This window comes from Thermobia domestica, chromosome 1 (assembly GCF_964235325.1).
Source record: "Thermobia domestica chromosome 1, izTheDome1.hap1.1, whole genome shotgun sequence".
Classification (NCBI taxonomy): domain Eukaryota; kingdom Metazoa; phylum Arthropoda; class Insecta; order Zygentoma; family Lepismatidae; genus Thermobia; species Thermobia domestica.
The window spans coordinates 276,649,827-276,721,915 of NC_137454.1; positions in this window are offsets into that span (position 1 = coordinate 276,649,827).

A 72,089-nucleotide genomic window follows, 5' to 3' on the forward strand; every position below is an offset into this window, starting at 1 on the left:
CGTTTGCGATTCGCAAATTTTGCGAACATTATTACGAAATTGGACTCATATACTGTTATTTAGTGTGGCAAATAGACTATTATTTGTTGGAAGTTCTTATGTTGACATAACCAGAGCAACAGCACATGACGTCACTTAATGACGTCACTAACCTGGAGCAGTTCATGCGCAGTGTATCCATAAGCAAGGCAGCTCTGTTGACAACATTACGGCTGAGATAATATGCCAAGGTGGATTATAATTTAAGACATACCTGGAAATTGTTCGTGTGATGGTGGACAATAAAAAGGTCATTATATTGTTACAGCCGTTGTGTGAGTTGCGTTTTATATTTAGCAAACGAACAAGATTATACACAAACAATGCACTGAATAATGCGTAAATAATTGCAACTTGTCCTATCAAAGGCGGAAAGAACGCCGGAATTTTTTTAAAATCTCATTTCGTGCTACGCACTAATACATGTATCAAGATTGAAATTTCAGGTTTCCTCAGTTATATTGTATTTTGTAAGTGTAATTTCAGAAAACAAGACGGGACGTACACAAAAAACTGGAAAGAAACAGTGGAATACCTGATGAACATCTTGCTGCCAAAAGACGACCAGCGGGAAGACAATGAAACACAGACACAACTACGAAATTTAATGACGGTGACTCCAATAACAGATAAAAATGAAGAAGTTAAGAATGAAGAAATAATAAATCACATTAAAAGATTAAAAAATAAAAAAGCACCAGGACTGCATAAATAAAAAGACTGCATAAAACCAGAAATTTATAAGAAAAACGCGGATAAGTGGGAAAACGCGGAGAAACGCGGAAAAGCTTTTTAATCTATGTTTTAAAAAAGGACAAATACCCAGAAGATGGAAACAGGCTAACTTAGTAATTTTTAAGAAATCTGACGACAAAAAAGATGACGATCCGAAATCCTACAGACCTATATGTTTACTAAATATTATAAGCAAACTGTTTGAAAGAACAATAACGGAAAGGATTGATCGGACGAGAGTTTTAGAAAATGACTTATTACAATATGGTTTTAGGAAACGAAAAAACAGAGAAACAGCTATTTAAAGAATGATAGACCTGAAAGAAGAGGGAAAAGTAGAAAAATATCAAGTAGTTATTTACGCTGACATAAGTGGAGCATTTGATAATTTATGGTGGCCAGCTTTCTTCAACGAATTAAAGAAAATGAACATCAGTAAAACACTGTATAATATAATGCTAGATTATTGTAGCGGAAGACAAATACAAATACAAACACCGGGAGAAATCATAAAAACAATAAGCACAAAAGGCTGCTCACAAGGCTCGATACTCGGGCCCTTAATGTGGGATGTTACACTATAGCCATGTTTAAATCACTTAAATAGTATGCAAGAAACAATCGGTGTTGTGGGTTATGTTGATGATCTGGCAGTTGTATTTTCAGCATCATCAAGAAATGAAATAGAAACAAAAGGGAAAATAGTATTAACAGAATTAGATAATTGGTGCAAAGAAAATAAGTTAAATTTATCAGCAAGTAAAACTAAATACACGGTCTTTGGTCAAATTTTAAAGAGAGATCCAACAATAAAAATTAATGATACAAAAATTGAACACGTAAATGAATTAAAATATCTTGGAGTATGGATCGATAAAAAATTAAACTTTCATAAACATATAACAGAAATAACAGAAAAAGCAAAAAAGGTAGCCAACAAATTACTAACAGTTGCAACAAAGTACTTTAGATTAGACAAGAAGATTTTCAAGTTATATAACAAGACAATTTTAATGGCAATCTTACAGTACTGCGTGGGCATATGAGGACACCGAATTTTTATGAATACTAAACTAAAAGAAACATTGACAAGAGTACAGAGACTTATTTTAATAAGAATAAATAATATAATGAAGACAATCCCAGCCGAAGTACTGTAATTACTTACATATGAAGAACCGATACATCTCCAAATGTTAAGAAAATGTATCAAGACTTGGATCCAAAATAAAGAAATGGCGAAGATATTAGAAATCACAGGAGAAATACCAAGCTGCGATGAAGATATTGAAAGAATCATCCGAACAAAATGGGAAGAAGAATGGAAAAATTCCAGGAAAGGTGCCAGGACTAGAAATATTATACCAGATTTAAAAACAAGAGAAAGGATGGGAAATATAAGTAAAGATGTGATAGAATATATATCAGGACATGGACCATTTAAAACACATTTTAAAAGACTAAACTTGAGAAACGATGATAAATGTTTTTGTGGCGATCTTCACACTCCGGAGCATATTTTCTGGTCTTGCGACAGATATATAACAAACAATACAATAAAGAAAATAAGAAATGGACTGAAACAAGATAACGTAAAAACGATCATAGAAGAAGAACAAAAACTAGAAACATTTTGTACTCTGGCTAGGCATGTTTTGGAAAACCTTTGGAAAGAAAGACGAGAAGAAAGAAGAAGATAAATCCTGTGTGATACACTAAAAATAAAAATAAAATTAAATAAATTTGATATCAAATAAAAAAAATTAGCTCTGAGGAAGCCAAGAGCTTCTGTTTAGTGTTTTAGTGTTATCTTTAACTTTATCTGTTTAGTGTTTTAGTGTTAGAGTAGTGTTGTAGTGCAAAATGTGTAGTGTTTGTGTTCTGTCAAGAGGCAAAATTCAAGTCTAGATAAAAAGTAAATAAACAGTAAAGATAAGTTAATGTGAGAAATTTTGGGGGAAATCTGGAGTACCGATTTCCTAACAAACAAGACGAAAAACTTTTAGGAAGTCTGGAGTACCGATTTCCTAATAAACGAGAAGGAAATTTTTGTGTTTTTACTATCATAACTATCATTTTTAATATCACTTTTATATATTATATTAATATTTTTTTATTTTTAGTCTCTTTTCAGCTCTGTCTCTTTTCAGGTTTTATGTCTGTGATCGTCTGTGTATGTACTTTTGTAAAAAGTAATAATAATAATTGTAATAAATATAAATAGTAATTTCAAAAAAGAAGAAAATAAGGCATGGTTTATATAATTAGGTACCATGCTATAAAACAGAGCCTCACCTCAAATCTGTCGAGGACGAAAGCCGAATAGCAGAGAGAGAAAAAGTGAAATAAAAAAGTATGTGAAAGAGAAAAAAGGCAGAGGCAAGTTGCGACTGCCCTATAATAAGACCGTAAGAAATCGGCCAAGGCAGGGGAAAGTGGAGGCTTAAAAAAAAAAAAAAATTGTAAGTGCACTGACATTCATGATATAGGCTATCAATTTCTTTTAGCACCAAATGAACTCGTAGGTTTAATAAGTGTTTTGAAGTGGCAGAAACGGGATTAAGAATATGTGGGCATTTTCTCAATTACAAGTTACAAGTAAAAGGAGTTTATTCAGAACGAAAGACAAGTGTTTAAGGAATTAAGGCGCAGAACCTGCAAGTCATCTATGAACAAGCAATTAGATGTTGCTTTCATTTCTATGAAACTCTCCATAAGGGGCATTATTGCAGGGCTGCAAACTAATGCACAAGGAACTTGACATATGACTATTTCGCTGCCTGAACCAACCGTAATCTAACCCGAACTACTGTTACTCTTCTACTACTACTAGTATATTATTATTACTACTACTACTCAACTACTACCACTACTGCATTACTATACTACTACTGCTACTAGCCTATTACTATACTATTAGGCCCGAAACCAGGTACAAACGTTTAGGGGGGCCAAGTCTTTAAAAATTATCTTATAAATATCTAAATTGTGTTCTTTGTATTAATAATAAAATTTTGTATTGGTCTAGAGGGGCAACAAAAAGTTTAGCGGGGCCTGCTTTCCCTAGTCCCTTTGGTTTCGGCCTGGCTACTACTAAACTACTACCCTACTACTACTGCCTTACTACTACTATACTATCATTACTACTATTACTACTACTAAGTGTGCACCCATAAATGTATTTTTTTTAATGTATTTTTTTGAGCAATTACGAGTATCTCTTGTAGCGCTCCTGAATTTGAGACCTACCTGTTCCTGGTGGATTACTGGCAAACGTCAACACATGTAGAGTCTAGAAGGCGTGATGCCACTATTTTCATCAAGATATGTGAGTTTCAAAGTAATATGAATTTGTCCACGTATTCTTGATCTCAACTGCGGAAACTACATTATCCCAATTTAAAGATGCACATTAACACTGATGTAATAAAGTAATTATGCACCCCGTACCTCAGCTACACAGGTTTAAGTTTACGCACCCACTGGCTCAACTTTTGAAGTATTTCGTTTTATTAGCTTGTCGCCGTCGACCATACCCTAGACGCCGCATGGACAACGTCGCACATAATACCAACTATTCGCAAAATCAAAGTAGTCGAATCACTTATCAACAATTTTCGCATTTCTTCTGCCTTAAAATGGGAGATCATTAAGTGACATGAATTCCCACCTATATCTGTGTTGTGTTGTGGGATTACATGCACAACATTTAATGGATTTATCAAGAAATACTGAACCCACAGGTTCACCACCCACATAATTGCATTCTTATGAACTGCACACTGAGAAAAATCCGTTATCCGGACAGCGGTATATTGTACAAATATACGAAATCCTCTTGCTTATTACAGAAATCAGTATGAAGCATACGTTATCCATATGCTACATACGCACTGTCCTTAGATGTTACATCATGCCATTGCAGGATGTCTGACACGCAACAGTTTTCCGTATATCACATGCATATACCTGTTACATTCTTCAGCTATATGTTATATACGTCCATTTGTATGTGAGATCCTGACCGCTTATATTGTTTCATACGGAAACTAGGTACATATGGAACACTTATACGGAAAATATTATAAAATATGCGTTTTCAGTTATACGTCTGTTGTACGTTAAGTCCAAACACTACAGGAATTACGCATGCAACCTACTTTTTAAGTACGCTACCTACAATTTTTTTCTCAGTGTGTGTTTTGAAAACTAGCCATATGTCGGATTACGGGGAGAAAGCATTTTTTGTTGAAAATCATTGCTGTTTTCTTAAATATTTGTGAGGTTAATCTACCTTAAGCTAAACATACCACTAACTAAAGAGTTTCAGACAGTATTGATGAGCTTGAATAGTCGCTAATGCTCCCGCCTTTGATCCTGGGCCCGATTTCCGGTAGGGACAGTCGGTCGAAAAGGTGTAACAGCTTTTTCAGGCCGCTGTGTTCAACGTAAAACGAATGAGAAGGTGTTAGAAATATTTTATAAAAAAGAAGAATTTTAGATATTGTTAAAGAGGAGGAAGAGGAACTGGTTAGGATATTGGCTGAGGAGCAACTGTATTATGAGGGACGTGCTAGAGGGTATTGTAGATGGAAAGAAAGCGAATGGAAGAGAGATGGAATGGGAGCGAAGGAGACTGTAGTTGAAAGAAGGTATTAAAACAGAAAATTGCTACGTCAAGACGGAAACTAGCTGAGGACTACCGAACGTCGAATTTTCTCTGTTACAGCAAGTAACCTGCCAATAATGGCAGAATAGCTATGATGATGATGATGATGTGCTTAGCAATACTGACCAAAAAAGAGAGAAAATTAAAAATAATAATAATAATTATAATCAAACCTCTTAATGAAAACTGAAAATCACTCAACTGTCTATGTCTGGTATAAACTCAATTTATATGAATACTTTCGACCTGTATTAGAAATACAAAATAACGGCATCATACTCCAAGTTATTTGAAGTCTCACTTGTGAATATGGATTACTAGCATCAATTACCCACTTCGTTGGGTTAAACTAATATATATATATATATATATATATATATATATATATATATATATATATATATATATATATAATTCGTTAGTCAGTTACTTTTTACTATTAGTAAATCGCTCTCTGATATCAATCATTTTCGATTATTTTTATATTTCTCTCCCCTCCTTCTCCCCAAGCTACGGGGCTGAATTTGGATTTAAACAGCATCGGAAGTGTCACTGCTTATCTCATCGACCCCCTAAACTATAGATTCCACTCTAATATCGGCCATTTTCGATCATTTGAGATATCTCTCCCCTCCCCCTCCCCTAAGCTACACTATCAAAGTGATATAGCAGAAACCAATCTGAGGTCCGAACCTCATCTATGTTGAAAATTTGATCGAGATCGGTTGGGTGGTTCAAGAGTTATTAAGTTTCATTTATTTTTGTTCACTTCCCCTCCCCTCCCGTCCTCCTCCTCTAAGTTCTACTGTGAAAGTAATATGACAAAAAACACCCTAAGTCCGAACCTCACTTATGTTGAAAATTTGATTGAGATCGATCTGCTTGCTCAAGAGTGATGAACTTACAAAGACAGTCACATGTTTTTATTTTTTACATGTATCCCCCTCCTGCCCCTCCCCTACGTTGCACCATCAAAGTAAAATAATAAAAATCTCTCCAGGCTCAAACTTCATCTATGTTGAAAATTTGATCGAGATCGGTCAGGTGGTTCAAGAGATTAGTAGTCACAAAAATAGTCACTTTCAGTTTTATAATATAGATTTATTATTGTAGTATAATATTATATCGCTCAATCCTCGATGTGCCGTATGCATAAGGAGGCTAAAAGTTATATTAATAAACAATTATTCAACGTACAAGCATCCGTCCAAACTTGCCAACGTACAAGCATCCAATCAAATTGCGGGCACATGCACTAAGTTTTTGTCAGTGTCATGAAAATGTTATTTCGATATTAATTTCATGAGCACACATTAAAAATTTCCAACGGATGCTTGAGTCTCGGAGCCAAGGCCATACTCATGAGTCGACACCTATGGTGTACGGTATTACCGATGTTCAATGCTACATTTCTCTTTAGTTTTGGAAGAGGAACACCACTAATATGCTTTGAAATGAAATGAAGTATCTAGTTTAACGTTCCACAATTATGCGTCAAGGGTAAGAGAGATGGTAATGATGAGAAACGACTGAAATGGTGGAATGAAGAAAGTAGGAGGAAACAGAAAAATACCGAGAAAATCCACGCACACAGTGTTTGTCCACTAAAAAAGCTCACATTACGCAAGATGACACCCGTGTGCATTGGAAACGAGTAATATCTACAGAAAACGCGAACAATCAATTCAGAAGTCGACATACTGTAGCTATAAGCTACAGGGTCAGATCGGCTCACACGGATTGCATAAACTACTGGGGCACATTCACTTCAGCAGCATTTTTACTGAAGCCAAGAAATCCATCTCCTTCTTTTTTACATTCTATATAAAAAAAATCAAGTAGTCGGTACTTGTGCAAGAGTCTTGGTCTTGGTCTTGGTCTTGCAGGTATGGTCTTGGTCTTGGTCTTGGTCTTGCACCGCTTGGTCTTGGTCTTGGTCTTGCATCGGGGTACCTGGTTTTGGTCTTGGTCTTGCATGGAAGACTCTTGCAAAAACTGCAAGACCAAGACTCTTGCGCTCATCACTACTTAAGGCCATAGATGCCGGTAATGGCCATGACTTGTATCTATAAATAAATAAATCAGTATTGACGAGCGAGCGCTAGCAAGCGAAGTCAGGTTAGAGCGCCGCAATTCACGTTGTATTCGTCCATTATAATTAATAGCAATTAGTAATTGCAAAATTTTCCATTCCGCATACGGCACTTCCAGTCTACTCAGTTCACAATCAATATCAATTATCTTTTCGTAACTTGAACTCATCCTACCTATAAACATTCTGTTTTTTTACTAAGTTTTGGTCCCCGTAATCCTAGAGAACCCGAGAAATATATTACATACTTCTTTCGTAAATTTTGCAAATTCAAACTCATAAAATGGGACAGCATCATCGTTTTCTACATACAGTAAACGTTATACAATTTTAAAAAATTAGTAGTCCTTTCACACCCAGTCCTTTATTTTAATCATAAAATTACAGTTTTTGTGCTTATGTATTCTATACCTGCATCCACTTATCCGGCGCCGTAACTTAGATTTTTTTCTTGGGAGGGAAGCATTAATAAGCGTATTTGGTGCTCCTAGAAAAAGTTGTATTTCTAATTCCTGGGCTTCCTATTTCCATCTTTCTCTTACTGTTTATGGGTCCCCCCGGAGTCTGTGAGCTCTGCGGGGTCGTTAGTTACACCTCTGGGCCCGTTCCATACATGAGAAATGACTTAAGGGGACAATATTGACAAATATCAAAGCCATACGAATAAACATTTTTTCTAGGGCCCCTAATAGTAGACTTATTTTTACTGAAATGTGAACACGACTCATTTTTGTTTTATTTACCTTTTGTGTGTTGTTTTGTTTATACAATATTATGTTAACCCGCCGAGTGACACGGTCATGTGGGTTGCATATAAATACGGTTAGATTTAGCTATGATGAGCTAACAAAGGATTTCTACGTTATGGACACTTGAATGGTCAATTATCTCAAGACACTGGTAATTGAAAATTAAAGTGATATGATAAAAACCATCTAGGGTCCAAATCTTAATAACCCCCCAAAAATGAAAGAAATTGGTTCAGCCGTATTAGCGTGATGAGCTAACAAAGGATTTGTACGTTCTCTTTTATATATATAGATAGTGGACCTGTGCGATGCTTCGTTTATAACTTAATGTTCATATCGTATATGGAGTAAAAAAATGTCTTAAAATGGGCCCCTTTGAACGGCGGGGAGCTTCCCTGGGGAAGCAGTTGCCCCCTCCCTTCTCAAGTTATGGTCCTGTCACTTATCACATACCAAGCCGGTAGCCAACCCAAAAATGTAGGGGGAGCCCGATAGAAGTTTGAGGGTCCCAATCGAAACGTATTATAGTTCACTTGCAAGCCTACCGTGAAAATTTTAGGGAGCCAGTAAAAACTTAGAGGGGCCCACCCTCTGGATACGGACGTGTCACACACTAATATGATGTAGGCCTATCATTAATTTTTATGTCAATTATATGTTGTGGATTCCAAATTATTATTGGCAACAAATCTTTCGCTGAGTACATCATCAAATTTCGCGTGTGGAGATAGGCTACTATGTTTTCATACAAGTATACAAATATCTCTTTAAGTATATTATTTTATAATGGGAATGGGAATGGGGTTCGATACTCGTTTGTTCCAGTTCGAGAAGACCGATTAACAATAATAATAGGATTCGAACCTTGGATCTCCCAAAAATCTCCTTTACAACATCATTCAAATGCACAAATTAGTAAAGTGACGTAAGAGACTGGCAATAAACAAGTATCTTCACTCCTCCACGGTCCTAAGATTCGGGCGTTATACGTATCAGAGGCATGAGCCGTATACCCACCATCGCTGAAGCGTCAGCTCCAAAATACACTGGTCAATACCTGTAAAAAAGTGCAAGGTAGGACAGCCATGCGTGATTAACACCAGATGAGTAGTGGGAGGTGAAAGTAAATGTTTGAACTTCTCTATTGATAGATACCTTACCTTCTGATAAACACTTTATGTCGCATATATTCTAACTTGTACACATTTCGATAGCTAAAGAAAAGCATCACATACAAAACACATCCTCTTATCACTATTTTAACTTTTAGGAATAATAACAAGAATTGTAGGTAACTTTGTATTAAAATTCACTTCACTCTGATTACATCAACCACATATAACAAAAAACAGCACTAATATTTTCAAATTATGATTAGTATTTCATTCAAAACAAATTGGCCCTTATGCACGACTGCGGAACGATCTGTAAACGAAATAATACGTGAAGTTTCGATCGGACGACATTTTAACGCGCACGACGATTACGACAACTACACGGAATAAAATTCACTCCTGCACTGTTACATAAGAATGAGTTTTGCGTCGTCTTCTATAAGTTTCCTCATTTGAAAACTTAAATATAATTGGTGAATATGTCTACGTTGCTAACTAACAGTTGATGCTCTCCTTGACATTGCGGCTTGTGAATTATAGTTGTATGATTATATGGTTTTCATTATTCACTAGTATGTGAAAAGATACTGATTTGTTTACTTAAATTCGTGTGTAGTGTTCCTCAAATCATTTTATATTATTTTGGAAGTTAGACACTGAAACTTTACATATGTCGATACTTTTAGTGAAGACAGAAACTTGGTACATTTACTTCACATGGCGTCTAGTAAGACACACACCCGCTTCTTTTCCTGCGTCACATAGTTGCCAGTTCACAGCGCAAAAATACACTGACTAAACTAAAATATAGTTCGTAGAAAACATTAAGTTTTTACTTCATAATATTGTTAATTATATATAATGAATGGTCCATAGGTTAATAGAAATCACATTAAAAACACTGATTGTTCCAATAAGTTGTAGAATTGACGATTATTAAGAATTTTTACATTGTCACGTAAAAATCTGTCATCGTCATGAGGGCTTGTGCGTGGGCGTTTACAACGAGAGTAGCTAAATTTTTCCTCCAAATATGGGCTGACGGGAGGAAGCAAGACTGTCTAGAAAAGTGAGGTACCTTTTGGGTGAGAAATTCCTAAGCATTGTTCTCCTCCAACTGTTAGCTGATTGCATTATATTTCTAAGAATTGACGCTGGGGAAATACGAGGGTTGGTTTAAAAATCCAAGCCAATCCATACTGTTATAGATGGCGTCGAACGGAATGTCCACTGAAGGTATCACAGAAGTGGGCAAGAACCCTGGAATCCAAATCTTCCTAAGCACATTGCAACACAACAGCAATCACAGCACTCCATTAGTCCATAGAGGGTTAATGTCATTTTAATACAGAGTGAATGCAACAATAGTTGCTAACAATTATCATGTAAGTATTCATTTTTCTAATCTCACATTTGCATTCTGTAATTTTTTTGTTTATTCTCCCGTTTGTGACTCAGTGGTTCATCACGTAGGCGTGTTTAGTTGGAAAACAAGGCTGCGGTAGCCCACCACATCAGTAGGAGTCAGTCATTCTAGGTTGATCACTGTGATCTTACCAGAATGCTAATTAAACAAAACGAGAGGATTAATAAAATTTGTCAATGCAAACTCTAAGTTATGTACGTTACACCATGATGATTCAGAGAGATATTTTAAATATGAATCTAATTCTAAAATTTCATCAAGGATTTTACCAATTCTATTGGAGTTAATTTTGGAATCACATTGGTTTGAAAGATTTACCCTTACAGCATTGATAGAATCATAGATTACTTCTTCAATACAACTATTCAACTCTGAGCTTTTACTCTGTTCTTTCAGGATTTCATCACTTTTGATTCCACAGTGTTTAGTAGCTAAATTAAGCCAAATGCTCTTTGTTTCTTTAGTAGGTTTCCAAACTTTTAATCTGTCAACTGAATGTAATCCTAAACATTTACCAGTGAGTGGATCCGTTAACTCAAAAACCTTTTCTGAGACCTTTTTAGAACACAACAGGGGACCTTTGTACAGATAAAGAAATTTTGAGATTCTTTTGTCTATGGCTGAACTCAAATTCGTTTGCTTCAAGAAAACTAAATCATTCTCCTTTACCTTATATTTACTTTCTTGTTTCATGTTATGCTTAAAATTTCTTTTACGAAGTATTTCAGTTCTTTTCAGATCTGCCATAACTAATTTATTATCCCACAAAACATATTCATCTGTATCCTTTTCAGTAACCACAATACCAAAATGCTTAAATACTGATTCAGAAGGCTTTACATTCAAATGCAAGCTGGCAGGGCTTACACCTAAACTACTTGAAATTGAATAATTTAACAAAATTACAATTTGAGGGATGAATTTTTCCCAAGCAGTGTGATCTTCACTACAAAACAATTTAAATAGACGATTAGTCTCAGGATGCATTCGTTCAACTGGATTGGAAGAAGCGTGATATGGTGTTACGTAATGTATTTTAATTCCATATTCTGACATTTTTTCTTTGAATTTTCGAGAAATGAAACAGCTACCATTATCAACCAGAATAGCACTAGGAATGCCTAAATGTAAAAAATATAATGATTCTAAACAACGTAATGCACATTTGGTGGTAGCATTTCGCATAGGATACAAAGTGTAATATCTAGTGAAAACATCTAAAATTGACAATGCATATTTATAACCTGAGGAAGAAGAAACGTATGGTCCTAAAATATCAATTGAAATAAGCACACGAGGACCGTTAACAGTAATACTTTCCATTGGTCTAGCCGGTGGTGAAGTTTCTACTTTCGTTTCTTTACATACAATACAATCATTGATAAAATTACTGATATCTTTTCTCATGGATTTCCAGTAACAAATTTCGTTTACAAAACCAAATGTTTTTTCAATTCCAAAATGACCTCGTTGACAATGCATGTGTTCAACAACAGTACGAACTAATGAAGGTGGAATACAAATTCTCCAAGAATTTGGGAAATGGAAATTTCTGTTCAAAAGTACACCCTTTTCAAGTTTATAAAATTTTTCAAGATTTCTGTTTTTCACCTTAGAGTATGGGTCATTAGGATTTTGAAGAAATTTCATTATTGAATCATATTCTGTATGTTCACGTTGTTTTTCGACTAGTTCCTGTATGGTCATATTTCCGAAAAATGACGGTAGCACTTCGAGGTTATTCACCGTATGAGTTTCAGTTTTAGGAGCTAAAACTATACGTGACAAGGCGTCACTGGCTTTATTGTCAATTCCACGAATATGAATGATTTCCAAATCAAAACTTTGTAATTCGAGACTCCAACGAGCTAAACGAGAATTCCAATTTCTAATCTTATGTAAGTACACTAAAGAGTTATGGTCAGTATACACTTTAACATGTTTACCATACAGTAAATGTCCCCATTTACGAATAGAAATCACTATTGCTAACGCCTCTTGTTCAGTTGTAGTATACGCACGCTGCGCTTTGTTTAAAGTTTTACTACAGAATCCAATAATGTTACGTTTACCATCAATTTCTTGAAAAAGTATGCCAGCCACGGCCACCCGTGAACTGTCGGTGATCAATGAAAAATCGGAATCAAGTTTTGGGTGAGTGAGTAGTACATCTTGAACCAAACTGTCTTTAAGGGACTGAAAACTATGTTCACATTCTGGAGTCCAAATCCATTTTTTCCCTTTCTAGATAAGTTCAAATAAAGGAACAGATAGTTCAGCAAACTTGTGTACAAATTTAGAATACCATTCGGAAAGGCCTAAAACTCGTTGCAATTGTTTTATATTGGTTGGACGAGGTAGTTGGCGAATAACTTCTACGTAAGAAGGATCTTTACAAATATCTTCAGGTGTTACAACAAAACCCAAAAAATTAAAACTAGTCTTACAAAATGAAGATTTTGAAAGATTAACAGTCATGTTAGCTTCACTCAGCTTAGTAAATAACTGATCTAATAAGTTTAATTGTTCTTCAAAAGAAAAGGTTGGAATACTTAAATCGTCAATGTACGAAACAAGTTTATTATACAATGCATAACCTAGCACCTTCTGTAATGCATCTATGAGAGCGACAGAACCATTGATGTATCCAAATGGTATAACAGTAAATCTGTACATATGACCGTTCCAAGAGAAGGCAATGAAATCACGAGATTCCTCAGACACAGGAATTTGTGAATACGATGACACAAGGTCAATTGAACTTACAAACTTAGCACCCTGAAATTTCAACAATAATTCATCAATTCGGTTTACTTTCAATTGTTTTAATTTAACATGCTTATTGAGCTCAGTCAGATCAACTACGACTCTAGGTTTAGTTGTTTTTCTTGGGTACACAGAAAATTGGGTGGCTATGTATCGACACTGCTGGTTCAATGACACCTACTTTTAACCATTCATTAATTTGCTTGTCAATGCTTTCTTTAAAATGGTAGGGTAAAGTATATTGTCTTTTTACTATGGGGTTAGTAGTGTCAACGTCTATGGAATATTCATATAAATTACATCTACCTGGATAATCTGTGAATACATCACGATGTTTTACCAACAAATCAAATAATTGCTGTTTTTCCTCATTACTTAAATGATCACATTCATGTACCTTTTCCCTAATTTCGTTTATTGTTGCTACAGCACACACATTTTCAAAAATAACATTATCATTTGATACCTTATCCCCACAACTTTCCTGTTTACTTTGGTTATTACCATGATCATTTTGAATCTCATTATCAATTTCTGACATTTGTAAACCATAGTACTCGAGTAAAAAATTTTCTTCTACTGCTTGATTTATGTTAAGATCTTTTATTCGAAAATCTTTCGACTCTTTTCTCAACTGTGAATACGCCTGATCTCGTTCATATAAAACACGGATCCACTCTTGTTCTAATTTACCCTTTTGTGAAACCAAACTATTAATTACAGGACATGCTGAAGATGTATAGTCATGATTGGGTTCGAACTCTGAACTTTCATCTGACAAGTTATTATTTTCTACAGAAATACCAAACTCAGTATCAACAGGTTTATTTATTCGATCAGCATAAGTCAAAATCTTCTTAGGTTGACAACAACTGTTTTCTTTACTATGAGATTTTTCAATGAGCATAGGAACAACAACAATTTCTTTTCCGTCAGAAAAACTAATTACGTTTTTCGAAAAATCTATCATCGCATGGGCGATTGTGAGGAAATTGCGACCTAACAAGCATTCTGTGTTTAATTCATCTACTACCAGAACTCTTATGTCGAACATCAAATGTTCTATTTCCACACAAATATTTACTTCACCCTTAACCTGCTTTTTCTGTTTACCAGAATAATCTACCAAGAGAATATGTGGTGCAGGTTTTAACTGCGGATGTGAAATTACGGAAGAAATACGTTTCCATGCCTCAAAACTGATAAGGGATGCTGATGCCCCTGTATCGCACAATGCTTTCAACTGAGTGCACAATACTTTACAAAAAATTTCTGCAGTGCGACAGTTATTACCCTTACTTACATTTTCATCAATTTCTATTTCATCTTCAGAAATATCTAAGTCCCAATTAACAACATTATTGATATTTTTACTCAACGTTACATATTCCACAGGAAAAATTGGGGTGAGTGCATCTTCATTACTAAAATCATGACTATTACTAAAGTTTTCACAAGCTCTACCAGAAGCACTCTCTCGGCAGAGCGTTTCTAGTTTAACGGTGTTTGTCTACTCTGATTACCTGATGATGTAGGAGGAGGGAAGGTACGAGGTTGACTAAAATTTGAAATAAAAGGTGGTTGGTTACCAGGATGAAAAGTTGGAATGGTTGAGGTGTGTGCCCACCATTATCAGCGCGCCTAGTATCAGTGTAATGTATAGCTTCTTGGCTATCATACTGATTATCGTTTTCAGGGTTACGCTGAGAATGAACGTTCCTAGGTTTGTTCTTATTCTTAAAATGTTGATTTTTACCTTTGCTATGAGATTGCTTTTTACCTTTGTTTTTAATGTGAGACTGTGGTTCTTTAAAATTATGTTCGTCACCTTCATTTTCCTGGACGTTAACCTGATTTACACGAATCTGTTTCTTAAGAAATCCACTATTTATTCTAAAGTTGTCACTGTTTTTTGACAATGTTTCAAGATTTTGAACAACATTTAACATAGATTGCAAATCCAAGGATGGTAACAAAACCAATTGTTTCTGAAAATAATTAGGCAATAACAATTTAATTGTATTCAAAATAAAAGCTTCACTAACGTTTTCATTCAATTCTCGAATTTTATGGTAGCGATCTGCTACAAATTGGTAAACTTACCGTCAGCTTTGGGGTCGTACCTTTTGGATTGCAATACTGACATTTTACCAGCTACAACTTGCGGAGATTCGAACTGTTGCTTGAAAGCACAAACAAAATCACTATATGATTTAAAGTCAGGTTTACGAGTAAGGAACCAAGATTTAGAAGATCCTTGCATTAAGAAATCTAAAATATCTAAATACTGCTCTTCAGGAATTTGCATTAATTTAACATTTTTCTCAAACAGTTCCAAGAAGTTTGAGGCTGTAATTTCACTTTCGTGTCCTAAGAACTTTTCAAACGATTCAATATCACTGCGCTTAATTGGCCTAGCATTCGTAATTTGAACTGGTTTTCTGTGATGAATGCGACTACGGTTTTTGCTTTTAGATTTTGGTTTACTATTAGATTCATAACTGGTGTTAGTGCCGCTACTGCTACTACGACTAGTAGGACTTCGAGTTGATGAGGTGTTAGCTACACTACTGTATAGTGAATTAGTTACACTACGAGTATTAGCAATGCTACTAGGTCTAGATTCCACATGCAAGTTCAAAATTTGTTTTTGCGTTAAGGTTAGTTGAGCTTGTAACATTTTCAGTTCTTGTCTGAGGTTACCAATTTCATTTTTAACCTCCAAAACAGTACTCTGGATTTGAACATACTGTTTTGATTCTTTTTCCCTATCATTTGTTAATTCTACTACAATGTTGTTACAACGATCTACTGTATTTTTGAGAAAAAGTAACGATTGATTAATCCGATCAACTTCCATGCCGCAACTATTTACACTACTTTCATTTACAGTTACCTTTTGCATGCACTGGACTACCTGTGATTGGTGAGCTTGAATTTTACTTTCAATGTCTACCAATGAATTTCGATTGCTACGTATTTTCTCCTCAAGGTCTACGATTTTACACTCATACGTGTTAGAAATCTGTTGAAAATCATGCTTCATTTGAGTTAGTGAACTACAACTTTAGGCTTCAACCTGCTGGATAACTAATGACAACTCATTCCGTGTCTCGATCAGCTGAATTTTTATTTCATTGAAACGATCATTTCTTCTGCCTTAAAATCCCTAACTTCATGTTTCAAATTTTCAATTTCAACTTTAATTTCTACTTTAAAGGCATTGCACTCAGCTTCTACTCTCTGTATACCATTCGTAAGTTCCTGAGTTGAAAATTCATGTTTTTCCCGTAACTCTATAATTTCTGCTTTTACACTATTACCTTGTTTGACTAACTCATTATGATTATCTTTTATCACTTGGTTAGTATTAGCTAAATCTGCGGACAGCTTTTTTACTGCTTCAAGCAGTGTTTCCATTTCGCTATAAGTTGACATTGTAAAATATTATACTACAAAACACAACACAAAAATCACTGCGATGGCATTGAATACAAAACAGTGAAGTTCAAATATTCGCTTTCTCCCCACTAAAACATCTGTCTTTGTTCGGTGCGTCAGATATAAGGGGAGTGCCGGTCCTGGGTTCGAGTCCCTGTTCGGGCGCCAGATATAAGGGGAGTGCCGGTCCTGGGTTCGAGTTCCGGATGTCCGTGTTCGAAGCGCCAGATATAATGAGAATGGGGTTCGATACTCGTTTGTTCCAGTTCGAGAAGACCGATTAACAATAATAATAGGATTCGAACCTTGGATCTCCCAAAAATCTCCTTTACAACATCATTCAAATGCACAAATTAGTAAAGTGACGTAAGAGACTGGCAATAAACAGGTATCTTCACTCCTCCACGGTCCAAAGATTCGGGCGTTATACGTATCAGAGGCATGAGCCGTATACCCACCATCGCTGAAGCGTCAGCTCCAAAATACACTGGTCAATACCTGTAAAAAAGTGCAAGGTAGGACAGCCATGCGTGATTAACACCAGATGAGTAGTGGGAGGTGAAAGTAAATGTTTGAACTTCTCTATTGATAGATACCTTACCTTCTGATAAACACTTTATGTCGCATATATTCTAACTTGTACACATTTCGATAGCTAAAGAAAAGCATCACATACGAAACACATCCTCTTATCACTATTTTAACTTTTAGGAATAATAACAAGAATTGTAGGTAACTTTGTATTAAAATTCACTTCACTCTGATTACATCAACCACATATAATATAAAACAGCACTAATATTTTCAAATTATGATTAGTATTTTATTCAAAACAAATTGGCCCTTATGCACGACTGCGGAACGATCTGTAAACGAAATAATACGTGAAGTTTCGATCGGACGACATTTTAACGCGCACGACGATTACGACAACTACACGGAATAAAATTCACTCCTGCACTGTTACATAAGAATGAGTTTTGCGTCGTCTTCTATAAGTTTCCTCATTTGAAAACTTAAATATAATTGGTGAATATGTCTACGTTGCTAACTAACAGTTGATGCTCTCCTTGACATTGCGGCTTGTGAATTATAGTTGTATGATTATATGGTTTTCATTATTCACTAGTATGTGAAAAGGTACTGATTTGTTTACTTAAATTCGTGTGTATTGTTCCTCAAATCATTTTATATTATTTTGGAAGTTAGACACTGAAACTTTACATATGTCGATACTTTTAGTGAAGACAGAAACTTGGTACATTTACTTCACATGGCGTCTAGTAAGACACACACCCGCTTCTTTTCCTGCGTCACATAGTTGCCAGTTCACAGCGCAAAAATACACTGACTAAACTAAAATATAGTTCGTAGAAAACATTAAGTTTTTACTTCATAATATTGTTAATTATATATAATGAATGGTCCATAGGTTAATAGAAATCACATTAAAAACACTGATTGTTCCAATAAGTTGTAGAATTGACGATTATTAAGAATTTTTACATTGTCACGTAAAAATCTGTCATCGTCATGAGGGCTTGTGCGTGGGCGTTTACAACGAGAGTAGCTAAATTTTTCCTCCAAATATGGGCTGACGGGAGGAAGCAAGACTGTCTAGAAAAGTGAGGTACCTTTTGGGTGAGAAATTCCTAAGCATTGTTCTCCTCCAACTGTTAGCTGATTGCATTATATTTCTAAGAATTGACGCTGGGGAAATACGAGGGTTGGTTTAAAAATCCAAGCCAATCCATACTGTTATAGATGGCATCGAACGGAATGTCCACTGAAGGTATCACAGAAGTGGGCAAGAACCCTGGAATCCAAATCTTCCTAAGCACATTGCAACACAACAGCAATCACAGCACTCCATTAGTCCATAGAGGGTTAATGTCATTTTAATACAGAGTGAATGCAACAATAGTTGCTAACAATTATCATGTAAGTATTCATTTTTCTAATCTCACATTTGCATTTGAATATTGATTCTGTAATTTTTTTGTTTATTCTCCCGTTTGTGACTCAGTGGTTCACAACGTAAGCGTGTTTAGTTGGAAAACAAGGCTGCGGTAGCCCACCACATCAGTAGGAGTCAGTCATTCTAGGTTGATCACTGTGATCTTACCAGAATGCTAATTAAACAAAACGAGAGGATTAATAAAATTTGTCAATGCAAACTCTAAGTTATGTACGTTACACCATGATGATTCAGAGAGATATTTTTTTTTATGAATCTAATTCTAAAATTTCATCAAGGATTTTACCAATTCTATTGGAGTTAATTTTGGAATCACATTGGTTTGAAAGATTTACCCTTACAGCATTGATAGAATCATAGATTACTTCTTCAATACAACTATTCAACTCTGAGCTTTTACTCTGTTCTTTCAGGATTTCATCACTTTTGGTTCCACAGTGTTTAGTAGCTAAATTAAGCCAAATGCTCTTTGTTTCTTTAGTAGGTTTCCAAACTTTTAATCTGTCAACTGAATGTAATCCTAAACATTTACCAGTGAGTGGATCCATTAACTCAAAAACCTTTTCTGAGACATTTTTAGAACACAACAGGGGACCTTTGTACAGATAAAGAAATTTTGAGATTCTTTTGTCTATGGCTGAACTCATAGACATTTCATTGAAACGATAATTTACTTCTGCCTTAAAATCCCTAACTTCATGTTTCAAATTTTCAATTTCAACTTTAATTTCTACTTTAAAGGCATTGCACTCAGCTTCTACTCTCTGTATACCATTCGTAAGTTCCTGAGTTGAAAATTCATGTTTTTCCCGTAACTCTATAATTTCTGCTTTTACACTATTACCTTGTTTGACTAACTCATAATGATTATCTTTTATCACTTGGTTAGTATTAGCTAAATCTGCGGACAGCTTTTTTACTGCTTCAAGCAGTGTTTCCATTTCGCTATAAGTTGACATTGTAAACTATTATACTACAAAACACAACACAAAAATAACTGCGATGGCATTGAATACAAAACAGTGAAGTTCAAATATTCGCTTTCTCCCCACTAAAACATCTGTCTTTGTTCGGTGCGTCAGATATAAGGGGAGTGCCGGTCCTGGGTTCGAGTCCCTGGTCGGGCGCCAGATATAAGGGGAGTGCCGGTCCTGGGTTCGAGTTCCGGATGTCCGTGTTCGAAGCGCCAGATATAATGGGAATGGAGTTCGATACTCGTTTGTTCCAGTTCGAGAAGACCGATTAACAATAATAATCGGATTCGAACCTTGGATCTCCCAAAAATCTCCTTTACAACATCATTCAAATGCACAAATTAGTAAAGTGACGTAAGAGACTGGCAATAAACAAGTATCTTCACTCCTCCACGGTCCTAAGATTCGGGCGTTATACGTATCAGAGGCATGAGCCGTATACCCACCATCGCTGAAGCGTCAGCTCCAAAATACACTGGTCAATACCTGTGAAAAAGTGCAAGGTAGGACAGCCATGCGTTATTAACACCAGATGAGTAGTGGGAGGTGAAAGTAAATGTTTGAACTTCTCTATTGATAGATACCTTACCTTCTGATAAACACTTTATGTCGCATATATTCTAACTTGTACACATTTCGATAGCTAAAGAAAAGCATCACATACGAAACACATCCTCTTATCACTATTTTAACTTTTAGGAATAATAACAAGAATTGTAGGTAACTTTGTATTAAAACTCACTTCACTCTGATTACATCAACCACATATAATATAAAACAGCACTAATATTTTCAAATTATGATTAGTATTTCATTCAAAACAAATTGGCCCTTATGCACGACTGCGGAACGATCTCTAAACAAAATAATACGTGAAGTTTCGATCGGACGACATTTTAACGCGCACGACGATTACGACAACTACACGGAATAAAATTCACTCGTGCACTGTTACATAAGAATGAGTTTTGCGTCGTCTTCTATAAGTTTCCTCATTTGAAAACTTAAATATAATTGGTGAATATGTCTACGTTGCTAACTAATAGTTGATGCTCTCCTTGACATTGCGGCTTGTGTATTATAGTTGTATGATTATATGGTTTTCATTATTCACTAGTATGTGAAAAGGTACTGATTTGTTTACTTAAATTCGAGTCTAGTGTTCCTCAAATCATTTTATATTATTTTGGAAGTTAGACACTGAAACTTTACATATGTCGATACTTTTAGTGAAGACAGAAACTTGGTACATTTACTTCACATGGCGTCTAGTAAGACACACACCCGCTTCTTTTCCTGCGTCACATAGTTGCCAGTTCACAGCGCAAAAATACACTGACTAAACTAAAATATAGTTCGTAGAAAACATTAAGTTTTTACTTCATAATATTGTTAATTATATATAATGAATGGTCCATAGGTTAATAGAAATCACATTAAAAACACTGATTGTTCCAATAAGTTGTAGAATTGACGATTATTAAGAATTTTTACATTGTCACGTAAAAATCTGTCATCGTCATGAGGGCTTGTGCGTGGGCGTTTACAACGAGAGTAGCTAAATTTTTCCTCCAAATATGGGCTGACGGGAGGAAGCAAGACTGTCTAGAAAAGTGAGGTACCTTTTGGGTGAGAAATTCCTAAGCATTGTTCTCCTCCAACTGTTAGCTGATTGCATTATATTTCTAAGAATTGACGCTGGGGAAATACGAGGGTTGGTTTAAAAATCCAAGCCAATCCATACTGTTATAGATGGCGTCGAACGGAATGTCCACTGAAGGTATCACAGAAGTGGGCAAGAACCCTGGAATCCAAATCTTCCTAAGCACATTGCAACACAACAGCAATCACAGCACTCCATTAGTCCATAGAGGGTTAATGTCATTTTAAGTTCGTTCACATTGAAGAATAGCAGTTTGTAGGCTTCACTCGAACGCACATGATCGCGAAATTCGAAGAATAACGAACGCGAGGGCCATTTACGATAACGCGAGGGCCATTTCGTAAATGTCTTTTGAGTCCTTTCACTTTTATTATTTGTTTATATTTTCCATTTATTTCAATTATTCCTTGAAATATAAACACAAAATAATTTCAATATTTGAATATAAATCAAAAGTTATTTGTAATTCAAAATACTATTCAACATTATACTTCATAATGTTTTTCAAAATTCAAACTAAATTACACAAACATATTAATATATTCAATACAATAATATATTTAATAAAACATTACATTTGGTAAGGTATTGTATGATATAGTGCACACGATAGGTTCATACTTTATTAAAATTACATGGTAAAAGCACATAAGTAAATATAACACTAAAAATATTTCATTTATTTAAAATGAAATAGACTGGGCACATGTGAGCTCGTCACGCTCAAAGTATATAAAAATATACTGCCTGCATTAAATTTGCAAGACCCTACCCCAATTATTAATTAATATCTTTCCATCCCCGAAGCAAAGTGAAAAGATAGAACGATTGGTTAAAATTCAAAAATAATACAGAGGGGACTAATAAGAAAATTGCCTACTCCAGGCATTACATAATATGAATAACCCATAATATTGGAGGGACCTTTGCTTCAATGTCTTCAAGTGCTACTTGAAATGTTTTCGTATTCAACGAAAAGATTAATACAGAGTGAATGCAACAATAGTTGCTAACAATTATCATGTAAGTATTCATTTTTCTAATCTCACATTTGCATTTGAATATTGATTCTGTAATTTTTTTGTTTATTCTCCCGTTTGTGACTCAGTGGTTCACCACGTAGGCGTGTTTAGTTGGAAAACAAGGCTGCGGTAACCCACCACATCAGTAGGAGTCAGTCATTCTAGGTTGATCACTGTGATCTTACCAGAATGCTAATTAAACAAAACGAGAGGATTAATAAAATTTGTCAATGCGAACTCTAAGTTATGTACGTTACACCATGATGATTCAGAGAGATATTTTAAATATGAATCTAATTCTAAAATTTCATCAAGGATTTTACCAATTCTATTGGAGTTAATTTTGGAATCACATTGGTTTGAAAGATTTACCCTTACAGCATTGATAGAATCATAGGTTACTTCTTCAATACAACTATTCAACTCTGAGCTTTTACTCTGTTCTTTCAGGATTTCATCACTTTTGGTTCCACAGTGTTTAGTAGCTAAATTAAGCCAAATGCTCTTTGTTTCTTTAGTAGGTTTCCAAACTTTTAATCTGTCAACTGAATGTAATCCAAACACTTACCAGTGAGTGGATCCGTTAACTCAAAAACCTTTTCTGAGACCTTTTTAGAACACAACAGGGGACCTTTGTACAGATAAAAAAATTTTGAGATTATTTTGTCTATGGCTGAACTCAAATTCGTTTGCTTCAAGAAAACTAAATCATTTTCCTTTACCTTATATTTACTTTCTTGTTTCATGTTATGCTTAACATTTCATTTACGAAGTATTTGGAAAATGATTTAGTTTTCTTGATGCTAACATTCGAATTTGAGCTTCAGCCATAGACACCCTTGTGTTCTAAAAGGTCTCAGAAAAGGTTTTTGAGTTAACGGATCCAAGATTACATTCAAATGCAAGCTGGCAGGGCTTACACCTAAACTACTTCAAATTGAATAATTTAACAAAATTACAATTTGAGGGATGAATTTTTCCCAAGCAGTGTGATCTTCACTACAAAACAACTTAAATAGACGATTAGTCTCACGATGGATTCGTTCAACTGGATTGGAAGAAGCGTGATATGGTGTTACGTAATGTATTTTAATTCCATATTCTGACATTTTTTCTTTGAATTTTCGAGAAATGAAACAGCTACCATTATCAACCAGAATAGCACTAGGAATGCCTAAATGTAAAAAATATAATGATTCTAAGCAACGTAATACACATTTGGTGGTAGCATTTCGCATAGGATACAAAATGTAATATCTAGTGAAAACATCTAAAATTGACAATGCATATTTATAACCTGAGGAAGAAGAAACGTATGGTCCTAAAATATCAATTGAAATAAGCACACGAGGACCGTTAACAGTAATACTTTCCATTGGTCTAGCCGGTGGTGAAGTTTCTACTTTCGTTTCTTTACATACAATACAATCATTGATAAAATTACTGATATCTTTTCTCATGGATTTCCAGTAACAAATTTCGTTTACAAAACCAAATGTTTTTTCAATTCCAAAATGACCTCGTTGACAATGCATGTGTTCAACAACAGTACGAACTAATGAAGGTGGAATACAAATTCTCCAAGAATTTGGGAAATGGAAATTTCTGTTCAAAAGTACACCCTTTTCAAGTTTATAAAATTTTTCAAGATTTCTGTTTTTCACCTTAGAGTATGGGTCATTAGGATTTTGAAGAAATTTCATTATTGAATCATATTCTGTATGTTCACGTTGTTTTTCGACTAGTTCCTGTATGGTCATATTTCCGAAAAATGACGGTAGCACTTCGAGGTTATTCACCGTATGAGTTTCAGTTTTAGGAGCTAAAACTATACGTGACAAGGCGTCACTGGCTTTATTGTCAATTCCACGAATATGAATGATTTCCAAATCAAAACTTTGTAATTCGAGACTCCAACGAGCTAAACGAGAATTCCAATTTCTAATCTTATGTAAGTACACTAAAGAGTTATGGTCAGTATACACTTTAACATGTTTACCATACAGTAAATGTCCCCATTTACGAATAGAAATCACTATTGCTAACGCCTCTTGTTCAGTTGTAGTATACGCACGCTGCGCTTTGTTTAAAGTTTTACTACAGAATCCAATAATGTTACGTTTACCATCAATTTCTTGAAAAAGTATGCCAGCCACGGCCACCCGTGAACTGTCGGTGATCAATGAAAAATCGGAATCAAGTTTTGGGTGAGTGAGTAGTACATCTTGAACCAAACTGTCTTTAAGGGACTGAAAACTATGTTCACATTCTGGAGTCCAAATCCATTTTTTCCCTTTCTAGATAAGTTCAAATAAAGGAACAGATAGTTCAGCAAACTTGTGTACAAATTTAGAACACCATTCGGAAAGGCCTAAAACTCGTTGCAATTGTTTTATATTGGTTGGACGAGGTAGTTGGCGAATAACTTCTACGTAAGAAGGATCTTTACAAATACCTTCAGGTGTTACAACAAAACCCAAAAAGTTAAAACTAGTCTTACAAAATGAAGATTTTGAAAGATTAACAGTCATGTTAGCTTCACTCTGCTTAGTAAATAACTGATCTAATAAGTTTAATTGTTCTTCAAAAGAAAAGGTTGGAATACTTAAATCGTCAATGTACGAAACAAGTTTATTATACAATGCATAACCTAGCGCCTTCTGTAATGCATCTATGAGAGCGACAGAACCATTGATGTATCCAAATGGGATAACAGTAAATCTGTACATATGACCGTTCCAAGAGAAGGCAATGAAATCACGAGATTCCTCAGACACAGGAATTTGTGAATACGATGACACAAGGTCAATTGAACTTACAAACTTAGCACCCTGAAATTTCAACAATAAATCATCAATTCGGTTTACTTTCAATTGTTTTAATTTAACATGCTTATTGAGCTCAGTCAGATCAACTACGACTCTAGGTTTAGTTGTGTTTTTCTTGGGTACACAGAAAATTGGGTGGCTATGTATCGACACTGCTGGTTCAATGACACCTACTTTTAACCATTCATTAATTTGCTTGTCAATGCTTTCTTTAAAATGGTAGGGTAAAGTATATTGTCTTTTTACTATGGGGTTAGTAGTGTCAACGTCTATGGAATATTCATATAAATTACATCTACCTGGATAATCTGTGAATACATCACGATGTTTTACCAACAAATCAAATAATTGCTGTTTTTCCTCATTACTTAAATGATCACATTCATGTACCTTTTCCCTAATTTCGTTTATTGTTGCTACAGCACACACATTTTCAAAAATAACATTATCATTTGATACCTTATCCCCACAACTTTCCTGTTTACTTTGGTTATTACCATGAGCATTTTGAATCTCATTATCAATTTCTGACATTTGTAAACCATAGTACTCGAGTAAAAAATTTTCTTCTACTGCTTGATTTATGTTAAGATCTTTTATTCGAAAATCTTTCGACTCTTTTCTCAACTGTGAATACGCCTGATCTCGTTCATATAAAACACGGATCCACTCTTGTTCTAATTTACCCTTTTGTGAAACCAAACTATTAATTACAGGACATGCTGAAGATGTATAGTCATGATTGGGTTCGAACTCTGAACTTTCATCTGACAAGTTATTATTTTCTACAGAAATACCAAACTCAGTATCAACAGGTTTATTTATTCGATCAGCATAAGTCAAAATCTTAGGTTGACAACTGTTTTCTTTACTATGAGATTTTTCAATGAGCATAGGAACAACAACAATTTCTTTTCCGTCAGAAAAACTAATTACGTTTCTCGAAAAATCTATCATCGCATGGGCGATTGTGAGGAAATTGCGACCTATCAAGCATTCTGTGTTTAATTCATCTACTACCAGAGCTCTTATGTCGAACATCAATCACCCTTAAACTGCTTTTTCCGTTTACCAGAATAATCTACCAAGAGAATATGTGGTGCTGGTTTTAACTGCGGATGTGAAATTACGGAAGAAATACGTTTCCATGCCTCAAAACTGATAAGGGATGCTGATGCCCCTGTATCGCACAATGCTTTCAACTGAGTATCTAATACTTTACATAAAATTTCTGCAGCACGAGAGTTATTACCCTTACTTACATTTTCATCAATTTCTATTTCATCTTCAGAAATATCTAAGTCCCAATTAACAACATTATTGATATTTTTACTCAACGTTACATATTCCACAGGAAAAATTGGGGTGAGTGCATCTTCATTACTAAAATCATGACTATTACTAAAGTTTTCACAAGCTCTACCAGAAGCACTCTCTCGGCAGAGCGTTTCTAGTTTAACGGTGTTTGTCTACTCTGATTACCTGATGATGTAGGAGGAGGGAAGGTACGAGGTTGACTAAAATTTGAAATAAAAGGTGGTTGGTTACCAGGATGAAAAGTTGGAAATGGTTGAGGTGTGTGCCCACCATTATCAGCGCGCCCAGTATCAGTGTAATGTATAGCTTCTTGGCTATCATAATGACTATCGTTTTCAGGGTTACGCTGAGAATGAACGTTCCTAGGTTTGTTCTTATTCTTAAAATGTTGATTTTTACCTTTGCTATGAGATTGCTTTTTACCTTTGTTTTTAATGTGAGACTGTGGTTCTTTAAAATTATGTTCGTCACCTTCATTTTCCTGGACGTTAACCTGATTTACACGAATCTGTTTCTTAAGAAATCCACTATTTGTTCTAAAGTTGTCACTGTTTTTTGACAATGTTTCAAGATTTTGAACAACATTTAACATAGATTACAAATCCAAGGATGGTAACAAAACCAATTGTTTCTGAAAATAATTAGGCAATAACAATTTAATTGTATTCAAAATAAAAGCTTCACTAACGTTTTCATTCAATTCTCGAATTTTATGGTAGCGATCTGCTACAAATTGGTAAACTGTACCGTCAGCTTTGGGGTCGTACCTTTTGGATTGCAATACTGACATTTTACCAGCTACAACTTGCGGAGATTCGAACTGTTGCTTGAAAGCACAAACAAAATCACTATATGATTTAAAGTCAGGTTTACGAGTAAGGAACCAAGATTTAGAAGATCCTTGCATTAAGAAATCTAAAATATCTAAATACTGCTCTTCAGGAATTTGCATTAATTTAACATTTTTCTCAAACAGTTCCAAGAAGTTTGAGGCTGTAATTTCACTTTCGTGTCCTAAGAACTTTTCAAACGATTCAATATCACTGCACTTAATTGGCCTAGCATTGGTAATTTGAACTGGTTTTCTGTGATGAATGCGACTACGGTTTTTGCTTTTAGATTTTGGTTTACTATTAGATTCATAACTTGTGTTAGTGCCGCTACTGCTACTACGACTAGTAGGACTTCGAGTTGATGAGGTGTTAGCTACACTACTGTATAATGAATTAGTTACACTACGAGTATTAGCAATGCTACTAGGTCTAGATTCCACATGCAAGTTCAAAATTTGTTTTTGCGTTAAGGTTAGTTGAGCTTGTAACATTTGCAGTTCTTGTCTGAGGTTACCAATTTCATTTTTAACCTCCAAAACAGTACTCTGGATTTGAACATACTGTTTTGATTCTTTTTCCCTATCATTTGTTAATTCTAGTACAATGTTGTTACAACGATCTACTGTATTTTTGAGAAAAAGTAACGATTGATTAATCCGATCAACTTCCATGCCGCAACTATTTACACTACTTTCATTTACAGTTACCTTTTGCATGCACTGGACTACCTGTGATTGGTGAGCTTGAATTTTACTTTCAATGTCTACTAATGAATTTCGATTGCTACGTATTTTCTCCTCAAGGTCTACGATTTTACACTCATACGTGTTAGAAATCTGTTGAAAATCATGCTTCATTTGAGTTAGTGAACTACAACTTTAGGCTTCAACCTGCTGGATAACTAATGACAACTCATTCCGTGTCTCGATCAGCTGAATTTTTATTTCATTGAAACGATCATTTCTTCTGCCTTAAAATCCCTAACTTCATGTTTCAAATTTTCAATTTCAACTTTAATTTCTACTTTAAAGGCATTGCACTCAGCTTCTACTCTCTGTATACCATTCGTAAGTTCCTGAGTTGAAAATTCATGTTTTTCCCGTAACTCTATAATTTCTGCTTTTACACTATTACCTTGTTTGACTAACTCATTATGATTATCTTTTATCACTTGGTTAGTATTAGCTAAATCTGCGGACAGCTTTTTTACTGCTTCAAGCAGTGTTTCCATTTCGCTATAAGTTGACATTGTAAAATATTATACTACAAAACACAACACAAAAATCACTGCGATGGCATTGAATACAAAACAGTGAAGTTCAAATATTCGCTTTCTCCCCACTAAAACATCTGTCTTTGTTCGGTGCGTCAGATATAAGGGGAGTGCCGGTCCTGGGTTCGAGTCCCTGTTCGGGCGCCAGATATAAGGGGAGTGCCGGTCCTGGGTTCGAGTTCCGGATGTCCGTGTTCGAAGCGCCAGATATAATGGGAATGGGGTTCGATACTCGTTTGTTCCAGTTCGAGAAGACCGATTAACAATAATAATAGGATTCGAACCTTGGATCTCCCAAAAATCTCCTTTACAACATCATTCAAATGCACAAATTAGTAAAGTGACGTAAGAGACTGGTAATAAACAGGTATCTTCACTCCTCCACGGTCCTAAGATTCGGGCGTTATACGTATCAGAGGCATGAGCCGTATACCCACCATCGCTGAAGCGTCAGCTCCAAAATACACTGGTCAATACCTGTAAAAAAGTGCAAGGTAGGACAGCCATGCGTGATTAACACCAGATGAGTAGTGGGAGGTGAAAGTAAATGTTTGAACTTCTCTATTGATAGATACCTTACCTTCTGATAAACACTTTATGTCGCATATATTCTAACTTGTACACATTTCGATAGCTAAAGAAAAGCATCACATACGAAACACATCCTCTTATCACTATTTTAACTTTTAGGAATAATAACAAGAATTGTAGGTAACTTTGTATTAAAATTCACTTCACTCTGATTACATCAACCACATATAATATAAAACAGCACTAATATTTTCAAATTATGATTAGTATTTCATTCAAAACAAATTGGCCCTTATGCACGACTGCGGAACGATCTGTAAACGAAATAATACGTGAAGTTTCAATCGGACGACATTTTAACGCGCACGACGATTACGACAACTACACGAAATAAAATTCACTCGTGCACTGTTACATAAGAATGAGTTTTGCGTCGTCTTCTATAAGTTTCCTCATTTGAAAACTTAAATATAATTGGTGAATATGTCTACGTTGCTAACTAACAGTTGATGCTCTCCTTGACATTGCGGCTTGTGAATTATAGTTGTATGATTATATGGTTTTCATTATTCACTAGTATGTGAAAAGATACTGATTTGTTTACTTAAATTCGAGTGTAATGTTCCTCAAATCATTTTATATTATTTTGGAAGTTAGACACTGAAACTTTACACATGTCGATACTTTTAGTGAAGACAGAAACTTGGTACATTTACTTCACATGGCGTCTAGTAAGACACACACCCGCTTCTTTTCCTGCGTCACATAGTTGCCAGTTCACAGCGCAAAAATACACTGACTAAACTAAAATATAGTTCGTAGAAAACATTAAGTTTTTACTTCATAATATTGTTAATTATATATAATGAATGGTCCATAGGTTAATAGAAATCACATTAAAAACACTGATTGTTCCAATAAGTTGTAGAATTGACGATTATTAAGAATTTTTACATTGTCACGTAAAAATCTGTCATCGTCATGAGGGCTTGTGCGTGGGCGCTTACAACGAGAGTAGCTAAATTTTTCCTCCAAATATGGGCTGACGGGAGGAAGCAAGACTGTCTAGAAAAGTGAGAAATTCCTAAGCTTTGTTCTCCTCCAACTGTTAGCTGATTGCATTATATTTCTAAGAATTGACGCTGGGGAAATACGAGGGTTGGTTTAAAAATCCAAGCCAATCCATACTGTTATACTGTTTGATAACGTAAAAGCAATTTTTCTGCGATTCTTATGCAACATGCTTTCTCCTCTTTACTCAGATCATGCGGAACCCATCTCATCTTCATTTTCAGCTTCTCAGTAATGATTCTGTAAAGTGAAGTGACAGATATTTTGGGCTCACATGCAATTTTCTTACATGTTTTCGTCGACCCTTTCTCAAAATGTCATTCACAATAATCTTAGAAGTGTAGTCTGTTGCAGTTGATGGTCTTTCACATCTTAGGGTGTCCGCAGTGCTTACACGACCCTTACGGAAACGAGCTGAGCACAGAAATACAGTGCTATGTTCCACTACACTATTTCGACAAACCTCCCGCAAAACGTTGTAAATTTCTGTTTGATTCTTCGCACATAGAGTTTCGATGTTGATATAGGAACGCTTATCATCATGTGTAACCGAACCTCAGTCAGGTTCACTACTGAATTTCTCACAACACAGCTAAGCAAACCAGAAAACGCAGAAATAATCGTTAAGCCCAAACCCTGACCCACAACGAATCTAAAAGTGACTCAAACGGTCGTGCATAGGCTGTGTGCAAGACTTTTGAAATGACTCTCGTACTTATGAAAGGCGGTAATTTTGGCACCAAGAAACAAAGCAAACGGAAATTTTGGCACCATTTATAATAGAAGTACAGGAAATGTGAGAAAATACTCTGAATGTAATAGATATTTAAATTTACATGTTATTAACTAGAACTGCTTCAGCGCGACGAACCTCCTGTAAAATTTATTTTGCTTATAACTTTGGAATTGATGGACTGATTTGAGTAGTTTTCTGAAATTTACCGAAAACTATATCTGCTTTAAGTTGCTGAATATTGTACGAGGAACTGTTTCGAGCCATAATTCAACGATGCAACGAACTGTCTCTTTTCTCTGACCCTGAAAACGTTGTCATGGATTTTGAAATAGCAGCAATGAATGCAATCAAGGCAATGTTTGGTCATTCCATTCGTGTACGAGGTTGTTTCTTCCACTTAGCTCAGTCTACGTCGAGGAAAATTCAAGAACTTGGGCTTACAAATCTCTAGAAGCAGGATGAGGAATTTCGTATATTTTGTGGAAAATTGAACGGCCTTGCTTTTCTTCTAATACAAGGTGTACGTCAAGGGATGCAACTGCTTAGAGAAGAGGCTGCAGAAGAAGCAATAGGGCTTGTGGATTACTTCGACCAGACCTACGTTTCCGGTACATACCGGCGTGTTCGGGCCTTTGGAAGAAACGACGGTAACATCCGTCTGAGAAATGTGCGCCCTATTTTCCCTCCAGAAGTATGGAATGTTCACGACGTCACACTAAATAACGAACCGAGAACAAACAACATGTGCGAGTCCTGGAATAACAAGTTTAAACATCTGGTTGAAGTCTCTCATCCGTCAATCTGAAAATTAATCCAATGCATCCAGCAGGATGAAGCCATGGTCTCCACACTGCTTTTGCAGTTTGCTGTAGGGGAGCGTCCAGCCAAGAAGACGAGCGGATCTATGAGCATTTGCAGAAAATATTTCAAAATTTGTGCTTGGCCTACAATGCTGGAACAAAGAGCATGCAAAAATTTTTTGCATGCTGTTTCATTTAATGTTGTGCACAACAAAAGTTAAAGATGTAAGGAAAAGGTGCAATGTTTTACAATTGGGATTATTGTGAACCATATATTATTGCAAATCATGTGTTGTTGAAATTCATTTATTGATTTGTTAATTTTTCATGCGTAAGTGTGTATTTAAGTTTTCTTAGTTAAGAGTTCAATAATTTCCATAAACTACTGGTGCCAAAATTACCACGCCCCCGTACTTATACCTGGACCCTCTCATTTCGTAACGGTTTGCGTCAATACAAAGCGAAAATAAGCATTTCGGTTTTACTTTCACGTGGTGACGTGTTTGTTTTCTACGGACACAGTTCCACGTTTGCTTATCCTGAACTCCAAAATATGTTACATCATAATGATCACGTAGCACAGGATGGTGTTTCACACCCTCTCTCTCTCTCCCCCTTGTCTTCCTTTACGCGCATGTACACTGTCGCTGACATGCCTCCTCAATACGAACAAAAACCTGTGTGAGTTTCAAACTTCGTTCAGTTCAAATAGATGAAATGAGGTTTGTACGTATGCAGAGGTTTCTACGTATTTTTTTCCGAGAATAATCGCTTTTCACACATATCATTTTGCAGTATATCATAAATCTGTATTCAATTATTGTGAACCATTGTACAAAAAAAAAAAAGACTGATTGAATTATAATAGGAAAATTGTGTGGTTAAGCCTTCTTAAACTGCGAGGCCACGGTTGCTCAGTGGTAGAGCACTTATCTCTGGTGCGTGGGGTCCCTGATACTATTTCCGATCCAGTAAGTTTGCGGCGTATAACATCGTGTCCATGGGGTTGTCGGGTACTCTCGCTTTCTCTCACATTCTCATCCCATTAATTCTTCTATCATCAGTCACTTGCCTTAATCATTGTCTCCTTAGCCTAAATGGCATAAACATGGGACGTTATACAAAAAGTTATGCTGCGCTAAGGAATGTCGTATATAGTAGGATGTCGTAAGTAGTATTGGCTGCACTTTGCCTAACTTTTTGGCCCCTGGGTCCCTGCCTCAGGACCCATGGTCCCTGGCCGGGGTCAATGACCTAGGGGTACCTAGGACCACCCCCTAAATTTTGGCAGGGGGTACATAGGACCACCCCCCAGGACCCATGGTCCCTGGCCCGTGTCAATGACCTAGGGGTACTTAGGACCACCCCCTCTAGATTTTGGCAGGGGTACATAGGACCACCCCTTAAATTTTGGAAATTGCCAAATCTAAAAATTGGGTGTGGTAGCCTAGGACCACAGTATGTACCTCTATCAGTATTGGGTGTCTATGTCGTTCCCTTTTATGAGTAAAAAATTGCCAAAAATTCAAATTTCGGGGGTTTTTGACCTAATTTATCCCCTTTGATGAGGTATTATTATCCTATATGGTTATATGGGCATATACAGGGATTCATTACCTTTCATAAGACATGGGTATATTGGTGCACCCCTTGAAATTTTTGGGAGGTGTACCTTGGCCCACCCCTTCAATTTTTTGGAAATTGCCCAATTTAAACATTTTGGTACAATAGTATAGAACCCTAGTATGTATTACTGTAAATTTGGGTGGTCCACTTCGTTCCCTTTTTAGGGGTACAAAATTGCCAAAATTTTAGTACAACCACATGTTTGGGTTTTTGGCTCATTTTATTCCCTTGGATGGGGTCCTATTACCTTATATAGTTATATGGGTGTATACAGGTGTTTATTTTCTATTGTAAGACATAGGTACATTTGTGCACCCCTTTAAAAATTTGGCAGCAGTGCCTTGGCCCACCCCTTAAATTTTGGAAATTGACCAATTTAAACATTTGGTATAATAGTATAAAACCCTAATATAGATCACTATAAATTTCGGTAGTCCACTTCGTTCCCTTTTACGGGTACAAAATTGTCAAAATTTTAGTACAACCACATGTTTGGGTTTTTGGCTCATTTTATTCCCTTGGATGAGGTCCTATTACCTTATATAGTTATATGGGTGTATACAGGTGTTTATTTTCTATTGTAAGACATAGGTACATTTGTGCACCCCGGCAGGAGTGCCTTGGCCCACCCCTTAAATTTTGGAAATTGCCCAATTTAAACATTTGGTATAATAGTATAAAACCCTAATATATATTACTACAAAATTTCGGTGGTCTATCTCGTTTCCTTCCAGGGGTACAAAATTGCCAAAATATAAACGTAAGCAATACGTTGTATCACGTGTTTGGGTTTTGACCTAATTCATTTCCTTGGATGAGATCCTATTACCTTATATGGTTATATGGCCATGTATAGGAGTCCATTCCCTATTATGAAACATGAGTACATATGTGCAACCCCGGGAATGGTACCTTGGCCCGCCCCTTAAGTTTTAGAAATTGCCAAATTTAAACATTTGGTATCATAGTACTGGACCCTAATATATATATATTACTACAAAATTTGGGTGGTCCACCTCGTTCCCTTTTAGGGGGCATTTTGTTCCGCTTTAGGAGTGAACCTTGCAATCGTCCCGAGTTTGATTCTTGGAAATGTTGAGTTTAATGTCCCCGCGAAAACGGTGAGAAATGATAGGACGAAACATGAACTTACTTGACTGAGGATTGAAGCAGTGACCTCATACACTAGAGACAATCGCTGAGCCATCGTACACGTGTGTTGATTACTATGCAATGGTCCCGAGTTTGATTCTTGGTGTTAGTTTCAGGAAATGTTATCGTCCCACTTGAAACGATGATGAGAAATGAGAAAACATCATAAACTTACTTGGTTGCGGATTGAAGCAGAGACCTCACACATCAGAAAAAAAACGCTGAGGCACCATGCCAATTTCAGTGCAAGCAATTTTTGCGTATGAAAAAGAACATGAACAGATTATGTTACATTACTACACATTTCTGCTCGTTGTTACGCATAGAAGCTTGTTATTGTGAAATTGCAGAATCTGCTTATACTACATCAGCATTTTTTTCTCAGCTGACGGACTTTTAAAGCTCAACTTTACATTTATGTCAAAGACAGTTTCGTAACATATCGATGAGTGTTACATTTTTTCAATCAAGTTTAAGAAAAATGAATCACATTTTAGATGTGGTAATTTGAATGTCGTAAGAAACTAACGAGTCAACGGTATGATGTCATTATCAAAATTGCGATACTAGATGTCGTAACGATTGATGTGTAAGGAGAAAAAACGTGAATAATGTCACAACCAATCAGATTGCTTCTTACATCACGTTTCGGCTCATGATACATGATGAAAGCTGTGTTTTCATTGGTTCTCCGTGATGTCATTGATTCATTTTCCTCGTTTCTGATTGGCTGATAGTGTTGTCACTTTATAGTTGAACCGTTTCAGACCTAAATAAAATTCTTAATTTCATTTTTGAAGTTCTACTTCCACGAAGATCTTGAATGAACGTAGGTGTACCTCTTGTGTCAGCGTGACTTTACTCCGTTCCTTGAATTTGAGGTAAGTATCAACCGCGTTTTCTTAATATCAATGGAGTGCTTTTGCATAAGGATAACATTGTTATCACTGTTTTTATTTTAACATGAAATATTTAGCAAATGGAAGAATAACTTGGCCGGGGATCGAATTAGGAATCCCGCACATTAGAAGTAGGCGCGAGAAAATTGTTGATTTTGGTTTAGCGTCCCTTCAGTAGTGGGGTGCTAGGAATACAGCTTAATGTTGAATTTGAGCGCATACTGGGTGTTGAACCCGGGCCAGAGTTGCGTAACGCTAACCACTTAGCTCAGTTTCTGAAAGTAAACAAAGAAACTACGCACGAATTTGTTCCCTACAACGTGAGACGTGGACTTGCAGTTTAATGTGGGATCTGATCTCCCGCCGAGAAACGAATTCGAGTCTTTCTTGCCTTAGCTCGAGAAAAGCAAGCGCATGAGATTTTGTTTTCGTTTCATGTTCGTCATATGTTTTAAAGTTCAGTGTCAGAGGAAAAATGCTTACTACAATGATTCTTTCAGCACAGTTGGAAAAACAATTTCATTCATTCTTTTTTATCACTACAGAAACTTAGGTCATTTACATGTTGGTCCCGGGTTTGATTTCCAGTATGACGACAATAAAAATTTTAACAGTAAAACTATTTGAGATATGATAATTCTTTTAGGATTAATCGTGTAGTCATTTTGATAATGTAGTGATCTCTGAATTCATTTTTAATTCGTGCTTTTTTCTCTCTCGTTTTAGATATTTGTTTTCTTTGCCTATTCCTTTTTTTGCTTACCTTACCTTTTTTCCCTATTTGAATATGGCTACTTCTGGCTTTACTGTCTTGCGAGAAATCAATAGACATTATCGGCGTTTTAATCTTGAAGGACGAATGCTGGAAATTCAAATTAATGCTCCGACCAGTGGCACCGATATTGTGGAGTGGGTTCAGGCCTCCTTTCAACAGATGTTGGATTACTTATTGGAAAACGTCGACGAATCATCGATGGTTGGATTATCGATTTTATCCCACGATGAGAAGAACAAGCCATTTTATTTATCTTTCCGGCATGCAAGTAATTTGACACTGGAGACTTTATGGGCTTCCTTTGATCGCATCCTTCAAAGTAACGATAGTTTTCTCATGAACGAACCGTTCATTGTCCATTTTCATCATGTGGATGTGCCCCGTGGATTTGGAAGAATGCGTCGAGGTCTTTTATCAAACGACGAATTATTAAAGTGCAAGAAAGGCATTCTACGAGTAAAAAACACCGACAAGAAATGTTTAGCGTATGCAATTGTGATTGCTATTGGCCTAAAGAAATATAAGGATACGAACAAGAAACTGTACAGACAATATCACAACCAGAGCAAGTGTGTTGTTATTCCAGCCGTACATGAACTTTTGTCCAGATCATCAGTGAATTTAGATCATGGGGGATCCGTGGAAGAATTGCGACAATTGCAACGCTACTTGACAAATTATAAACTTACCGTATACACCAGCTTTTCCGGAGAAGATATTCTGTATGAAGGACCGGGTGGCGAAGACAAGATTCCAATCAATTTAATGTGCATCAATTCACATTATGACATCATCACGTCATTAACAGCCGTTTTTTCTACTGTGTATTATTGTGCTGCATGCCACAAAAAATATGATCATCTTAATAGACACGTCAAGAACTGTTCGGCCATGTGCGAGAAATGTTTGCAGAAACCGCCATGCAGTAAGATCAATACGGAGAAGCAGTGCCTAGAATGCAATCGTGAATTTTATGGTGAAACATGTTATACAAATCATCTAACTGTACCATATCATAAAGGCCAGCCAATATGCAAGATGGTGAAACAGTGTGCCAAATGTCTACGCATTTATTCGTTTGTCCATACAGGGGAAAGAAAACATGATTGTACAGATTATTTTTGTAATGTGTGCCGTAAACACGTTACGTCTACCCACCAATGCTACATGAAGCCTGATACGACTCAATTAAAACCTGGAGTTCCATCAGTGTTACATGCCAAGAAAGCTATGATTGTCTTCTATGATATCGAAGCCACACAGGATACTTTCTTCGATGAAGACACGTTCATTCATAAGCCCAATTTACTGGTGGCCCAACAAGTATGTTACAACTGTGTTCAAGATGAAGATATACATCATCCGTGTGAAGTTTGTGGACAGCGAGAACATATTTTTCAAGATGATCCGATCAATGACTTTCTTGCGTATTTACGTCAACCACGACCCAACATCAAACTTATTGTATCTTTGGCACATAACTGTAAGGGATATGATGGTCATTTTATTCTTAAATCTTTAGTGGAAGAACATGAATTGAAACCTACTTTGATCTTGAACGGAGCAAAAATTTTAAGCATGAAAGTGAATCACTTATCGTTTATTGACTCCTTAAATTTCATGCCAATGGCTTTAAGTAAATTATCCAAGGCATTTCATTTACCAGCGACCAAAGGATATTTTCCACACTTTTTTAATACTGCTGCAAATCAAACGTATGTGGGAAAATTACCGGACATCCATTATTATGGTGCAGATGAAATGAAAGTGGATGAACGAGAGAAATTCATGACATGGTACAACGAACACCAGAACGATACGTTTATTTTCCAAAAAGAATTGGTGAACTATTGTGTCCAGGACGTCAACGTACTTCGATTGGCTTGTATATCTTTCATGACCACTTTTGAACAAGAAACTCACGTCAATCCTTTCCTGGAGGCTATCACTTTGGCGAGTGCGTGCAATTTAGTATTTCGACGAAATTTCTTAAAACCCAATACTATTAGCATTCTTCCTGCACGAGGATACCGTCACAGAAACAATCAGTCACGGATTGCTTTGCAGTGGCTTGCCTACATGGAAGAAAAAGAGGGTCATTCAATTCTACATGCGGCCAAAGGCAAAGAAGTTTATGTTGCTGGTTTTCATCTGGACGGCTACTACAAAGATCCTGACACTAAAGAGGAACACGTGTATGAATTTGAAGGTTGCAGAATTCACGGCTGTCCTCTATGTGTCCCTACAGGCCGTGATCAGCCCATTTATGAGAACTCCGAAGAAACGATGAACTATCGCTACGAGAGAACACAGCGTAAAATGAAATTATTACGATCCATGGGATATAAAATACATGAAATGTGGGAATGTGCATTTCGTCAAGTGTTAAAATCCAATCCAGCATTGGCCTCTTCTTTAAGCACACATCCTTATACTAATAAGACACCATTAAATCCAAGAGACAGCTTCTATGGTGGCCGTGTTAATGCCATTAAATTGTACCACGTCGCAAATGAAAATGAAGGCGAAGAAATAAAATTCTTGGATATCGTTTCCCTGTATCCTTATGTGAATAAATGTGGACGGTATCCAATAGGGCATCCACGAATATATCTACAGGGAGATCCAGAAATGCCCGACATTCAAGATGTCAACGGATTAGTCAAGTTGAAGATTTTGCCTAGCAGAAATGTGTTTCATCCAGTACTGCCATTTCGCTCAAATAAGAAGTTGTTGTTTCCACTTTGTGCTGCCTGTGCCACAGCATTAAATCAAGATTCTGAATGTACACATTCGGACAGTGAACGAAGTCTAACGGGAACATGGGTGTCCTATGAAATTCAAAAAGCCATTGAACTTGGGTATCAAGTCATTGAAATTTACGAAATTTGGGATTACGACATCACCGTATATGATCCAGAAACCAAGACTGGCGGATTATTCAGCGAATACATTAACACATTTTTGAAATCGAAGCTGGAAGCTTCTGGTTGGCCTGCCAATTGCGTCACCGAAGAAGAAAAGCAGCAGTATATTCAAGTGGTACAACAACGGGAAGGCATAACTTTGAATGCAGCAAATATAATGACAAATTCAGCACGTCGTAGTCTTGCAAAGCTCTGTTTGAATGCCTTCTGGGGACGACTCGCTATAAGAGACAATTTCAGCCAAACGACCATCATTAACGACCCCAAAGAACTGTATCAAAAATTAACTGCTCCAGACATAAAAGTCAACCAAATTTTACCTGTTAACGATTCGATGTTATACCTTTATTGGCAGTATGAAGATGATGTTCCAGTACAAAATCACAATGCTAATGTTGTCCTTGGAGCATTTACAACGTGTCAAGCTCGTCTGGAACTCTACAAATATTTAGAACTGCTGCAAGAAAGAGTATTATATTTCGATACAGATTCCGTGATATTCACGCAGCGACCATCAGAGCCCACAATAGAACCAGAAGTATTTCTTGGTTCAATGTCAAATGAACTTGAATCAATTGGACCAAAAGCATACATTAAAAAATTCGTGTCTGGTGGCCCAAAACAGTACGCCTTGGAAATCTACAACCCCGACACGAAATCAACCAGTTATGTATGCAAAATTCGTGGATTCACACTCAATTATACTGCAAGTCAGAAGTTAAATTTTAACAGTCTGGAGCAAATGATCATAAATCAATCGAGTGAAAAAATCTCCATTAGCACGCCGCACAAAATTTACAGAACCCACGATCATCATCTTGTCACAAAACCTGAAGAAAAGAAGTACAGTTTCAACTATAAAAACGCCGATTAATACCAGACACATACGAGACATTGCCCTATGGGTATAAAAAAGCCAGAACAGAATAACAGCCATATTTTTCCCTAATCCCACCAACATCACCTCCCAAAGACGGGGCAAAGAATCAACGCAACACGGGACATGCTTCAACGATGCACGAGCGAAGACAAAACTCAGATGACATCACCTTGCAGAAACCCGTGGAGAAAAAAAAAAGGAATTCAGGTACGTCACATTTGCGTTTCTTTTCTCACCTCACTCTCTCTCTTGATCAGTTAGTTCGATGTTAATAATCTGTTTTTCTTCTTTCACAGGAAACAAAATAAATATTACCATGTATATTCATATGTTTTATTTTCTCTTTACAGAATTTGTACCCGTCACGGACACGTCTTCCTTTGAAGAAAAAAAATTCTGTATTCTATTTCACATGCTAAAAATAAATGTACAAAAACATGATTCTGTGTTTTATTTCCTGTACTGCGATTTCAATTTATTTTTTCTGAATCAGTTTACCGGTAAAATAAATCAATGTTTTGCGGAAAAAAATCAAACTAAATTTTTGTTTCAGAAAATTTTTTGTGTACGAAAAAAAAACTGATTCAGAAAATTTTTGTGTACGAAAAAAAAATGTTTTCAGAAAAAATTTTTGTGTACGAAAACAAAGTTCTGTTTCAGAAATTTTTTGTGTGTACAAAACAAAAACTGTTTCAGAAAAAAATTTTTATGTACAAACAAAATTCTGTTTCAGAAAAAATTTTTATGTACAAACAAAATTCTGTTTCAGAAAAATTTTTGTGTGCAAAACAAAAATCAGTTTTCGTCACGAAACTGCTCCGACTAAATGAATCGATTCATTCTGATAGTGTTGGCAACACTGGAAAAATTTCGGTAAGTATCGCTCAGGCACTGAGTTACAGCGAACACAACTAGATTCGAACCAACAACCTTACATGTCTGATTCATCTCTAAATACAGCCAACTAAACAATAAGATTATGTGTATACGTCAATGCTTTGCACTGAGTCAGCAATGTTTTCTTCAAGGTCAAAATCGCACACGAAGTAAAAAGGATGACAACACAGATCTTCTATCTTTCTATATGAAACATAAACCTAGTATAAACTGCTCGCACTGAAATGTGTAATGTAACATACACTGCTCGTCTTCTTTTCATACGCGAAACTGTTCGCACTGAATGGAGTACGGCGGCTCAGCGCTTCAATCCACAACGAAGTAAGTTCATGTTTCCTCCTATCATTTTTTCATCATCGTTTCAAGGGGACGTTAAACTCAACATTTCTTAAACTAACACAAAAAATCGAACTCGGGACCATGACATAGTAATCAACAAACTGAACTTCTCAATGGGCCATGGTGACTCAGCTCTTATTTCTGATGTGTGAGATCTCTGCTTCAATCCGCAAGCAAGTAAGTTTATGATGTTTTTTCATTTCTCATCATCGTTTCAAGTGGGACGATAACATTTCCTGAAACTAACACCAAGAATCAAACTCGGGACCATTGCATAGTAATCAACACACGTGTACGATGGCTCAGCGATTGTCTCTAGTGTATGAGGTCACTGCTTCAATCCTCAGTCAAGTAAGTTCATGTTTCGTCCTATCATTTCTCACCGTTTTCGCGGGGACGTTAAACTCAACATTTCCAAGAATCAAACTCGGGACGATTGCAAGGTTCACTCCTAAAGCGGAACAAAATGCCCCCTAAAAGGGAACGAGGTGGACCACCCAAATTTTGTAGTAATATATATATATTAGGGTCCAGTACTATGATACCAAATGTTTAAATTTGGCAATTTCTAAAACTTAAGGGGCGGGCCAAGGTACCATTCCCGGGGTTGCACATATGTACTCATGTTTCATAATAGGGAATGGACTCCTATACATGGCCATATAACCATATAAGGTAATAGGATCTCATCCAAGGAAATGAATTAGGTCAAAACCCAAACACGTGATACAACGTATTGCTTACGTTTATATTTTGGCAATTTTGTACCCCTGGAAGGAAACGAGATAGACCACCGAAATTTTGTAGTAATATATATTAGGGTTTTATACTATTATACCAAATGTTTAAATTGGGCAATTTCCAAAATTTAAGGGGTGGGCCAAGGCACTCCTGCCGGGGTGCACAAATGTACCTATGTCTTACAATTGAAAATAAACACCTGTATACACCCATATAACTATATAAGGTAATAGGACCTCATCCAAGGGAATAAAATGAGCCAAAAACCCAAACATGTGGTTGTACTAAAATTTTGACAATTTTGTACCCCTAAAAGGGAACGAAGTGGACTACCGAAATTTATAGTGATCTATATTAGGGTTTTATACTATTATACCAAATGTTTAAATTGGGCAATTTCCAAAATTTAAGGGGTGGGCCAAGGCACTCCTGCCAAATTTTTAAAGGGGTGCACAAATGTACCTATGTCTTACAATAGAAAATAAACACCTGTATACACCCATATAACTATATAAGGTAATAGGACCTCCTCCAAGGGAATAAAATGAGCCAAAAACCCAAACATGTGGTTGTACTAAAATTTTGGCAATTTTGTACCCCTAAAAAGGGAACGAAGTGGACCACCCAAATTTACAGTAATACATACTAGGGTTCTATACTATTGTACCAAAATGTTTAAATTGGGCAATTTCCAAAAATTGAAGGGGTGGGCCAAGGTACACCTCCCAAAAATTTCAAGGGGTGCACCAATATACCCATGTCTTATGAAAGGTAATGAATCCCTGTATATGCCCATATAACCATATAGGATAATAATACCTCATCAAAGGGGATAAATTAGGTCAAAAACCCCCGAAATTTGAATTTTTGGCAATTTTTTACTCATAAAAGGGAACGACATAGACACCCAATACTGATAGAGGTACATACTGTGGTCCTAGGCTACCACACCCAATTTTTAGATTTGGCAATTTCCAAAATTTAAGGGGTGGTCCTATGTACCCCTGCCAAAATCTAGAGGGGTGGTCCTAAGTACCCCTAGGTCATTGACACGGGCCAGGGACCATGGGTCCTGGGGGGTGGTCCTATGTACCCCTGCCAAAATTTAGGGGGTGGTCCTAGGTACCCCTAGGTCATTGACCCCGGCCAGGGACCATGGGTCCTGAGGCAGGGACCCAGGGGCCATAAAGTTAGGCAAAGTGCAGCCAATACTACTTCGTATATAGTTTGCAGAAGAACTATGGAATATTCTTTACACAGTATGTATACACTATTTTGTTTACAAGCATACGCACCTTTGCTAACGCGCCTGGTCCCTATAGACACTTTGAATTTCCACTACTTTGGCCCTGCCCTGACTTGGTTAAATACTTCCTTTCTTTCTGAGGCCATCCAGCACAGATTTGATTTTTGTTACACTCTACTCGTTTACTCGTCAACTCACTACGGATCCAACCGTTCATGGACCCACCAGGTTGTCCGTTTCTTAACCGATAAGATACATTTCTTGTTTTTAGTGGCCACCTAACAAGGGTTGTTTGGTATTTGTTCCACTATAGCTTTTATGGTATAACGTTTGGTTCTCATAAAGGAATCGGCATCTATGAAACCATAAATGCAACTCACTTCTTAAAAAACAATTTATACATTATTTGTAGTTAATTTCGTGGTGAATGAAATACAAAATAAGTTGTGTAAGGTCCCTTAAAATTGAACAGTACGTATAAATATTGGATGATTTGAAAAATCTTGCTACCATTTAACAGAACTTAGCCTATATATTTTCAATTCAAATTTTACACCTCTTAATATCTACGTTTTATTGTCTTTTTCAACTTATATTCAGGAGAAAGAAATTAAATTAAAGAAATGTATGTTTATGATGGTCAAAAAAATATTATTCGTAACATACATTACAAAATTCATGAAAGAGAAAAATATTCTGTTTCCTTATTTTAAAGTTTACTTCAATTCGGCATGTAACAGAATATAACTTGTTTCACAGATTAGTACTTTAATATTTCTCCAACGCAGAGCGAAAAAGGGGAATTTTGAAACAGCGTTACCATCTTGTACAGCACAAAATTCTCAGCTTTTACAGAGTACCGAATATCTTGGTAAGTACTTGACTTATCGATCTCAAATAAACGTGACAATGCTCCTATGACATACTGATTTGCTCTATAAATTTTAAACCATACTGTACTAGGAACCTTTTCCAAGTCATTGCACTATTTCCAAACTCAATTTTTCTCTCTTCTGTTATGGCAACACTGTTTAACTGATCCTTCTAAACTGGAAATCATTTTAAAGAGTTCTTCCCAGTATTTCATTTAATGTGCACAAATAGTTACTACTTCATTCCTTGTGTGTGTTAAAGGCGTTTAAATTTGACCCATGTTTTAAAATATTTCTCAAAAAGAATGCAACACTGATCTGCGAGTGTCATCTCTTTCGTCTTTGTTTTCACTGCTGATTTGAATTATGAAATTAAATTTAGGTCATTCCATTTAAAAAATCATAACTTTATATTGGGTTAAACACTGTTCACCTGGTGATGTTACCCAATACATGGATAGATGTCCCCCTTCCTGTAGTTGCTTTGTGCAAAGTTTCGTTTCTCTCACTCTCTTAGTTCCTCTGTTATAAAGGTGGGAGGCCAATCGTTATTATAAATGGTGCACCCATATAATTATTAACTGCAGTACAACATCACTAGAAATCATGTCAATAATGTTACTAAAACTAGCGTAGCGTGGTATTCTGAAATGGGGATGCCAAAGTTAGCCACTTATCTGATACAATACAGTGCAATACATGTTCAATGTGTATTCTCCCTAACAAGTGAAAAGATTCACTATGCAGCAAATGTTTCGATGACTCATGTTTTATAGCTTTCTTTAAGAAATTACCCAAATCAGAAATACCGTTCTAACGCCACTCCGAGTCCTTTGCCCCAAAACATAATGCAGACGAAACATAACATTTTATTCCCTACAGAACACCCAGAAAGCCAAGAAAACCTATCATACCACGAAGACTGAAATATTCGTGAATGATTGCTAGCTGTCGTTTTTATGGAAAGCTTTGGGGTAGGTTATCTCCCTTTCAGAGAGCAACGCTGCTCGTAAGTCAACCGCGATATGGAAGTTGTTAACAAAAAAAAATCAATTAAATTTATGTCTGGTACTGTTATCGTAGTCCTCAGTTGCTAAAAGTCAGTAAGTTACTCTACCTTATTGCAGCCGAACACTTTCCACAGCTTTGTCTGTTAGTTATAAATGTAATTTTCTTCATACTACAGTAAAACAATAAAACAAATATTCATTTCAAATCACAACGCAAAAGAAACTCTCTACCGCCAATTTGTCTTCACCACCAACGATCAGTGTTGCTAATGAAAAGCATAAATCTAGTACAGAGCGCAAGGGCATAGCCAGGGAGAAGTGAGCCAATAATTTATCACACACACACACACACACACACACACTCACACACACACACACACACACACACAAAAGACTGTAAAGCCGTGTTCATGAAATAACTTTCAGAAGGTTATTTAGCACGGCATAATTTGCAACCATACCAAACGATCACAGAACACAATTAGAAAATTAATAACAAGCATTATGCGGTGAGTCTGCTCATTTAGGCCCGCAACCAGCCATCAAAGTTTTGGGGAGAGGCGTAAATATGCTAGGGGGTCCAATCGTCACAATTCTAGATCTCTTTTATCATAACTACTCATAATAATTGGGAGGCCAAAACATTTAGGGGGCAAGGCCCCCCTAATTGCACGCCTGGTGGGGCATACAGAAGCAAATGCTTAGATTACGTTAGAAGCCAATAAGCGATTGTCTCAACTTCTTTTCTGTCACTATGATTGTGACGAGAAAACCCTGCCCCACTTTTGTATGAATATTGTTTACAGTATAGTTCCCTTTATTTCTCTCTCGTGGGCAGCTTCTTTCTCCGCATACCATACTTCAATCTCGTTTTGTTTTTTTAATGCCATCCCTAGAAATTTGCCACCTTGGGTCTGGACCTCAGGTGCCCGTTCGTTAATATGGGCCTGAATGTATATATCATTTGAAGATGCAAATAGAAAGCACTTAAAATAACTCTGGAGGCCTATTTCTATGTGTCTACTTCATTGGCAGATATCCAGATACGGAAGAGCCCAAGTAAACTTTGTGAAGGGCGGGGGGTGCTAGTTTTCTTGGCCTACCAGATCGGTGACCGTGATTCTACAGAGTGCATTATATTTATGCTTGTGTATTTGAGACCTCTCAAAGGGTTTCTGGGTACATCCTGGGACATGATATGTATTTATGATGTAGATTATTAGTTTGCCTTTAATTACGATTACAATTACGATGCATTTAATTACGATTAAAGCATAACTATTTTTATACTATCACTTACATAAGCAACATGCTTCATAATGGTGTTGAACTAACTATTTCTGTTTTGTTCTATTTCCTTGACAGCGCTCGTGTGTTCCATACAGAAACCATAGCTTAGTTCAAAATAGATAGAGTTGGCAATACTTGAGCATACGCCATTTTATATCTAAAGCAAATGTTGGGTTGCAAGGAATGACGGGGAGTAGAAAAAGATGTAGTTGGGCATGCGCATTTGACAGAAAGCAGACGAAAACCCCGATGCTTGCAGTAGACCTAGATGCCCAAGGAATATAGCATATCACAAGAGGAAAGACAGAAAATGTGCATCTGAGTGATGCGCATGTGTAGGTTCCGCTTGCCATAGTAAGGCAAGAGAGCGCATCCAGAAGATTGCAGTGGAAATAACTGTGGTAATTATAAGCAAACAATTTATACATATGATGAAATACGTACTTTTCTTATTAACAGGGGATGCCGGGCATACAGGCGTTCCCTTACGCTACGCCGCTGGTTACTAACAGTGCATATTTGAGTAAGACCTATTTGCTCTCTTCCAAAGAAAACGCTGGCTGATATTATAATTGCAGGAAGTAAAATAAGATTAAATAACTACCGCAAGTATCATTAAAAGAAAAAAAGCTAAGTTTTTAAAGTAGCTCTGGAGAGAAATTTTCAATAGGTATGGCATGTTGCTTTCTGCAGGAATTCTGATGCTATTCCTCTAGCCAAGAACTAGAAACTTTTAAATAAAATAAATGAAAATTTACTTTATGTTTTATGGACAAACGCTATTCGATAGTTGATGAAGCAATTAAAGTTGAAGAATACGTTATGCCAAAGTTTGTAGCAGCTTTCTTTACAATTATTATCATTGGGAATTGTATCCCAGCAAGACATAGTTGCATTTATATTAATGAAAATAGAACCCATTTTCACTTTATATTTTATTTTGCAAAAATATTTAGCAAAATTTTAGGAAACACAATAAAGAAATATATTACCACTCGAACATATTTCTACAGTTTCTAATTACAACAATTGTTAATAATTAACCGTATACATATTTCAGTTGTCAAATATTAAAACAATAATAAAAATAGCCATCAAATGACATTACTTGGGTTGCTTCTCAGGTGCTGGCCAAAATGCACTTATAAAAGGTGAAGATTTGCTATTGATCTAACTATTGATAAATGCAAAGTCTGCTATCAATTCTTTTTCTTTTCTTCAGTACTAAGCACATGTGTGACAAATGTTTGGAATCTAGCAAACTTTGCAGACAACCTGTATAATAATGTATGGCCCAAAAATGCTCTATTCAAGTGTTGAATATCAAGTGTTTCATAGGCTTTTGCTGGCCATCGGTGAGTGGTAAGGAGAATTAAAAAGGAAAAGGTAAAAAATACAATAAAATTATATCCCAACTTTGTGATGTTTTCAGTGTCCAAGTTTAATAATAGTTTATTTCTGTAAATAATGGAAGAAGATAAAATTGAAAAATTACCTAATTTTTAAGTGTTTCATATCCCTACGTCAACCCAGGCCCAGGACAGAGGGGCAAAATTTCCGGGAAGCGTTTTTTTCATAAAAATTTCCGGTTTTTCGGGAATTTTCCGGTTCAGGTGTTTGATACGGGTTCGTTATACTGAAGAAAATGACGTTTGAACTATGACCCTAGGCAAAATATAAATTTATATTTATATATATGTAATTGAGTCGCCTTCAGACTTTCAAAAATTTTCTCCGCCCTTACTTTTCAAGATACAAGATCGAAAGTTTGCACTCACATTGTGTACATAACTACGTGTTTCCCAAAATATTTCAGATATGTAAACGCACACCCGAGCTAGAGGGACACAAAAAATTTAATTTTGGGGGGGGGGGATAGACTCCCGGTTTTTCCTGATTTTTCCGTTTCTGGTGTATAATACGGAGAAGTTGAAAAACAATGCTGTGGAGGATCAGGGGAGCAGAATCGTCTTCAGTAGCGTATTTAGGGGGCTATCGGGCTCAAGTACGCATTCCACGTACAACAATAATCGTTCTTACCATTTCTAAGAATGTCATTGACTTCCCATTTTCTTATGCTCTTTGTTCAGAAATAATACTATATTCATCAAATTTCATTCCATGTAAGAACTAAGTCCTTTTATTCTTTCTTTCGTCCTTTCTACTTTTCTGTTTCTTTATCTCGATGTTACTTTATTTCGTTTCGCCTATCGTCTTTATCGACCGTTGTCAGTTGTGATTCAAGTCGGCCGTCATCAATAACATCAAAACTAAGAGGAGTTGATAAGCGAAGCTGGTGTTCCACAGCAACTTACGCGGATATCAACATGAGAGGACCTTAGTTATTATAACAAAGGAAAAATTATATCATTTAATTATTTTTAAAAGAAGGAAATGTTTGAAGTAAAGAAAATCAAAACGGGGAATAATTAACCGGGGAAATTAGGTAAGCAAAGAGGATGATTCCTTTTTCTTCTATGAATAGAATAAAGGGTTATATTCACTCCTAAATTTTTGTATCATATCTTATAAGATGTATCGGTCTACAATTCTTGCCATTATAACTTCAATTTATGCATAAATTTAAATATATTTAATTCTGAAACTTAGGTGAGCAATTGCCTACTTCCTTTCCTGTGTTAGGCACATCCCTCGAAACAAAATCCTAAATACGCCATTGGCTGTCTTCAACATTGGGAGGTGGGCAGATTTGAGGCTTATTCTAGGGAAGGGAGATGAAACTCGTAGACTATATTATATATTTGGCGATGTAGATGAAGTAGTAGTACATGCACAAAAAAAATGCGAGTATACTGTAACTCACGATTTTTCGCATTTATTCCATTTTCCTTACGTTTATCGGAAAATTCAGTTATTTGTATGTGGAGATAATAGAAAGCAATCCATCTAAGAAGATATGTCCAAAAATATAATAAAATAATAAAAATATAAGCAAAAAAATTAACGCTCGGTTTTGTGTATACTGGCAATCGTGCTTTCGAGGGATTTTCCAGTAGCAGAGCACGATTACGAAGGGAAATTTACAATAGGCAGTGAACGAGCTGGCATAAGGAACTGGACAGTGGAGTAAAATATTGAATTTATTGGTTTAAACCTAGTGTCTAGATGGTTTCCGAAATATAAATTAGCTTCTGTAACTAAGATGCCGTACGAAAATATAGAATTAAACAGAAAACTCTTATCTTAAGGTTTGAAGCGATACGCACCATGGTTATGAGCATTATTTGTTAAGAAAAAGAGGACAAGAAGAATGTAGTCTTCGTGGTTAGGTGGATAGACTGACGGACTAGCAGTTTTTTTATTAATTTAACACGCGATCGAATTCCATCCCATCCCATATTTTTTACAAAACATTATAGGAAGTGTATAATTTCGATGTTAATAAGAACCGAAACAATATAATAAGGAAATAACTTATTCATAGTATTCTTTAATTGATGTATTTATTCAGTATTAGAATACGTGTACTATTGGAAAACGATTGTTTTCAGTTTATGGTCTTGTATGTTACTCCTCCCCAGTCCGTTCTTGAACAGCAGACAACTCACTTCGGATTTGTGTCAGGAAGAGGAAAAAGAAAATACTCGACCTTGACAGTTTTTCCAGTCTTACCCCTTCCTACATCGACATGCCGTTACATCGAATGTTAGAATAGCTTGTTGTCATGAAAAAAAGTGAGAAAGGAAAAAGCTAATGTCAAATTATCGTTTGTGTGTGTGCTTGTATTTTTTCTTTTTAGAGTATTGACTTTCTTCCTCTCTCTTCTTTTTTCATATCCACAAGTGCAAGAAATGCAATAATAAGTCTATGTAAGGATTAAAGAATGCTTTCAATGAACGAAACTAAATTATACAGATCTATGTATGCGGAACACGAATATTTCCAAAAGATAGCATGAATATGAACGATATTCATGCCATATTTCTACATTATACAGTAGCATGAAAAACTGATATTAAAATGATATAACAAACACGCATAAGCTTTTTTTCTAGCATGGCAACACATTAAACGTAACTTATTAAATTTTGGAGATTACAAATTATTTCCTTACGTGTCGTCGTATTCCTATTCGTTTTCACGTTCGAGCGACGAAAGAAGAAATTGTAGTGATAGTGATTAAAATCAAATTCGAGACTTCAAAGAATTCAAGTTTCACGCCCCCACATATCAAAAAAATAATTTTGATGTCTGTCCATCTGTTCGTCTATCGGTTCGTCACGCTTTTACATGCATTCAAATAGAGGCCATACTGTTCGACGTATCTGGACCGATTTCTAGACATGAAGTTTTTCGAATTCTATCGTTTCGAATTCTATATCCTCCGACACCTAAAAATAAAGGTAGTGTACTGAAAGATGAAAATTTAAAATAATTAAATTGTCTCAAAAACAGCTGTAAGGATTTTGCTCATTTTTTACAAATATATATTTTATTAATAACCCTTCTCCGTAGTATGAATCATTGCTCTGAAAAAATACATAAGGTGTAATTCACTGAATGGGATTCGCTTTTTGGAACAATATTCTCAATCACATTTCATAAATAAATGTATCTTAATAACCTAACAATATGACATAACTCGTTCGTCCTTTAACATTCAGAAGGTGTAATTTACTCGTAGTTTACTCTTCTCCGGCGATTTTTCCATGAACGCCTGACGCAATTTTGTTCATATTTCATAAATAAATGTTACATAACTAATCTAACATTATGGTACAATTCCATCATCCTAAAACGCTAGAAGTGGTATATTACTTTTCGGAGCAAGTTTTATCATACGAGAACGACTCAGGTAATTTTGTTCGTATTTCTTAAATGGCATAACTCGTTTGTCCTGAAAAGATATACAAGGGATATTTTATTCTTGGGGATGACTTTTTTGACGATTTTCAGAAAGTATTCAGACGCTTTTGCTCGTAGTTCACATACAATTATTTCCTTAATAATTCTAATATATGGCATAAGTTATTTCTAACAGAAATATGACCAATGGGTACTTTACTTTTGGACGTAAGTTGCTTCGAACAAGGTTTTCCTAAACACATTGTTTTATTCGCATTTCCCAAAGTAATAGCGGTAAGTGTTTCAGTAATAGCGGCAGCCTAACGCGAGTCAGTTTAAGAAATTCGAGCGATAAAATTCAGTGCGTTTCATCCGTACCCATTCTTAAATATATTTTTAAATGTTACACCTAATCACAATTTTCCTAACAAAATCGAAAATTCTTTTTAAATGTGCCTTGTTGTAGCCAAATGGTTCAAGTGCATTGGTTTTGGATTTGATTCCCGGTAAGAGCTAGTGTATTTTTATCCAACGTTAAGGTATAGGTAATAAGTAGTTGTAAAAAGAAAAGTGTTTAAACAAGCCTAACCAAGCTAATGAATAATACAAAGAAATAATACAATACTACGAAATTATAGAAGAAACCTTGTTAATATTAGGTATTTGCGTGTGAAATGTCCAACTGATGACTGTCAACTCCAAAGAAAAGAAAGTGAAACATCCAATACCAGGTTAATCAGTAGTTTCTAGGTAGAACTATCCTACTAGGAAGTGGTTGAGATACCAAAAAAATGTTGTAATCGCTGGGAGACATGTTAGGAGAATACAGTGGGTGAGAGAGTTTAATACTGAAACTCATGAATAGTCTGCACCTTCGTTTAGTATTGAAGTGCGTAGGCCTATATAGGTTTGCATTGAAATGAGCATTAATACACAATATCTGTTGAACATTACGGGGGGCTTGCGGACAGGTTTGCAGTGCATTTCACGGGGTTCAATATTGTAACGATCCTAGCGAACTCCTCAGCCTTTCCCACTGTACACTACAAGTTAAATTCGTGCTTGATTAAAATTCTATTTGTTTAAATTTAACACTGTTCACCGTTATCACCTGTGCACTACGGGCAACAGTACGTGAGTAATTCTTTATTTTTGCCCTTTGGTTTAGCGCCATAAATATCTTGTTCATAAATTTCTTTGTCTATGGTTTTGCATATACGTAGCGTGGACATTAAATTTTGACTTCTACGCCATATGCATCTAATTACGAACACACGTATAGAACGAACACAACAAACTTGGAATATATAGTTTGTGTATTGAACACCATACACGAGGCGTTGCACAGGAGAGCCGTGTGCATACATATGGCAGTCAACTTCCTCAGAAATGTATAATAATGATAATAATAATAATAATAATAATAATAATAATAATAATAATAATAATAATAATAATAATAATAATAATAAACAGAAAACGAAACAGTTATTTACATAATTTATTTACTTAGGCATGTAAGTGCAATGGACTTGTTATTTTTCTCACTCTCTGTCTCTTTGAAGGCAACAACCCTTATGGTGCTAAGACGTAGAAAACGACTTGTGGAACTCACGACTATAGGGTGGTGTGTGGTTGGCACACCGGGTTCCTTTGTTGTTAGTCCCAGCTTTCTAGAGCGGATGCAGTTATTCCCTGTAGAAAATACAAGAAAATATACCTTTCTAATACTATTAAAGTAAATAATTACACTGATTCCCTCAATGTGATACTTGTTTGTTTAACTGTATACAGACAGCTGATCCGTGGAAGAATCGTTGATAATAATAAATAAAATAAACTTGACAGTATTCTTGTAAATAATGTTTAAAAGGTTGCGTCACACTGTTCATTTTGCTGGGCACGCCAGAGTACTTTGTTATCCGGTTGTGGCCCACTGGAATATAGGGTATGGCTTTCTAATTTTTCCCAACTATTTTAACTGCTTCAATTGAAATGAATCTATGATAATAAGAGTCTATAAGAGTCTTATTAAGAGTCTATAATAATTTAGTCTTCTTACCCTTCGATTTAGAAATAAGGTCCCCTAGAGTTGCATATATAAAAATAATAATACACAGAATTTTATAGAGTAGTTTTTTCTAATTCGAAATGACATACTTCCTGAAGTGTATGAGTTGGAATTATTTGAAATCAAATCTTTAAGTTTTACGACCTACGGTTATACCGGCTAGGCTAAAGGAGACGGTGATGATGAGAAATGAATGAAATGGTGGAATGAAGAAAGTAGGGGGAAACGGGAGAACCCCGAGAAAACCCATGTACATGGTGTTTTTTCACCACAAAATTCACTTGGTGGGAGCTGGGGATGAACCAAGGATCCCATGCACCAAAGGTGAACGCTTTATCACTGAGCCATCGCGGCACCTCTGAAATCATTTATGGGAGAGAGTGACTACTTTATAAAAACTTGATATCGAACACATTTGTTTAAAAATACCAGCTTTTTGTGAAATATTGCTTAATATTCAGGAAAACCTAACTCAATAATAAAATAATAATAATAATAATCTTAAATTAAAAACTCTCTGGACACAATTCCACGAATCAAAAAGAATTTGTTTACTTCTCATGTAAGTGCAGAAGGACTTAATCCCTGTTGCTTCCAATATACGAAGAAAGTGTCCAACTGTCAAATGATATGCTACATAAAATGCCCTATGCAACATAATGTAGTAAAGTCATCATTTCTAGGTTGTCTAAAGAACACTTTTGTTTTAGCAAGATAGGAAGAAAATAGAAAATGCTCAGTTTTTAACCTAGTAGAAAATTTGCAGAATTAAGGGAAAATGCACACAGTTGTTGGATATTAAATGTAGTTCGGATTAATGGAGTAAGACACTGTAAATAGTGTATTGTTTGAAATGTACTGCGAGTGATCAAGCCATTACCTATGGAAATATCGAAAAAGACACGTTAATGGTATTAGTTGCAAACTGTTGTAGAAATGAAAAATTTTAGGAAATCTCTAAAACTCGGAAATCACAGATCCAAATTGACTTACTGTTAAGTAAAGAAGGTATTAATGACCTGTGTTACAGTTTCAGACATATCATTCTCATATCAAAACTATGATAAAAATAAATTATGAATAAAGGTGAATTTACAGTTCTGGAATAACATCAAATGATTTTGCTAGATGTAAATTTTGGGAAAACTCTTTTGTAAGGCTTTAGATTTATTTATTAATTTGTTTGTTTATTAGCTTCCCAATGCGTCGCCAAAACCTAGTGGCCCACTTGCCGGTAAATGGCGATCGTCGATATAGCGACGCGTCGAAAGATTGCCGCTCATGTGCCACTAGTGGCAGGGATTCGTCAAGTCGAAGCAGATATCTAGAATCGGGGCTATTGAAGTTACCACCGGGTAACAGCGAGGACTTCATTTTGATCCGCGCTCCTTTGTTGTCACGGAGAATCGCAAAGGGACCAACATGAACTATCGTCAGTCATGTGCGTGCGGTTATTATTTTATATTATTTTTCCCTGACGAATTGCTATTATAAGGACAATACTTGAGCTCCGGGGCTCAAGAGTAACTCCTGCCTTTATTTATTTATTTATTATTTAAAATGGCGGAGTTAAGGCATAACCTTTTCTTCCACTCAACCATTTACACTTATCTTTTACATTTTTTTTATGACGAGAATAAAAATGATATACAGTTAGGCACGTTAAAAAGTTACCGACATACAGAACAATACAGAAAATAAAACATGAAAATGAAAATGAAACTTATTACATATATAATAAACACTAAAACAAACAAGAGACAATACTAAAGACATGTTAAACTATACAAGGAGAAATAAAGATATCAATCTTGATTAAATATAACATAAAATACATTCTTATGATTCACTATCTATTGATAAAATGATGCACCTACTTAAGTGATTGTGTATAATGTATATGTTCATACACATGTATCAGAAGAGAATAGAAAAGAAAACAAGAAGTAATAGAAAGAGAAAAAAACGAACGACTGCATGGTAACGCCAGGAATAGTTTCGTGTTTTTTATTTTTTTTAACTTACTGAAGACCTTCATTAGAAAGATATTCTTTAAGCCGACGTTTAAGAGTCAACACTGAACCAGAATTTCTGATGCTTTCAGGTGTGTCATTCCAAGCTTTGGTGGGAAATAGTGTTAAAGATTTGGAAAAGAAATTAGATTTGTGCGTTTGAACGGCGAGTGTTGTATTTCCTTTAGACCGGGTATTTAATGGGTGAGTATCGACGAGAAATTTAAATTTAGAGGATAGATAAGTAGGTTTTTTACAATTAATTATTTTATATAAAAGTGTTAGAGAATGAATGCGGCGGCGGGTGCTTAGATTGCACCATCCTAGTTGCTGATAACAATGGGAGATGTGGTCGAAGCGCTTTTTATTAAATATGAATCGAACGCAGGTATTCTGAATGCGCTGTAAACGTTTTGCCAGATCTTAGGTTAAATCAACATATGCTGCATCACAATAATCTAAATGAGAGATTACTAATGACTGAACTAGGGACGCTTTAATGGATTCCAGAAGAAGGTTTTTTTAAACGCTGAAGATTTTGGAGGGAGCCGTAACCTTTCTTGCATACTCTATTAATATGGTCTGTCCAATTTAGGAATTTATCGATCTGGAGTCCTAGGCTATTGATGCTATCGCTTACAGGAATGGCTACGTTGTTTACAAGAATATTCGGTAGGCTTGTAATATTGATTGTGGAGAGTAGTTTACGAGAACCAAGCATGATATATTTTGATTTGGTTGGGTTTACTTGCAGTCCATTGTTACGTGTCCATGTGCAGATACTTTCAATGTCACTGTTTAAGTGATCAATCGCGGTGGTTAAATTTAGGGGATTAGTAGTTAAATAGCACTGTATATCATCTGCATATAAGTGATATTTACAATGGGTGATGTGCTCAGGTAAATCGTTGATGTATAAGGAAAACAGAAGAGGTCCTAGGACGCTGCCCTACGGGACTCCACATGGAACAAGTTTCGTATTGGAACATATGTTATTAGTGACAACTTTTTGTTTTCTATTTGATAAATAGGAGCTAAACCAAGATAAAGTTGACTGGGAAAAGTTGTAGAAGGAAGACAGTTTGGCAATCAGTATGTCATGGTCTATAGTTGGAAAGTTTTAGAAAAATCTAGTAGGGATAACAGTGTAACTTGGCGTTCATCCATAGCGGCACGAATATCATCAGTGATATTTACTAGAGCAGTGCAAGTGCTGTGCTGAGATCTGAAACGTGACTGAAACGGATTTAAGATGTTATTTCTTTTCTAGGAACTTAGTTAATTGGTCATGTATTATATGCTCTAGTGCTTTGGAGAGTGCAGGGAGTATACTAAAAGGGCGAAGATCTTCTGCTTTTGTTGGATTTTTAGTATTAGGCAACGTGAGAGAGTTTCCAAATTGATGGAAATTTTCCGGTTGTGATGGAACTATTAAAAATACACACAATGACATCTACAATGAACGGTAATATTTTTTTGATAAGAATGATTGGCTAGTCCTCAGCTCCTGAAGCAGGTGATATGATTTTCTTTATTACCTTCATAACTTCCGGAGCAGTGACGAGATGAAGGTTAAATATATTTTTTACAGGGCTCGTTTTTTAATATTCTTCAAAGTATTGATTTTATCTGGCGTGTATAGCATATATCTGGCGTGAATTTGGTGTATAGAGTAGCTGTTCATTTATGGTGTCTATATGAAGTTCTGGAAGTTTATCGATTTTGGCTTTGACACCAATACCAAGGAACTTCAGTTTTTGCCATAGCTCTCGTGGTTGAGTCGTATGGCTCAGAAGACTTCTAGCAAATTCGATTTTCGCTTTACGAACTTCTTGATTACAACGGTTTTGTAATTTTCTATAATCTTCCTGCATTAATGAGATGTTTGATTTTTGTTTTAAAGCCGCCCTGTAATGTCTTTGGGCAGAGTCTCGAAGTGACGTGAGCGCGAGTATATCATCGTTAATCCAAGGATTGGGGGGTCTACGCACTCTTTTCCTTATCAAAGGGGCATGCTTATTATATAATTGCTGCACAAAACTATTAAAAAGTTACCTTTTGATCCAGAGTGGGAGCACAGTAAACTAAGTACCACGGCACGAGATTTGTGTCTTCGTATAACGCGTTGTCATTTATTTGTTTTAGGTTCCTTTTATATACTACTCGCGGAACATATTTTGGACATTTTATGTTATAAGTTAAATAAAGAAGGTCATGTCGGCACCTTATACCTGTCACGGATACTTGACCTACATTTGCTACTTTACAAGTATCAGAGACTATTATGTGGTCAATTAACGATTCGTTCGTCTCAGTTCTATGAGTAGGCTCTAAGGTACAAAAAGAAAGATTTAGAGAATTAATATAGCTTTTATATCGCAGCACCTTGGATTTAGACGTCAAAAGATCATAGTTCATGTCCCCCATAATTATGACGAATTGTTATTATAAGGACAATACTTGAGCTCCGGAGGTCAAGAGTAACTCCTGCCTTTACATCATGAAGTGAAAAATCTTTAGATGGGTGCGTATAATTATATGAATCTAGATGGCAAGTGTCGCCGATTACTAGCAAGTGAATATGGAAGAACTATGAGAAAAGTAAATAGACGCTAGCCATTTTGTTATAAAATTACATGGCGAGTGCATTTGATCTGATTCCAAACAGTTATCGTCAAATATACACGGTTAAAGGAGCACTCTGATTAGAAATATGAAAAAGACTTCAACGATTTATCACTCTACAAGCTGTGTCTTAATAATCGCCTCCATGGCGAATTCGGAAGACCACGCAACTAGTAACCCTAAGGTTGCTGGTTCGCGCCCAGCTCAGGGTACTTTCTTTACTTTTTTAAAAATGTTTTTAGACCCACCTTAATGGAAACAAATTAAGCATATAGGCGATTTAACGTATTTTAGGGGAATAATTTTGTGGTTTGTTGGCGTTCCGTCGCTTCTCTGCCGCTGGTGGTATAATTTTAAAAACGAAAGTGGGGCTACCGCCGATCGTCGCTGCGAGACCGCCGATTTTGGGGACATGTTGCTAGTTGCCTATCGGTGGTCCACCGACGCTTACGGCATGGGGTTGTTTCCTCACAAGTGAGGTAGATTGTAATCGACCAAGAGTGTTTTGGAACAATGGGGAATATCTTCCGGCTTTGACTTCTGAATAATCCGTTCAGAATCAAGTCGAATCAAGGCTGCCCCACGGGAAGGTAGAACAAGTCAGCCAATCGTTCCAAGCACTACGCTAGGGAGCCTCCGTCTCATTCAAGACTTAGACTCTTCAGGAAAAGTAACAAGTTTATTACTTGTAATTTATTCTGTGAGTCAAAGCATTTTGCAATAAACTATCATTTTGTAAGATATTTTTGCAATTGTATACTATTAATTTCGAAAATTGTACTCATAATATAATTTCCCATCATGGATTTGAAAAAATCAAAGTTCGAACAAAGAAAGATCTCCGATCCACATCTCTCTTCATGTTTGATATGGAAGTCTCATCTTCATTATTGACACTTAATTTGTCTTAGTCCTAGGCAACGCGAATCGACGGGATGGCTCTAAGTGAAAACATTCATTTAGATGGTTAACTAATCAGGAAATTCCTGCTATTATTTCAGGAAACAAAACAGATCTTGAGGGCCGCGGTGGCTCAGTGGTAGAGCGTTCACCTCTGGTGCTTGGGTTTCGATCCCAGCCCCCGCCAAATGAACTTTGAGGTGGACAAACACCGTGTGCGTGGGTTTTCTCGGGGTTCTCCCGTTTCCTCCCACTTTCTTCATTCCACCATTTCATTCATTACTCATCATCACCGTTTCTTTTAGCCTAACCGGCATAACCGTGGGACGTAAAACTCAAAGATTTCATTTCATGTTTCCTTTAGCATAACCGGCATAACCGTGGGATGTAAAACAACTATTTCATTTCATTTTATTTTACAACAGATCTTAAGGGAAAAAACAATTTTGATTACCAGGGGGAGGGAGTAAATCATCTCTTACATTTGTTAACTAAGAAGAGGGCAAGGGCGCCGATCCTGGGGGGCCCCCAAAGCTCATTTGGGCTCCCTTTGTATTTGTGAATATGCAATATTTGGCATAATTTGAGTGCAATTTGTTTTAAAATCCATATATATATATATATATATATATATATATATATATATATATATATATATATATATATACCCTCCATTCCAAAAGAAACGGAACTTTTGAAAACAAATAGTACCACTAGTGCCATCTGTTGTAATATTTTACCGGTAGATGGCGTAGTCCCTCATTGACAACTGGTATAAATGTCATGACATTTGGATGCACGGCAACAAAGTTATTGCGTTTCAACTGTCAGTGTGTTGTGTACATCGGTCGGAAAATGAGTTTCAAACAACGAGCTGCAATTGAGTTTTGTGTTAAACTGGGTAAAACTTTTAGTGAAACGCACCAAATGCTACAAAATGCATATGGTGATGAGTGTCTATCCCGTATGCAAGTTTACGAGTGGTTCAGGCGATTCAAATCGGGTAGAGAGACGCTGGATGATGACGAAAGATCAGGCCGTCCCAGAACCGGATTATCGGAAGAAAACATCGAAAAAGTGCGTGAATTCATCAAACATAACAAAAAATCGTCGGTGAAAGTTATTGAAATGGAATTAGGCATTCCTCAAACAACCGCATACCTCATTTTGACCGAAGTTTTGGGCCTTAAGAAGGTTAATTCGCGGTTTGTACCACACAAACTCACCGAAGACCAAAAAGTTGATCGACTTGCGCATTGCAAAGACATCGTTAAAAGTGCTCGGCAGGATCGAAACTTCTTGAAATCGATTGTAACTGGTGACGAGACGTGGTGTTTTGAGTATGAGCCCGAAACAAAGCGGCAAAGTGCTGAATGGAGGGCGCCGGATGAAGGAACACCCAAAAAAAGTCGCTTGGTGAAGTCAAAAGTTAAGGTGATGCTGATTTGTTTTTACGATTCAAAAGGAATTATCCACAAAGAATTTGTTCAGCCCGGCCAGACAGTCACTGGAGAGTTTTACTTGGGCGTCATGAAGCGTTTGCTGGCAAGAATTCGTCGTATTCGGCCCGAATATCGCGAAATCGGCAGTTGGACTCTTTTGGACGATAATGCACCATCACATCGTTCGCGACTTGTAACTGAATTTTTGGTCAAAAATCACATTATTCGGTTGCATCATCCACCCAATTCACCAGATCTCGCTCCGTGCGATTTCTATCTGTTCCCGAAACTGCATTTGGCGATGAAAGGAAAGTGGCACGCATCGATTGATGCCATTGAGAAGGCGACGACCACCGTCCTAAAGACCATTCCAATAAAGGACATGGAGAAGTCGTTTGACAACTTGTTGGAGCGTGCAAATATGTGTATCGATGCAGAAGGGGAATACATTGATTAATAAAAATGATTTGTTCCAAAATGTACATTGCTTTTTTGTTTTTTTAAAACGTTCGGTTTCTTTTGGAATGGAGGGTATATATATATATATATATATATATATATATATATATATATATATATATATATATATATATATATATATATATATATATATATCTTCTGCATTTGAATGACCCATCCCAAATTTACAGAGAAATCGGCACCTTTGGAAGAAGGTCTAGTGAAATCAATAAAAATGTGATAATGCAATACCTGAACAACTCTTCTAATGGAGGAAAATAAATTAGTATTCAACACTTCTTTCAATTTTAAGCATTTCAAAGATTCTCGTAATTTAGTAGCGTCCCGGATTTGCATTTTTGAAATATGGGAACTCTATCTATACCTTAACGTGGGAATCGGTTTCGGATCATGCACTTAAGCCGCATTCCCACGAGAGGAACATAGGAGTTTTTTCGATTTCCTTAAGAATATTGCGAATGGTATGACTTTTAAAACTATGTTTAAAAAAGAATACATCGACACAATAAGATGATAATCTGATACCTAGGAAATATATTGAATTGTTTTTAATTTGTTCACACGCTACCAAAACAGTAGTTATGCTTTTTTTTTATTCCAGCCTTTTAATATAAGCATTTCACACTATTGTCTGTCTAGGACGATATAATTCTAGTTTATGTATATGCTAGCTTTGGAAATACAGTAGAATTTCGCTTATCCAACATAAACAGGCAGGCAGAACTCCGGATAATATGGATGTGTTAAGAAAAGACATATTAAAAGTAAAACTTATGATATAATTTTACATATTACGCATCTAATAATCATATTTTATAACAAATAAATGCACTGCACTTAATCAGGGAAGTATCCAGCGTAAGGGCCTGAGGGCTGTGCCCTTCCGAAACTCAAGCACTTTTTAATAAACTTGCTTTTACCCTTTTGAGGTTCTGTTATATCAGTTTACTTGGAGTCAGTGTCCAAACTTTGGGCAATGTGCTGTTGTCTTGTTATAATTCAAAGAACATGCCATAATGCCATTATACGAGGTGGAATTAAAGAACAGTTTTAAATAGGATTAACATTTCGTTTCCGTTCTGTTTTTAACTTTAATATATTAGAACGATATACTCAATGTCTTCTTGCTATTTTTGTTATGTGATATAGGTAGCAGACAGTTTTCTTTAGTTAAATTTCTCTCGAAAATATTTCATTTTGTTTGTGCTATAATGCAGTTTCGAAAGCAAACCGGTTTATAAATGAAAAGTAGGAAAACGTTTAAGAGAAATACGGAACTGTTGCATTATTATTATTATTATTATTATTATTATTGATATTAATATTTTTAAAACATTAGAATTACGTGCTTACGAGGATTCGTGATGGACCCCCTCCGAATAGAAAACCTGGATACGTGTCTGCACTGAATGATAGACATATGAGTCAAGGTGTAGACGGGCGTGCTAGGCGATAGACTCCAGAGGATGAAAAATAGATTAAGACCACAACTTGCAGTTCTTTTTGCCGATTGGTGCTATATGTCGGATCATACAGTATGTGGAACAAAGCAAGGTCGGATAAGCGATAGCATGGTGTATTGGTGTTTCACGCACCTAAACCTTTAAAATGTTTGTATAAACAATAATCTTTCACTCCCTAGCTAAATTTGTGGATATGATCACATACTTTACCTTATGAAGTATAGTCTTATAAAGAAAAAAACTATTTTTTAGCTAAACGCTAAAGAGAAGCCAACTTCAAAAATTTACTTTAGTTTGTTTTTTATGATGGCAAACTAGTCCATCTCATCACGATAAATTACGTTTGGTACTAATATGTCTTTTTCTGTCCGTATATATCCTTCACACTTTGTTGGAGACAAAATTATTCTTTTCCCAAGAAAACAGGATGAGAGGAGCTATACAACAGCATGAACTGAAAACAATAGCTATTACCAATAGTACTCCAATCCTGGATAAATACGCCATTAGAGCAAAATATCAATAAGTTATATCCTTATTATATTGCTTCGATTCTTAATAACATAAAAATTATAATGTTTTGTAAAAAAAAGAAAAAAAAGGATGTGATGGGATCGGATTCGATCTTGTGTCAAAATAGTCTAAGAACTACTAATCCACCACACTACCCACCTAACCACGAAAACTGCTTTTTGCTTGTTCTCTTTTTCTTAACAAATAAATGCTAATGTCCATAGCGCATGTCACTTCCAACCTCAAGACAGGAGATTTCCTCTTTGTTTCTATATTTCCGTTCAACATCTTGGTTACACAAGCTAATTTATATTTGTCAAACCATCTAGACACTAGGTTTAAACCAATAAATTCAATATTTTACTCCACTTTCCAGTTCCTTCCGCCAGCTAGTTCACTGCCTATTGTCAATTACCCTTTGGAATCGTGATTTGCTACTGAAAAAAATCCCTAGAAATCGTGATTGCCAATAGAACCAAAACCGAGCATAATTTTGTTTTTTGCTTATATTTTTATTATTTTGTTATATTTTTGGAAATATCTCCTGACAAGGGAAGAGAAGGATATTATATATTGAAGTGGAAGATGGTTTATACACCAATTGAAAGCACTAGTGACGCCTATTACGAAACTGTAATAAACTTTTTCCAAATGCATATATTGTGCGAGTTATATGAATATAGAGGGTGACCAAGAAAATCCGTTTCCATCCCTAGAAATCGCAAACGGTGTGACAGATGCTAAAAGAGGAAAACACGTGTTTGATCACTTTAAAAGTACAATGTATTAAAGCAATAAAGTGTTGTCCCAGGGCCTCCAGCAAGGACCCAGGAGGGGTCCAACTCAAAAATGCAAATGGTGAGGGGGTCAAGTAACATATCTTTGGAAGCCTGCTATTAAATGAAAGCAGACGGAGCAAATCTCGACTCCCTAAAATTGCAAAATAGTGGCGGGTCAAAATGTGAGCGAAAACGGCATTGTAAAGTCTATGACAATCCTCATAAATCCGAAACGATGAGACAGATATCAAAAGAGGGAAACACGTGTGTCATTATTTCAAAAGTGCATTGATTTTATTTTATTACAGTTTCGTAATAACTGTCATTAGTGTTTTCGAATGGCGTATTATCCATTTTCCACTTCGATATATAATCTCCCTCTCATCCCTTGTTAGATGGATTGCTTTCTATTAGGCTATCTCCACATACTAATAACTGAATTTTACCCATAAACGTAAGGAAAATGGAATAAATGCGAAAGAACGTGAGTTACAGTATACGCGCAACTTTTATTGCGCATGGGAGTACATATCATTATTACAAATCACTGCCGTGAATACATTCTGAAATCTGAATATATGCATTTTTATAATTGGTATCTTTCGAATTAGGCATCCACAAAGATCCACGTTAAAATTGTTTTGTAATAATATAATAATATAAATAATGACATCCCCAATACTATGAAGAAAGATTATCAATTATATATAACGCAACAATACTCTTATTTGCGCAAAATGATAATAATCTCAATAACATTACAGGAATTGTTACAGTAATCTGAAGCATGTCATATACTCTTAACAGATGTAACCTTAAGATTATGGAGAAAAATATTCCAGCAATTGAATTCTTTTCTTTGCTTACGAAGCATCACCTCTCAAAAGAAAAATTGGGACACGCGGAAATACATAGGAACAAACCATGGTTAGACCAGGAATGCATTAAATTAGCAGAGAAGAGAAAACAGGTAAAACTACGTTGGCTACAAAATATGAACGAAATAACTACCCAAAATTTCATAGAGATCAGGAAGGAAACTCCCAAAACTTTTAGATCAAAGAAACGCGATTTTTTGAAAGCTAAAATTAAGGAACTTGAAGATAATAGTAAAAATAAAAACATTCAGATAATGTAAAAAGGGATAAACGAATTTAAGAAAGGCTATCTCAAGCTCGTGCTTATATTAAAGAAAGCTGACGAAACAGTTCTCCTTGATACAAATAGCATTTTAAATAGATAGAAAGATTTCTTTGACGATTTGCTTAACACGCAGCCAAAAACTAATGTGCTTGGAGAAAGGGAGATACACACCGCAGAACCGTATATTCCAGAACCCAACCGAATAGAAGTAGAAATCGATATATAGAAATTAAAGAAACACAAATCTCCGGGTGTAGACGAAATTCCGGCTGAGTTAATTTTAGCTGGATAAGAAAAATTGTGGAACAAGATACACAAACTCGTCCTCGTTATCTGGAACAAGAAAGAATTGCTACAAGAGTGGAAAAAAATCAATCATTGTTCCAATTCAGAAAAAGGCGACGAAACTGAGTGTAATAATTATCGAGGCATCTCTGTCAACATTCTATAAAATCCTTTCAAACATTCTATTAGCAAGATTGACCCCATAAGCAGATGAAATTATTGGGGATTATCGGTGCGGATTTAGACGAAATCGACCAACTATCGACCAAATATTTACTATTCGCCAAATACTCGAAAAGAAGTGGTGAATACAATACCCCGGTACATCAACTATTTATTGATTTTAGAAAGGCTTACGACTCGGTTAGAAGAGAAACATTGTACAACGTTCTTACAGAATTTGGAATACCGAAAAAGCTAATTATATTAATTAAGGCATGTTTAAATGAATCCCAAAGTAAAGTCCGGGCAGGAAAATTTTTGTCCATGAGCTGTGTTGTCGCTATTATTATTCAACTTTGTTCTGGAATACGCTATAAGGAAAATCAAAGATAACAACCAGGGTCTAGAGTTGAACAGTGTTAACCAGGTTATGTCGTACGCTGATGATGTAAATTTAAAAGGGGATGATAGAACAATAGAGAGAAATGCACAGGTCGTATTAAACGCTTGCAGGGACATGGGTTTAGAAGTAAATGCAGAGAAAACTAAATACATGTAAGTGCGTAGGTACCGTAATACGGCAAATTATGAACGCGTTAAAATATTAAATAATACTTTTGATAAAGTAGATACTTTCAAATATCCTAGGATCAATATTAACAAACGAAAATCATATTCAAGAAGAAATTAAATGTCGACTAAAGACAGTTAATTCGTGTTATTCGTTAGTTTAAAATCTCTTGTCGTCGTTAATTATGTCGAGGAATTTAAAACTTAAAATATATAAAACGATAATCATGCCTGTTGTTCTGTATGGTTTCGAAACATGGTCGTTTACTCTGAGAGAAGAACATACACTGAAAGTATATGAGAACAAGATCCTGAGATGAATATTCGGACCCAAGAGGAACGGGAATGGAGAATGGCGGTAACTTCAGAACGAGGAACTACATAATTTATACGGATTACGAAACATTGTTAGGGTCACTAACTCTAGGAGGTTTAGGTGAGAAGGTCATGTAGCTATAGGTATGCGCACGAGACAAGATTTGTGGCTGTCTCGTCTTGAAAATGTGCTATAAAAGTGATGTCTCGACCAGTGTTGTAAAGTTTCCGGAAATTTTGAACCTGCTGGTAAAAAACAGTTTTTTTTTCCGATTTCTTTCCGAAAAAATTGGAAAAATTGGGAAAATAACAAAAATCTTTGTATTAGGATAGTTCTACTAATACTGGAACAGTTTTTTTTTCAAATGCGTGAAAAATGAAAGTTGAGCAATATCAATATTGTGAATATTTTAATAAAAAGAAACATTTGAAAATAAAACTGTTGTAATTATTCTTGAAAATTAAGTCTACACCCATTTTCTTTAGTGCCTTTTCGTCATTTACTCCTGGCTGTGCATTAATTAGAGAGCGTTTAGAATTGCATACACATTTACTATCATGAAGCGTTTATATTACAACAAATAGGGCTCTAGAATGAAACGGAGTTCTTAATGTGCTCTTTGATCTGGTTAAATTTCCTTAATTTTAACCAAATTACTTCTTAAAAGAAAGAGCAGTAGGCAAATTTTACTAACACGGAGGTTGTCTAAGGAGCACTAGTGAGCAGGAAGACCGTTACATACGTCTAACTGCCAAGCGCAACAGACACAGCACCGCCTCAGATCTCTCTAGGGACCTTGCAGCTGCTACAGGAAAGTCAGTGTCAAGATTTACAGTGTACAGACGGTTAGCTGAGGGACACTTGTATGCCAGAAGACCAGCAAGGTGTGTTCTATTGACTCCACAGCAAAGAATAGCTCGGTTGAATTGGTCCAGAGAACATCAAGCATCGACCCCGGAACAATGGCGTCATGTCCTGTTCACAGATGAATCCAGGTTCAGTCTTACCAGTGATTCCCGACGTGCATTCATCTGGAAAGAACCAGGAACACGGTTCCTTCCAGCTGTTGTACACCAGTACAGGGGCGGCAGAATTATTGTATGGAGTGGTATCATCCTGGGGTCTCGTACACCTTTGCATGGGTTCCCATGGGGTACCGTCACTGGTGCAATGTATCAGGATGACATCTTGGACCGTTCGTCTGTTTCGGGGCGCAGTGGGTCCTGATTTCATACTAATGGATGATAACGCATGTCCCCATTGCGCTCCCATAGTAGATGAGTACCTTGAGCACCAGGATATTAGGGGATTCGATTGGCCCAGTTGCTCACCGCACTTGAACCCCATCAAGCATGCGTGGGGCATGCTTGGCAGGCGAATTGCACGTCGTCAAATGAGTCCAAGATCCATTCCTGAGCTCCGGGAGGCATTTGTACAGGAATGGTAAAACATACCCCAGCCACTTCTTGATAATCTCATTCTCAGCATGCAATCATGTTGCGGTGCATGTGTTGCAGTGCGAGGCGATCACACACACACTATTGATGTCCTGTATCTTACGCTTAACCCTCGAAAATCACATTGGTCTATTTCCGAATTTTCCCATGCCAATGCATTTTTGTCTCTGTTGCCTATCCTGTGCATTCTCTTCCAGTGTTTTCGGACTGTATCCATTTGCAATTGCACATTCCAATAATATATGGCTGATTCACCATTCTCTGAGTGCAATAAATCATGCAAATAGTATTATTCTTAAGTTTTGCACATGTGTATATATGAGTATATATATATTAAAATTGGGTCGCCTTCAGACTTTCAAAAATTTTCTCCGCCCTTAGTTTTCAAGATACAGGATTGAAAGTTTGCACACGCATTGTGCACTTAACTGTGTATTTTCAAAAAAAAAAAAAAAAAAAATCAGATAACTTACATGAACGCAGGCCCGAGCCAGAGGGGCACAAAATTGTTTAATGTTTCTTCGATAAACTCCCGGTTTTCCCTAATTTTTCCGTTTCTGGTGTATAATACGGACAAGAGAGTCGTACCAAGGAAAGGATGCTCTATTCTTTAAAAAAAACTACTACCATTATCGTATGATATATAGTAAGAAAGCAATAGCTGTTTGACTGTCTAAAATTTACCTCAAAGAGTGGAAATGAAAATAAAAAAAATCCTCATTAGTCCCAGGACCTGCCGAAAGGCAGAATACTTAATGATTTTCAGGAAATTTCGAAAGCGTAAGATCAGCTACTTCTTTTTCTGTTTGACGTAGAATGCTGCTGCTGTTAAATTCTATAATCCACATATTTTAACGTCGCATACTGACATCTTTAACCGCAGTACAAATATGTGAAGTAAAACGGATGAAATGTAAGGTTTTCTCGAGGTGATAAATTATAATTTATAGGTTTTGGTGGAAATCCATGGATTTTATCCGTGTTTTATTTCACATTATTACACTTATGTTTGGATCACCAGGCACGTAGCCAAGGGGGAGGTTAGGACCCTCCTTCCAAAGCAGAAATGAAAAAAATAAGGAAGGATGAAAGAGAAAGAAATGAGAGAAAGAAGAATCAGCCTTAAAAATAAAAGCTACAGCAAGCCAATTATACGCAAATTTGAGCACAGTTGTCGACATGTGCATTCATTGTTTCCGCTCCACTCCAGTTTTGGGAAGAACGCATCCGCCAAATTACTTGCAATACGTGGTGGCGAATGACCTGTGCTAGCTAGCCACAAAGGGGAACGAATGCTATCAAACTGACTGATTGGAAAAAGGGAATAAGTACATAAAAATATATTTTCCACTTTTAAGCTTTTCTCACCAATTGCAGTGCTACAATACAAGATTCGTCTTCTTGTCTTAGAGTTTGTCAGTTCTTTTGCTACGATTAATCAGTTATACACGTGTTGAAACAAATACAAATACGCCTCGGGAAGGTTTTTTAGCGTTTCTGAAAACTTAGGTCTGATGTACTTATTCCCTTTTGCTGCAAATAGTTGCTGCAAGGACGTGATAAATCTTTTCGGTAGACTTCCCAGTCTATAGCTCCTTCACAACTTCCTTTTCATCTAAGGTTAAGTAGTTACATTTTAAACATTGAGGAAAAAGTGTGAAATTAATTAAAACCCTTCAAAGTGGAGTTACCAATCCTCAATGGACCCCATTTTGCTGTTCGCCTCGTTCAACGCACTCCCGTCACTGTTCAGGGTGCACGATGGAGTTTCTTCCTTTTAGGAATACTTTCTAAGACAGTACTAGTTTTTTTTTTTTTTTTTTTTTTACAGCTGTTTCAATTGAGTTGTATTTGCTAGAACTGTCGGTTAAAGGAAACAAAAGATCCGATACTCAAACACAAATCATCTCTCTAGAAGCTCTAATAAAAAAAAAACGAATCATCGTAAACATATTACGTCCTTGAAGAGGAAAACAGCAAAACATTGATTGCACAAACGTATAATGGTATCATTTGCTTACAAATTTAAAACTTATAGAAGTTGATGTTAGGTGAGGGATTAGTGAACAGGATTTTTGTAATGGTGGTCCAGGGTTCGAATCTCGTCCGTTCTTCTTACGTTTTGTTACACTCAGTTTGTTCATTCCAATTCTTTAAGCTTGAATTAAATCTAATACCAGTTAGTGAATTAAAAGTAGCTAACATTATTTTCAAATACGAGACGTTATTACATGCTTGTCACTAGCTTACAATACTCAACTTTGATATAAACTCTTGCAGCCTTCATTTAGCTCATTTCTTGACGTGTTTTGTTACAAAACTCATGAATCGTGGCGAACAAAATTGCTTTACCAGATAATGGTGACTGCTTTGAAACCAAATGACAAGTATGAGAATTAAATATATTTACTGTTATATATTACTAATATTATCATAAATATATTTACTGTTTACAACAGACTAGAGAAAGTGTGTTGGAATACGTAAACAAAGTGATAGACAGTTTTACGATTCGTTATGGCGGTATGCAGGACGATAAATTGAGAGACATATTGTTGCGGGGTTTGAACCCAGTAGTCACACATGAGGTTTTTCGATATAATATACCCTCATCTCTACCAGTATTTGTGCAGGAATTAAAGAAATACAGCGTTCACCAGCGTAATGTTGACATGTATAAATCGTTGGTAAGTGCCAGGCGTGAAAGATCGAACTTTGCAATTCGACGTAAGAAAACAACACCTCGGTGTTTTGAATGTTTAGGTCCGCATCTGGTAGCTCAGTGTGATCTATGACGTAGATTCGTTAGTGTTAATAGAGCTATGACTAATAGTAATGATAGACAGAAATATGCGAGTGGGCAAGGTTCTACCTTCAAAACTGACAGGACCTCAGTTCGATCTCAATCCTTGAGAATAGAGCCAGAAATTAGTGCAGAGAACAATATAAGCCAAAAACATAATGCAAATTGTGTCCTGACATCGCACTCAAGAAAACTAGTGGCGGCTTTTATAACAGGTTACATTTTAGGTGCGCAGGGTTGGGGCGCCATCGATAGTTGTGCTTCCGCTTCGCTAGTAAAAAAAGAGAGCTTTTTAAAATGGAATAGATCTTTGAAAAGACCGGTCAAGATATGCACAGAAAAATTTATTGGTGTTGGTGTAGGAAACACGAAAATCAAGTTAGACAGTGTGGTGTGGTTACCAGTGAGATTATATCAGAAAGTATATAGGCTCAAATTTTATTTAGTACCTGAACTTAAACCTATATTTTTGATAGGCATAAACGAATTGAAAATGTTAAAGGCGCGAGTATATATTGAAAACAATCAGTTATATCTTGGAATGGAAAGAGTGAATATACCTTTACGGTATGAGTGTAACGAAAACTCGTCCTCGGGTAATTCACATGACATTGATAGTGTTTCTGAAAGTGCGGAACAAGTAACATTCAGTGACAGTGTTAACATTTCAAATATAATTTTGAATTCTGAGTTAATGAATATTCAAGATAAAAATGTGTGTTTAGGGAAGGAAGATGATGCAAGGAGCACCGTTAAGGTAGGTTCCTCTGAGTGCAACCCTACGAGGGAGATGGAGCCGAATGGACAGCAGATACATCTTGCATCCAGAGATCTTCAATCCTCAAATCCCTTTAATAAAGTTATTCCTCATCCCTCTAATCTTTATTATGGCCGCGTTGATAGGTCTATGGAGCACAGGGTTGCCACATCAGATAGAGAAACAGGAGTGTCTCATATATAGAAGAAAAGGATCTTGCGTACTCATGATGGGATCAGTGGTCCATCACATCTTCACATCAACAGTGATCTAACTTCATCAGTGGCCCATCCAGCATCCAACCATCAACAGATGAGAAGACAGCATCCTACATTATATAAACCGAGAACATCTTCTAGTAGTTGGGCGTTACCTTCTCCAAGTGGCTATGGTGATCATCAATCAATGGGAGGCACAGATGGAAAATGTTTATGGGATAGAAGAGATGGTACATCTGGAGTTCCAGTCCAGAGTGACAGCAGTGTTGCCAGTTCTATAGTGAATACATCATTAGTTGAGAATGGTACAAACAATTTTCGGACTTCTTTTATTCATCGAACTTCTTCGAAGGTTGGGGACTTAGACCATATCTTAGGTTCGGTACACAGTGTTGCCAGACTTAATCCTTTCTTACTGGCAATGGAAATCCACGTCTACACTTGGAACTTAAAGAATCCAGAGATGTGAATGAACATAAGTTAACATCCGAACATGATGTTCTCCAATCATGTTCAAAGAGTAACAGTGTTGCCATCTTCGTGCAAGAAAATACCAGTGATAATGATTCAAGAGA